At 43.2% G+C, this 63,595-nt stretch overlaps 1 protein-coding gene across 2 annotated transcripts; it reads left to right on the top strand.

Annotated features, from left to right (window-relative positions):
• The first annotated feature begins 3,146 nt into the window (after positions 1-3,146).
• Positions 3,147-60,973, top strand: APC (APC regulator of Wnt signaling pathway). Of its 2 annotated transcripts, none has more exons than XM_075325012.1 (13): positions 3,147-3,344; positions 3,958-4,066; positions 6,959-7,072; positions 11,558-11,641; positions 34,220-34,327; positions 47,490-47,588; positions 48,336-48,714; positions 50,825-50,920; positions 51,003-51,142; positions 51,239-51,316; positions 52,187-52,303; positions 52,434-52,648; positions 52,737-60,973. In XM_075325012.1, exons 1-13 carry the CDS (start codon positions 3,181-3,183, stop codon positions 59,209-59,211), a joined length of 8,178 nt encoding a protein of 2,725 aa, XP_075181127.1. In that variant the 5' UTR covers positions 3,147-3,180; the 3' UTR covers positions 59,212-60,973. The 2 variants fall into 2 exon arrangements, with proteins under 2 accessions (XP_075181127.1, XP_075181126.1); XM_075325011.1 differs by having other exon boundaries at positions 34,220-34,339.
• The last annotated feature ends 2,622 nt before the right edge of the window (positions 60,974-63,595 follow it).

Genomic DNA, 63,595 nt, shown 5'->3' with positions numbered 1-63,595 from the left:
TGGTGTATTTTTATAAAGTCATTGCTTTATCTGCTACAGGTCTATCGGCTCTCTAAATGCTGAGCTCTGCATAATCCCGCACACACCACTGACAGATTTATGTGTACTCTGTGCATAGGCAGAAAACTGCCAATCAATGGTGGAGGTGGAACTATACAAAGTAATGAGTATGGAGGACTACCTGTCAGCAGATTTACCAGTCCTATAGTGAGCAAATTCTGCTAATAAAACGGTGATTTTTATCAAAACTGCAGCAAGAAGCCCAGTAACACACACATTGCTGGAATCAGGATATCTGCTTCTACATTATGCGGCTTTAGGATTAAGTGACAGGATTCCCTTTAGAGATCACCAGCTTGAGCCTGTTAAACTAGCCACATTATGGAATAGTGACTACAGAGCTGAATAAAGCACATTTTATCATAATTTCTCACCTTCTAAAGCTTCTAAAGTTTAGGTTATAATTTATGATAAGTCTAACTGGTCGTTACCAGATATTTGTCTGACCAGACAGTGCTCTCCTCAATGATCCTACACAGCTCTGCAGTGAGATTCCGAAGTTTGAGGGGCACAGCTGAGTGATTACTAAAGCTGGTGTCACACTAAGCGACAGCGACAACGACGTCGCTGTTACGTCACCATTTTCGGTGACGTAACAGCGACCTTGTAAGTCGCTGTTATGATCGCTGCTTAGCTGTCAAACACAGCAGAAGCAGCAATCATAACGTCGCTGTGCTACATGTGCAGAGAGCAGGGAGCCGCGCTTAGCGCTGGCTCCTTGCTCTCCTAGGTACAGTACACATCGGGTTAATTAACCCGATGTGTGCTGCAGCTACATGTCACAGTGCAGAGAGCAGGGAGCCGCGCGCACTGCTTAGCGCTGGCTCCTTGCTCTCCTTGCTACAGTATACATCGGGTTAATTACCCGATGCATACTGCAGCCACATGTCACAGTGCAGGAGCCGGCACTGGCAGCAAGAGCGGAGGCTGGTAACCAGCGTAAACATCGGGTAACCAGGGAAAGGTCTTCCCTTGGTTACCCGATGTTTACGCTGGTTACAGCTTACCGCAGCTGCCAGTGCCGGCTCCTGATCGCTTCATTTCGTCGCTCTCTTCGCTGTCACACACAGCGATGTGTGTGTCACAGCGGGAGAGTGACGACCAAAAAAATGAAGCTGGACATTCAGCAACGACCGGCGACCTCACAGCAGGGGCCAGGTCGTTGCTGGATGTCACACACAGCGACAGCGACGGGACGCCGCTGCAACGTCACAGAAAATGGTGACGTAGCAGCGACGTCGTTGTCATCGTCGTTATGTGTGACACCAGCTTAACACTTCAGCCTTCATCTCACAGCAGCCATTGTGGGGGGAGGGGCAGTACCACTCTCCTGACAGCAGTGTGAGAGGAGGGCTGCTAGAAGTATTTGTAATGAGACAAAGTTCAACTCTGCTGTACTTCACACCCCCCACTGACTGCTATGAAATAAAAGCTGTAGAAATAATAGTAAACCCACTCGACTCTGCTCTACACCTGGCACTATGTAATCACATACAGCTCTGCAGTGAGAAGAGCAGACTTTCTATCACTACATGTCTCACACAGGAGAAAGCCTGTTCTAAGCTATTGTGAGGGCATGGTCGCGGGCCAGTTGTACAAGTACAAGTATATTCTTGGCTGAAATGCTGCCCATGGAGTGGATAGCGCGGATCAGCTGTCAGGTTCTTTTTAATGTCAATGTGAAAGTCTTCACTGTAGAATTGGCATCTGCACTGCAAACAAGTCCCAACTTTTATTAAAGGGAATCTGACCATGAGATAGGTACAGAGACCCCGATTCTAGCTATGTATTACTAGGTTTACTGGGTGCTAGAATAACAGTTTTCAGAGCTTAGATGTTGTAACCCCACACCACTAATTAGCATCTTTGTGTATATTATATAGTGACAGGGAGCTGATAAGGGGTTGTAGTTGGAGTAGGAGGTTGGTTGTCCTCTAGTGATAAACTCCTCCTGATTAAACACTGATTGTATTGAAGAAGTATACCAGCCCTGTATGTGACACATCGCTGTCATCAGGCTGTCTTACACTTCATAATACTGCTCTCAAATTACATAGCAAAAACCTGGTGTCAGATTCCCTGTTTGATTTGATTTCCAAACCATTTCATGTCTCCAGTCATATTCTGTAGCTCTGCCCCCCGTCCACATTCTCTGGTACGCAGGTGGGTGGATTGATTTCTGCCATTGTGCAGGTCACATAATATCGATAAGTGCAGTAGCGGCAGTTTTTTTGCCTAAGCACTTAAAGGGCCTTGTATAGTTATAGCCTATCAGCAGGGTTCACACTGATCGGCAAATCAGGGAATTTTTATCCCTGGTACAAAATGTAGCAGCAGGTCCGACCCCTCAATTGTGCCCCTATTCATGGTCTGCGGTGCCAGAAGGAGAAGCCAAGTGCAGCCTGCAGCAGCCCCATAGGGAATGAAGGGAGCAGCGGTCGGACACTCACACCACCACCACTCCATCTTGTGCATGTGTAAAAGCTTCCTGTTCTACCGATTGGTGCAGCTCCCAGCAGTCAATGTTATCAATGGACAATCCCTTTAACACAATAATGGATGTTCTGGGAGGAAATCATTACAACATAAGAGGGCACAGAAACAAGTGCATAACAACAATATAAAGAAATGTCAGAGAAATTGTGCCATTTCATAACATGTTTGGCCTGATCTAGCAGAGAAATATATTATTTAGGCTAGCGCTAAAGGTGGCATCGCACAATATTGAGATTGTATCTGATGATTCCCTATAGTGTCTCATTGTCAACTGCGACAGAGTCACAAATGTTTCCAAATGTATTGGATTTTCTGTCACTGGTCACCATATTTTTGCCACTTAATCCGAGAGCAGCATAATGTGGAGACAGAGGCCCTGATTCCAGCGATGTGTCACTTTCTGGGCTGCTTGCTGTAGTTTTTAGTAAATCACTGTTTTATCAGCAGGAGATTATCATTAGAGGACTAGTAAACCTGCTGTCAGGTAGTCCAACATATTCATGAGCACTGTATAACCCTGGAAAAAAAAAGTAGTAAATGTGTATTGTTATATTATTATTAGTATAGTTTGTCTCCTTCTTTCCAGAATTGAATTTGGATGGCAGTAACTTCCCTGGTGTCAAGATGAAATCAAAAATGTCCCTCCGGTCCTATGGAAGCAGAGAAGGCTCCCTCTCTGGCCACTCGGGGGAGTGCAGCCCGGTCCCAATGGGCTCTTTTCCAAGGAGAGGCTTTGTGAATGGGAGCAGAGAAAGCACCGGGGTACATGGAGGACTGGAAAAGGAGAGGTAAATGGAAACAGGAAAATATCAGCTTACTGTGGACTATACAGGGAAAAGTCCTATTTCTTTACATTAGTAAGATGAGCGTAATGACAGAATTACTGAGAACACAAGGCTGCTGGTCATGTGAGGCTGCGCACTCGTCCCGGTCCTGAAATACTACCTTGTCATCTGTTTGGTTGGGATCTTCCTCTATACTAGGTGTGAGGATAACCCTTCTGTGCATAATTCGGACGTTAGATTACGCAGGATGATAAATAACTCTAGAGTCGTTTCCAATAGAAGTGGTCACCTAATACATACTCAGTGGCGCCATCTAGCATCTTCCTTTTGTATTGCAAGGGTGAAATATGCCAGAACGCCACATGTCTGTGATGACCAGCATGGGTTTATTTTTTATTTTTTTTCCTCTACATCCGGCTTGTTCATTATTTTGTTTTGCTCTTTACCTTCGATAAAGCACTGAGTATTTTTAGAGCAGGGCCGACCATTATGTGACGGGGGAGAGAAATGCCATCGACCGGGTTATTGTCAATCATAGGTTTCCCGGCACTGTATGACAGCAGCGTATATAACTTCATCCTCAGTCATTACATATTTATATTCCTTTGCTGTTTAGGTCGCTACTTATTGCTGAGCTTGAAAAGGAAGAAAAGGAGAAGGACTGGTACTATGCCCAGTTACAGAATCTCACCAAACGGATCGATGGCCTCCCTCTTACTGAAAACGTGAGTGTCAGCAAAAGGGCTTTAGCTCACATAGCTGAAAATGCAGCTGGGTTTTTTTCTGTAGTCAACACTATTGAATTCCTGCATTTTAAGCCCTATTTAACTAGTTACAAGTTGGGGCGATCTGATAACAAATCAACAGAGAATCTCAAATTCCTCTTCTTTTTTGTTGTTGCATCAGCAGAATACAATCTATCGTTTATGGCAGCCTGTAGTTTGCCTATGGTGCAGCAGACGTGGGCCGTTAAAGCACCACTCCAATGATTTTTATTTCACCACCGGAGTGCTTTCACTAAGGCATATTCCCTGCCCCTATGAATACCAGCTGCGGTCTTCTTTTGTTTATGGCACCACTCTGGTCATCTGCTGGTTGTAACTTGAATGATCATTCCCACCCCAGTGGTCGCTGCACAAGCCGGAAGTCAGCTCTTAATGTAATTCTATGAGAGCCGGGACAAGGCTCTCATAGACTTACACTGAGACCTCGTGACCATTAGCTGCGACTTCTGTTCAGTCAGAAGCTGCTGTCACAAGATGGAACATGACCAGAGCAGTGCCAGAAAGAGCAGAAGACGACAGCTAGTAAGTATTTTACTAGGGGCAGGGAACTTGGATTAGCGACACTACGCTGGGTGTGAAATTTGAAAAAAATAAAAAAACACGCTGGATAGGTGCTTTAAATATTCAAGCTTTCGTGCTGACAAAAAGTGTCAGAGATCCCGATGGCAAGCAACTTCTTTAATTTTGTAGATTATAATACATATACAAATACGATCAGCACTGGCACCTTATCTCTTCTTTATTCTTCATGTAATAGACTTCCAATGTGTGTTAAAGAGAATCTGTCAGCAGGTTTTTGCTATGTAAACTGAAGACCGCATGCTGCAAGGGTTAAAATATAGAATTCAGAGATGCCTGTCTTGTCAAGGTCCAATCTGTTTTTATTTGCAATGCTGGCTTAAACAGCAGGACTTATCATTAATCGGACTACATGGCCACACTCCCTTCTATGATTGATACCTTACTGTCAAAGATAAACACCAATAATACAACGCAAGCCAAAAGTCCAAAAATTTAATACAGTGGTACCTCGCTTAATGAGTAACCCACTTAACGAGAATTTCGCTTAACGAGCAAAGCTTTCTGTAAATTTGTAACTCTGTTTACGAGAAATATTTGCTGTACGAGCAAAAATCCTCACCGCACACGCTTCCGGTTCCGTACATCCACTGCGCTCTGACCCGCTCTTGCAGTGCACACAAACACACACACACAAACAAACACGCACACACATACAGTATTATGCTCACCTTACCTTCCGTTCCATCGCCGGCCTCATGGTTCTTGTAGTTCGCCGGTACATCGCGACGAGGCAGGAATCCTCGCGGCGAACTACAAGACCCAGGAGGCCGGTGATGGAACGGAAGGTAAGGTGAGCATAATGTGTGCCTTCCGTTCCATCGCCGGCCTCCTGGGTCTTGTAGTTTGCCGCTCCAGGATGTGTATTGGCAACCATAGCGACGAGGCAGTAACTTCGGCTGTCAGACGCTACTCAACGCAGCACGCTGACCAATCAGAGGCAAGCGGCTCCTGCCTTTGACGTCAGCACTCTGGCAGCGGAAGTTCCTCCCTCGTCGTGATGGTAACCCGATACACAGCCCTTACCAGCGAACAGCAAGTCCCAGGAGACTGATGGAACGGAAGGTAAGGCGAGCATAATATGTGCGTGTGCTTGCATGTTTGCGCGTGTTTGTGTGTGTTTGTGCATGTGTGGAATGGCACAATAGGGGAAATCTTACTTTGCTGAATGAGTAACTTGGTTAACAAGCACAGTCCCAGAACGGATTGTTCTCGTTAACCAAGGTTCCACTGTAATCTTATTAATCAAATATAACAAAAAACAATCTAAAAAGAATGGACCAACCCAAGAGACGGATAGTATTGGTATGGGGGACCCAGCACCAACCTTGTAATAATATAAGGGCTCATGAAACAGAGCTATAAACCATATATGAATCACAATTGAAGAAGTAGATGCGACTGCCTAAAACAAACCGATCTATAGAGCGTAACCTATATATTCACAAGTATATTTCACACTTCTGAATATAGAAATTCCGCTCTATAGATCGATTTGATTAATAAAGATTTCTGGACTTTTGGCATTTGGTGTTATTCTGTAGTGTATGCATATAGCCTTCCACATTGGTTATGGTTTGGTGGTTATATCACTGTCAATGTACAATCTCTATAGAGAGCCTGATGTGAGTGGGACAGCTCTCTCCGCTCTGCTACATGGCTAAATCTAAACATTCTGATTGTGTCAGAACTGCTTTACTCAGTCATCTAAGTGGTGTATCGTTGGGACTCAGAGTCTCTTTGCCTACATCGTGCTTGTTCTCAGATGAGGTAGCAAAATCCTGCTGACAGATTCCCTTTTATGTATAGATACTGGAAAAGTCAGTACTTCTGCAGATGATAACTCTAGTATAGCTGAAGACTTGCTGATCGCTAGGGGTCCAACCCCACTGATCTCAAGAACGGGGCTCAAATACCTATTTAAGTGGAATGTTGGTTGCGATGTTCCCACCTCTGTGGGATTGCCAGAAAAATCCGAGCTCTGTGCTCCATTATCTTGGGCCGTTCCAAGGAGACTGAATGTTGTACTGCACATTTCCAGCCACTTTCTTTCAGATGGGACATTTCCCAGTGTTCAGACTCCCACCGGTTAGTTATCACGTATCTAGCTGATCAGTTCTGAAGATGGGAATAACCCTGTAAGCTGTTCCTTCATGCAGAATCTGCAGTTACTATATACAACCACAAGCCCTCATCAATGTACTCCACATATATGACAACAATGACTACAGTAATGTATTCTCATTCTTTTAGTTCTCTATACAAACTGACATGACCAGGAGGCAGCTAGAATTTGAGGCTAGACAGATAAGAGCTGCCATGGAGGAGCAACTGGGGACCTGTCAGGACATGGAGAAGCGAGCACAGGTATGTCATTGTTTACCTTCTCATGGTAATGTTCAGTATAAGCATCCTCAGATGTCAAATCTTACAAATCCTTATATCACTTTTTAATTCTTATTTGCCATGGCTATGAGTAGAGGACACATCAAAAATCCCCTTTACAGTTTTCTAAATTCCATCCACACAGCAGAGGAAATCGGAGCACGATATGGACGTTCAGACCGACAATAACAATATGTTGGTTCCTGTGCAGAATCGTATTGGATTGATAGCGTGGATTTCTTTCTTGCATTATCCAAGACAAAGTCTAAATGTAACACGCGCTGACTTTGCTGTGGGTTCTCTGCAAAATCTAGGGCAAAATCAATATCTGCCGCATCTGGACATCCGGGAATCCTCTGCATTTTTACCAGCATGTTTTCTTAAATGATCTAATTATACAATGTACCGTATTTTTCGGACCATAAGACACACTTTTTTTCCCCCAAATGTTGGGGGAAAGTTGGGGGTGCGTCTTATGGTCTGACTGTGGCTGCGGGGAATGAGGTGCTGCGGGTCATCGGGGGCACGAGCAGGCTGTAGCAGCCTGCTGTGACCACGTGTGCCCGCTCATTACATATGCACGCCCATCCTCCCGCCCATTTCTCAGTGCAGAAGCCGGCGCTGACAAGTGGGCGGGAGGACGAGCGGGGACGCGCGCATAGTAAAGAGCCGGTTCACATGATCACCCCTGGCAATTACAGCCTGGAGTGATCATGTGCGGCTGTATTCACTGCCCCCCCGCGCGTCATCATCAGCGCGGGGTGCAGTGAATCAGTACACTCACCCGTCCCCGTGTGTGGAGCCGTTCCCCCGCAGCACGCGATGTCTTCCTGTCTGTGCCGGTCAGCTGATCTGTGCCGGTCAGCTGATCGGCACAGACAGGAAGACATCGCGTGCTGCAGGGGAACGGCTCCACACACACCCACACACACCCACACACACCCACACACACCCACACACACCCACACACACACACACACACCCACACACACCCACACACACACACACACACACACACACACACAGGTCAGTGGTGCAGAGACGAAGATGATCGGCTGCAGGGAGTGAGGAAAAGGTGAGTATAAACGTTTGTTTTTTTTTCTCTGGGCTATAGGATACAGGCCATATACCAGAATGGTATATGAGCACGATGGGGGCATATAGCAGGATGGGAGTATATGAGCAGGAGGGATGGGGGGTATATGAACAGGATGGGGGTATATGAACAGGATGGGAGTATATGAGCAGGATGGATGGGGGGTATATGAACAGGATGGGGGTATATGAGCAGGATGGATGGGGGGTTATATGAACAGGATGGGAGTATATGAGCAGAACGGATGGGGGGTATATGAACAGGATGGGGGGTATATGAGCAGGATGGGGGTATATGAACAGGATGGGGGGTATATGAACAGGATGGGGGGTATATGAACAGGATGGGGAGTATATGAACAGGATGGGGGGTATATGAACAGGATGGGGGGTATATGAACAGGATGGGGGGTATATGAACAGGATGGGGGGGTATATGAACAGGATGGGGGGGTATATGAACAGGATGGGGGGGTATATGAACAGGATGGGGGGGTATATGAACAGGATGGGGGGGTATATGAACAGGATGGGGGGGTATATGAACAGGATGGGGGGGTATATGAACAGGATGGGGGAATATGAACAGGATGGGAGTATATGAGCAGGATGGGGGAATATGAACAGGATGGGGGAATATGAACAGGATGGGGGTATATGAGCAGGATGGGGGTATATGAGCAGGATGGGGGTATATGAGCAGGATGGGGGAATATGAACAGGATGGGGGAATATGAACAGGATGGGGGAATATGAACAGGATGGGGGAATATGAACAGGATGGGGGAATATGAACAGGATGGGGGAATATGAACAGGATGGGGGTATATGAACAGGATGGGGGTATATGAACAGGATGGGGGGTATATGAACAGGATGGGGGAATATGAGCAGGATGCTGGTATATAAGCAGGATGGGGGTATATGAGCAGGATGGGGGTTTATAGCAGGATCATATACAAGGCAGGAGGATCATTACCAGGATGGGGTACCTTAGTAGAGAATTTGGGGACATTACCCCCATAACAGTGTCAGCAGCAGATCCTCGCCCCATAACAGTGTGTCATGACCACATTTTTTTGCTTAAAGTTTTATTTTCCTATTTTCCTCCTCTAAAACCAGGGTGCGTCTTATAGTCCGGTGCGTCTTATAGTCCGAAAAATACGGTATGTTAGGTTATGGTGTATCAAATAAAGCAAACATAGACAAGTAGTATTTTACCACTATAAACAATTTTTTTGTTTTTCATTAAACCGTTCCTTGGTTTAAAGGGAGCCTGTCCTATTGAAAATGGGATCTGATCTGCAGGCAGCAATATTATGGAAAACTTAATATTTTATTAATTGAAATCCCTGGTGTTTGTATGTACCCTGTTTCCCCGATAAGAAGACACTGTCTTATATTTTTTTTTTTGCCCTGAAAAAAGCACTAGGTCTTATTTTCAGGAGGTGTCTTATTCTCGAGGAGACATGGTTGGGGGTAAGCTTACCCCCCCCCCCCCCCCATAAAAAGCAGTCACACCCCCCCTTCCCAGGATCGTCATACTTACCAGCCCCGGGCATCTGTATGGCTCCTAGATCCTCCTGTGATCTCCCAGCAGGTGTGCTGCACGCCTCCCCTGCGTCTGGCTGACACTCCCATAGATCACATCACATCACATCACATCACACACACACACACACACACACATATATATATATATATACACACACACACACACACACACACACACACACACACACATATATATATATATACACACACACACACACACACACACACACACACACACACACACACCTTTCACATCATTGTGTGATCTCTCACACATCAGACAGCATACACACACCCACATCCGATCGCATACACTCACACACACACACACATCCGATCGCATACACTCACACACACTCATGATATCGCACATACCGTTACAATCGCGCGCACACACTCACAACATCTTGAAATACCACATGCTTCCGGCCATGTGATCCTCCGGCAGATCCTGGAAGCTCACTGCCGAGAAGCGAGTGATATCGCTGGATGTGTGTGTGTGTGTGTGTGTATGTGTATATATATATGTATATATGTATGTATATGTATGTATGCATGTGTATATATATGTGTATGTATATATATATATATATATATATATATATATATATATATATATATATATATATATATATATATATATATATATATATATATATATATATATATATATACATTTATATATATATAATATATATATATATACATTTATATATATATAATATATATATATATACATTTTTATATATATATATATATATATGAAATATATATATGTGTGTGTTCCGCCGCAGGACCTTGATGCGCTCACCTGCTCCGGCGTCTGGTGAGTATGATCGGGGGTCTTCTCTCTTCTTTCTTTAGGGGGGGCCCGCTGTCTATAATAGTGTCCTGCAGGTTCTTTAACTTTTTCACCGCTGCACGGACACTTCATTATTAACCATGGCTAGGTCTTATTTTCAGGGGATGTGTTATATTTAAGCATCCCTGAAAACTCCTGCTAGGTCTTATTTTCGGGGGAGGTCTTATTTTCAGGGAAATGCGGTATGAGTCTAGTGGGGCGCTTCCTCTATGATGTAGATGTAGAGATGGCTGTCAATCACTAGTAGAACCGCCCCCTGGACTAATGTATACATACACCACAGACTTCAATAAATACAATACAGATTATACTGAATCTGTTCTAATAAATATCTTTTAGCTCAGTTTCTCCTCTATACCATGCTGTCCACAGATCAACAGGTTCACCTTAGGACACCAAAGATATTAGACTAAAGGATATCGGATTAGAGAAATGCCAGATACCTCTGGCCGTGTCTTACAGAACACAGGAGTGTTCCTGTGTATGGGGACTCGGGAGAGAGTATGCAGCCAAAAGCTGTCAGCTGAGCAGTCATTCCTGACAGCGATCTGCTGTGTATGGGGGTTTTATAGAGTTTAGACCAAGGCTTATTCACACAACTCCACAGTTGACCTCTTTTTCTTGTCTGGATTACGGTTGCAAGTACTGGGTCCTATTTCCAGAACTTACAGTATCCTACCTGCCTCACATGCATATGAAATACACTTTATTTAATATTAGGTACAATGTTTGGGGCAATATCGTTTTCAGCTGGATGTCAGGCAGAGTATCTGACCCCTACATGCTGGTTCTGCAGGCTGTATAGTGGGGGTTCTTGCCACCGTCTTATGACTGAGATACACTTTTGCTGTTCTGCAACTTAAAAATAACACTTCACACACTCTGCAATTTATGTCCATTGCAAACAAGTATCAATAGTAAATAGTTACAATTTGGATTTATTTTTCTTTATACAGTTAAGAGTTGCTCGTATTCAGCAAATTGAAAAAGATCTCTTCCGGATGAGGCAGGTGCTCCAGACGCAGAATGTGGAATCTGAGGTTGGTGATTTATATCTAGTATCTTTCACACCATCTTTTTATATTTTTGCCATACAGTTCTTACTTTAAAAATTGTACTTCTGCAAGTGATGAAATAAATTTCTCCAAACTACTGGACAGACTAATGGTGGTGACAGGTTGCTTTTAAGGACATTGACGTTCTTGCACTTTTGTAGGTCTTCTATGTTTTGTGGCACATGGTTCTGTCTTTACTCCTGAAGTGTAAGTTATGTACAGTAAAAACTTTGTAAGAAATTGTTGTTTATAAATGATTATGAACCTGTTTTCTTTGCTTTCAGACTTCAAATAATGCAAAGAAATTAAGTTAATAATCATTTATAAACAAGAATACTAATAATGTTTTAACTCAGTAAGAGTTCAGAAATCAATATTTTGTGGAATAACCAGGATTTTTAATCACAGCTTTCATGCGTCTTGGCATGCTTTCCACCAGTCTTTCACATTGCTTTTGGGTGACCTTATGCCACTCCTGGTGCAAAAATGTAAGCAGTTCTTCTTTGTTTGATGGCTTATGACTATCCATCTTGATTACATTCCAGAGGTTTTCAATGGGGTTCAGGTCTTTAGATTTGGCTGGCCATGACAGAGTTTTGATGTGGTGGTCCTTCATCCACACATTAATTGACCTAGCTGTGTGGCATGGCGCATTGTCCTGCTGTAAAAAAACAGTCCTCAGAGTTGGGAACATTGCCTGAGCAGAAGGAAGACTCTGTTTTTCCAGAATAACCTTGTATGTGGCTTGATTCATACGTTCTTCGCAAAGTACAACTAGGTCAATCGATCTGTGGACGAAGGACCACCACATCAAAACCCTGTCATGGTCAGCCCAATCTCCAGACCTGAACCCCATTGAAAACCTCTGGAATGTAATTAAGATGGATAGTCATAAGCCATCAAACAAAGAATAACTTTGCTTACATTTTTGCACCAGGAGTGGCATAAGGTCATCCAAAAGCAGTGTGAAAGACTGGTGGAAAGCATGCCAAGACGCATGAAAGCTGTGATTAAAAAAATCATGGTTATTCCACAAAATATTGATTTCTGAACTCTTCCAGAGTTAAAACATTATTAGAATTGTTTATAAATGATTATGAACTTATTTTCTTTGCATTATTTGAGGTCTGAAAGTAATGCATTGTTTTGTTTTGACCATTTCTCATTTTCAGAAAATAAATACAAATTTTATTGCTTGGAAATTCGGAGACATGTTGTCAGTAGTTTATAGAATAAAAGAACAACTTACACTTTACTCAAAAAATATACCAATAAAGAGAAAAAACGGACAATTTTGCAGTGGTTTCAAGTTTTGCCAGAGTGTGTGTGTGTGTAATATATATATACGTGTGTGTGTGTATGTGTATATATATATATATATATATATATATATATAATATATAATCTATATTTACATAAAATACACATTCATACAGTGGATCCTTGGATTATGAGCATAATTCGTTCTGGGAGTGTGCTCTTAAACCAAGTTACTCTTGTATCAATGTGGATTTTCCCATAGGAAATAATTGAAACGCAGACAATTCGTTCCATCACCCAAAAATAATTACTGTATTCATACTAAACCTATTACAGTAATACAAAATAATGTCCTGCATTCATATAAGATTATTACAGTACACTAATACAAAATACTGTACAGTAAAAATCATGTAGAACAAATTAAACTGCATGTTAGGCAGTTTGTTTCAGTACCAGTATGTTCAGTATATACCCACAATTCTGCAGTGAGAGGAGGAGGTACACTATACAGAGAGATGATAAATGGCAATTTTTATTCTATACACAAAAAACACTCCCCAAACCCATTCTCCCCAAAATAAGGGCAGAACTAAGCCAAATGTGGGGTAGGAATACTGCACATAGTTTACAGTACAAGCAATGTGCTATACAGGTTAACAGAAAGTACAGTACATTACAGTACTGTATCCACAAATGCAAGTTGATAGACAAACAGTATAGTATACAGTGTATAGTATATACTATACTGTGCAATGCAATGCAGTACTGTATACAGTAATTACACTGGTCAACGCAATTTTTCTGGCAAAAGGTTTTAGAACATATTTTAAGTCCATTTTGCCTGCTGATTACGAATATGAACTCCGTTTTTGGCCATCACATCAGGATTTCGAGATATTTTCAATTTTTGATGAAAATTACTCATCGAATGTTTTATCATAAAAACACATGATTTTAAGTACTACATTTTGTATATTTTTAATCAAGGAATAACAAAGATTACAAAGTCTATGTACAACAAATCAAATATACTTACAGAATTAAACTACAAATTATAAAAACATATATATGGCACACAGATAAATGGCAAATGGCAGTTATTTGAACTTTCTTTTCTTGGCTGATCTGTGATGTACAGCTTCTGGGTTGTGTCTCCTCAAACTCCAGCAACAGTCAGCCATCAAAAGTGAGTCCCACTGGCCTTAATACCGTTCTTCCATTGTTTTAATGTCCTGATGAAAACGCTCCCCTTGTTCCTCGCTCACATCCCCAAGGTTCTCTGGAAAAAAGTCCAAATGGCTGTGTAAATAGTGAATCTTGATACTCATTCTACATCCAATGATTTTGCAGACTCAGTAGTAGCTCTCCCACAATCTCTTCATAGTTGTCTTCTTTCTTATTCCCTAGAAAATTCTGCAGCACATTACAAAATGCATTCCAAGCTCTTTCTTCTGTCTCATTCATTGATGTGATAAAATTTGGGTCTCTATGTGTTCTTATTTGAGGTCCATCAAATATTCCAGCCTTTTTCTTCTCTTCACTAAGGAAAAGTTGAACATATATCGTTAAAGCATTCTCAACTGTGATTGAGAGCTTTGACGAACTGCTTCATCAATCCAAGTTTTATGTGCAAGGGAGGAAAGACAATGTTGTTCCTATCCACTAGAGGATCATGGATGACATTCTTATCGCCAGATGCCAAACTCTGTCGCTGAGGCCATTCAATTTTCACCCAATGCTCTGCTGTAGCTCTACTGTCCCAGTAGCACAGAAAACAAGGGTGTTTTGTGTACCCTCCTTGTAGACCCAAAAGAAAGTTAACCATTTTCAAATCAACACAAATTAACCACCCATGAACATTATATTGTAACCTCTCTAGAACAATCTTGATGTTTTTATATTCTTCTTTAAGTTTTACAGATTGACCTATTGATACAGAGCCATACTTATTTCCATTGTGTAACAGAACACATTTTAAACTTCTTTTGGAACCATCAATAAAAGCCTCCAATCCCTTGAATCATATGCTGGAAGTCCCATAAAGAGAAGTAGCCCTTCAACATCAGTATAATAGACAAGCTGGCCATCTGAATGGAAGTACTTACGCAGTTCTGCTTCACAGTAAAGTTTCCACAGAAGTAACAAAAAATATTTGGATCATTTGAGCACTGTCTTCTGCGAGATGTAGAGGCCATTGTTAGATCAGCAAAACATCCTGCAGAGAAATACAAGATAAAAATTGTTAGCTACCTGAGTTGTTCATTGAATTTCTGTCCCCCCCCACACACCTTAGGTATTGATTCACAAACAAAAAACAGAAAAACAGCAGGATAAAAACAATAAATATCAAAATTCATTGAAAATTTCAATAAATAAAACAGTACCTGCACACGACTGTTGTGTACGTTAAAACTGTTTACTTTCTTATCATAACAAATGGGAATTATGCATGTTCAAAGAAAACAAAGATATTCTCACATTTATTGGGAGACTAAATGAAAACTAAATTTACCTTAGTAAACTGTATAAACCGGCACTTTTGATCCACTATTTATATTTTTCATGGAATTCATGAAAATGGGATATATACCTATAGCGCAAAAACGTGATGGGATAGAGAAATTATAAGATCAGATTTGAATTCAGCACCCTCAAGTTAGTCTAAAACTGTTCTTAAAGTCCATGCCAGAAAAAAAAAAAAATTGTAGACCAGTGTTATGAACAGAATGTTATCTCCAAGTTTACACAGAGTCGGGGCAGGAAGGAACAGCCAGTGTGTGCAGTGAGCATTTGCTCAAAATGCAGATCATTGCTCACAAATCAAGTTACAAATTTGTAAAAAGATTTGCTTGTCTTGCAAAACGCTCTCAAACGGAGTTACTCGTAATCCAAGGTGTGTGTGTGTGTGTGTGTGTGTGTGTATTTTCACTTCACTCATTCAAACACACGTCCAGGAACACATTTACATAGCCAGTTTTTCCATTACTGAGAAATCTGTTTGAATTGATACAGAAATGAGGCTGAAATGCCATTTGTAGATATGAATCCTCTGTCACTCCAGCTCTATTCCCCACCACCTCCTGCTTGTTTGACAGCTTTTTTTGTCTAAAGTCACACAACATAGAGGTTTGTCAGTGAAAGAGGTGAAGGTGATGCTGGGCAGGGAACAGAGCTGGAGTGACAGAGGCTTCAGATCTTCAAATAGCTCTTCAACCTCATTTTCAGATCAATTCAAACACTGATTTCTTCGGACTGGAGGACCGGACTGACCATGTAAAAATATTGCAGGACTAAATGTGCATACAAGCAGATTAACTATGAAATCCTGCTGACAGATTCATTTTACATTAAAAACAAAAAATTTGTACATTTGCTATTGCTGTAATCGTACTAACTAGGAGAATCCTCCCCCCCTGAGTAATTTTTACCACATAATGAACACTGTAAAAATAAAACCCCCAAAAAAGAAAAAAACGTTTTTTTCCTCACAATTTCACCACACATTCAAAACAAATAGGGTCCGTCTTATAATCTGGTGGTGTCTTAGCAGAGGGGGAGCAGCAGGGGCGATGCTGGAGGTGCTGCGGTGGAGGCTGTGTGGAGCAAGGTGGTGTAGCGGGTGTAACAGATGCTATGTCGTCAGTGAGGGCTTCAGAACAATGGTGCCCAGAGTCAGCACGTGCGCAGATTGAGCTCTCGGCTCAGTGACAAGCCAAGATCTTATCTGTGCACGCGCCACCTCCGGGCGCCATTTTCCTTAAGTCCGCTGTTGGGAGATTAATGGGCCGGAGGCGGCACGTGCGTAGATGAAATCTTAAGCCAAGCACTCCATCTGCGCACTTGCCAACTCCAGGCCCTATTATTTGAAGCCCGCACCGCCAACAGAGCATCTCAATTGCCGCACTTCCCTGCTCTACATAACCCCCACCACAGCCAGCACAGCACCCATTCTCCACCTCCCGGTAAGCTATAGTCACATTATAAGACGTACCCCTCATTTTCCTCCCAAATGTTGGGGAGGCAAAGTGTGCCTTATAATCAGAAAAATACGATAAGTCTATAAGGACCAGAATTTGGCTCGCAAAAATGGTGGTAGAAGGCATAGGGGAATTGGAACAAGCGCTTCATACGTACCGAGTCTCCGACGCGGCTGCAACTGCTCCCGTGGCCGCTCATTCTTCTTCTGGTTCCGCTTATTATTGCTCATCCATATTCACTGCTCACCCCGCCCATCAGTCGTACTGGCGTGTGTGATTGTTGTCATTGGTTGCAGCCAGCCGCGACCCAGCCAGTATGATAGCGAGTCTGACTGCTTGTGATCACAGACCCTCTCTGTGGGTCACTGCACATTGGAGTAAAAATAAATAAATAAAAATTGGCTCATGTTCCCCCCCATATTATAATACCCAGCACAGAACAAGCAAACGGCTACAAGCTGTGGCCCCCAGCCGTGCGCTTATTTTGGCTCTATCAAAATAAGAGGAACCGCATGCATTTTTGTTTTAATTGCTTAAATAAATAATTTTAAAAAACAGCATGCGGTCCCCCTAATTTTGATGCCCAGTCATGATAAAGCCTAACAACTGGGGGCTGGTATTCTCAGGCTTGGGAGACCCATGCTTAATGGGGTCCCCCAGCCTAAAAATAGCAACCTGCAGCCATCCAGAATTCCCACTTCCGTTAGATGCAACAATCCCGGAACGTTACCCGGCTCTTCTCGATTACCCTGGTGCGGTGGTAATTGGGGTAATAAGGAGTTCATGTCAGCTCACAGCTGCCAATATGCCCTAGATTAGTAATGGGAGGCATCTATGAGAGTCCCCCCATGACTAATCTGTAAGTGAAAAGAAATAAACACAAACGCCCAAAAAATCCTTTATTAACCCCAAAACATCAAGGTACGACGTAATCCACCCGAAGTAACACGACGAATCCATCTCTGCTACATCTGTAGTCACAGGGAGTGGCCATAGAACATGACCGCACGTTGTGAACTTCAAGCAGAGAATGAACAACGCAGTGAGCAGTGACGTCACTCAGGTTAGTTGCGGTCACCTCTGGAGGTTTTCACCGCTCTCCACCTGTGATCACAGGTAACCTGACCTTAATAAACTCAGTGACCTCACCACAGGTGAGACCTGCATCTCCTAGCAGAAAACTGCGTGGGTTTTTTTTTTTTTTTTGCCAAAAGATGTAGATTTAGTGCTGACATTTTTACACCATATTCTTGCACCCATTGTACACCTCCTGGTAAAAAACGCATGACTACCATATTATACTGCATGCGGTTTTGATGCGGTTTTTTTTGTTTTTTTTTTTTTTGTTTTTGTTTTTTGCCAGGATGTGTAGATTGGGTGCATGAATGTATTGTAAAACTTTCATCACCAACTTTGCATTTTTGGGCCAAGAGATGCAAAAAAAAAACCAACAGTGATGCTAGTGTTTTACAGTGAAATGCCTGCACAGATTGGATCTTCTAGTCAATCAGGTGATGCAGATCAGCAGTTCTGTCAATGTCATTGTTAGATGTCACTTTCAGTAACTAATCAAATTATGGGATTGGCACCGTAGCCTACAGCGGCATGTTTTATCATCTGGATTAAGGTGCAGTTTTTAGACAAAGGATAAAGGAGGTGATTGAGCTCAATGTTCTGATAATTCTAAACATTTATTTCCCTTTGTTCAGAACTTTGAAAGGAGCACTCCGGTGATTTTTTTTCTTTTTTCCTCCCTCTGTTAACAAATCGTAATGTGTATGAGAGAGTGCTTTGCAATACTCAGCGCTCGCTGTCTTCTACTGTTTTCAGCTCTGCTCTGGTATCACGTGAACACATTTGGGACCTGCAAATCACTCAGTGTTTGCTTTATGGAGTGGAGGTCACTTCTTGAATTTTATCAATCTAAGTTAGTGAGACTCTGAATGAGACTCCGTAGCCTTTTTTCTGAGTCCCATGGATTTGCATCGAGAACGTGACCTCCGCTCCACAGCAGACACAAATTTTGTCATGTGAAAACAGAGCAGCGTTGGAAATGGCAGAAGGCAGTGAGAACTGCAAAAATCTCTGCATATACATTACTATCTGACAATAGACGGGAAAATAAAAAAAAAATCACGAGTGCTCCCTTATAGGAGTTCTGTACAAATGGAGATGGCTACATCTACCGTGTTTCCCCCAAAAATAACACCTAACCCAAAAATAAGTCCTAGTGGGGGGGGGGGGTATCTATAATATAAGCCTTACTCCAAAAATAAGTCCTAGTGGGGGGGGGGGGGGTTCTCTATATCATAAGCCTTACTCCAAAAATAAGTCCTAGTGGGGGGGGGGGTCCCTATAATGTGGGCCCTATTCCAAAAATAAGTCCTAGTAGGGGGTGTCTCTATAATATAAGCCTTACTCCAAAAATAGGTCCTAGTGGGGGGGGGTGTCTCTATAATATAAGCCTTACTCCAAAATTAAGTCCTAGTGGGGGGGGTCTCTATAAGATAAGCTATACTCCAAAAATAGGTCCTAGTGGGGGGGGGGGGGGGGGGTCTCTATAATATAAGCCTTACTCCAAAAATAAGTCCTAGTGGGGGGGGGGGTCTCTATAATATAAGCTATACTCCAAAAATAAGTCCTAGTGGGGGGGTGTCTCTATAATGTAAGCCCTAATCCAAAAATAAGCTCTAGTTTTTACCATACCATAATAGTATCCTGAAATAGGTCTTGGGCAGCCTTTCAGAATATGTAACTTTTATTGGTGTGTGTTGCCCTATTGTGTTGCTGTAAGCCCCAACTTTATCATCACATGCCAATTAGTTAATGGAAAATTAATATTCACCCCTTCCCCCACCCTCTGTGCCGGTGTCAGTGATTGGAACGTTTGTTAATGGCACATGAATATTCACTTCTGTGTCGGTGCCAGTGATTGGAACATTTATTAATGACAAATGAATATTCACCCTTCTCCTGCTTGTAATCCCACCCACCCCTCTTTGCGCTCACCAGTGATTGGAACATTTGTTAATGGTGCATGAATATTCACCCTCTTTTCTTCAACTCATATTCCAGCCCACTCTCTGTGCCAGGTGTCAGTGATTGTCAGACTGCCGTATTACTGCCTGATTATCGCATCGCAATGCTTGGACTGGCCAGCGGCTCTTCTGACTTGAGCCTGTCACATGTATTTCTATGCAGCTGTCACGCTCAGGTGAGGAGAGCAGACGGCTAGTCTGAGAATTGGATACAATCCTCGGACAGTTATATAGCAGTCTGGCTGAGTCACTGACGCTCTGCACAGAGGGGTGGGTAGGCAGGGGAAGGGGTGAATATTTATTCCAATCACTGACGCCGGCACAGAGGGGTGGGTAGGCAGGGGAAGGGGTGAATATTTATTCCAATCACTGACGCCGGCACAGAGGGGTGGGTAGGCAGGGGAAGGGGTGAATATTTATTCCAATCACTGACGCCGGCACAGAGGGGTGGGTAGGCAGGGGAAGGGGTGAATATTTATTCCAATCACTGACGCCGGCACAGAGGGGTGGGTAGGCAGGGGAAGGGGTGAATATTTATTCCAATCACTGACGCCCGTACAGAGGGGTGTGTAGGCAGGGGAAGGGGTGAATATTTATTCCAATCACTAACGCCGGCACAGATGGGTGGACAGGGGAAGGGGTGAATATTAATTCCAATCACTGACGCTGGCACAGAGGGGTGGGTGGGCATGGGAAGGGGTGAATATTTATTTGCAATTAACAACCATTCCAATCACTGACACCGGCACAGAGGGGTGAGCGGGATTATGGGCAGAGGTAGAGAGTGATTTATTCATTTACCATTAGCAGACGTTCCAATCACTGACGCCAGCACAGGGGTGGGTGGGATTATGGGTGGGCGAAGGGGGTGAATATTCATTTGCAATCAACACACATTGTAATCACTGAGGCTAAAAAATAAAAGACATCCCCTAAAAAAAAGCCCTCGTGCATCTTTTGGAGCCTAAAATAATGTCTTGATTTTAGGGAAACAAAGTAGATTACTTCAAAGGATCTAGAGGAGCAGCTGACAAGAGCAGGCCTCCGGCCACTGTGCCATCGCCCTTCCCCTCTGGGTACGCTGTAGCTGTTTCTGATGTAGAATTTCACCACTGTGGACAAGAATTTTTCTTTTTAAAAACCTGACAGTTCAGATGCAGTGGGATTAGAAAGGCGTTTGTACGGCAGTGTAGCCAGCCGCAGGCTCCGCTCTTGTATGGACAGTCAGTCAGCGGAGCACCATCATAGACCTTCACAGCTGGGCTCTACTGGACAGCCTTTTCTGTGATTGTTGGGATCTTAAGACCTGGACCCTACTAATCTACAGCACACCGAAAGGCCATTCACATGCAAAACAAAGATTGTGTGCAGTTCTTGCCCACTAGCTGCTCCCAGTTTTATTATTGATGCATAATCAGCCATTATTAATAGGTGCGGGCCCATATATATATCTTGATGTGCAGACGCTTTGTAATCTCCATTTCCATTAGTCCAGGATCCCTCTAAGTGGTTTTATGTCTGGTTCTAAGAATACTAAAAATGCCTCAGTTTTCTGCCTTCTGAATGATCACGTGCACAGGTATATCTCCTGTTATTTTCTCGGCGCTGTCTGCAGGTTTTAGTTATGTGGTTCGCATTCAGCAGATGTTAGTGCTTATTGTGTGTCTCGGATAAGCACCATGTAATGATACCATCTTCTTCCTGGCACCGTACTCTTTAGCAGCTTCCGTTGTCTCCGCCTAATGCCTCTGACATTTGGAATGATGATAATTCTGTTTCTAAATTTGGATGTATAATGAGAGCTTTATTAAATCACATACCAAATCAAGCAGCCTCGGGGAACGCTCGCTACTGCATACAAATTGCGGCATAAAGATGCAGAAACATCTTGTGCTTTGAGTAGATGGATTGCTTTTAAATAGTTTTTAGGGGCGGTTCAGCACACCAAAATGGTGTCATGTTGTTTCCTAACTGGTTACATCTCAAAACTTCCAGACCTGGAAGTGTAACCGCTGAGTAACCTGAGCCACAGCGTACGGTCGTGTTCACACAGCACACACTAGTTGTTGTTTTTTATTGGCCAGTGAACACATGGTAATTCATTAAAGCTAATTTTGAGGGTTTTTTTATTCATCCATGTCTGTTGAAATAATGAACACATTGGGGGGGGTTTAAAGTTTGCAGTCTGTTTTATTTTTATGAGGATTTTTTTTATCTAGAGCTTGGAAACGGGGTATATACCGTATTTTTCGCTTTATAAGACGCACCTGATTATAAGACGCACCCCCAAATTTGGTGAAGGAAAAGAGAATTATTTTTTTTTAATGTTAAATGGGGTCCATCTTATAATGCCAGTGTCCCTCTAACAAATCATATAGGGTATATGTCCCTCATAGCCCCCCATCCTAAAATTAGCCCCCTTAATCTGGATATGGCCCCCTTATATTGACTATAGCCCCCTTGTGATGGCACACGTTCCCCTGTGCTGCCTATGGTCCCCTATGGATTGCACACGTTCCCGTGTTAGATAACGCCCCCATGCTGCTGCCCATGGCCCCTATAGATCGCACAAGTCCCCCTGTGTTAGATATCGCCCCCATAGTGCTGCCCATGGCCCCTATAGATCGCACAAGTCCCCCTGTGTTAGATATCGCCCCCATAGTGCTGCCCATGGCTCCTATATAGATCGCACAAGTCCCCCTGTGTTATATATCGCCCCCATAGTGCTGCCCATGGTCCCTATAGATCGCACAAGTCCCCCTGTGTTAGATATCGCCCCCATAGTGCTGCCCATGGCCTCTATATAGATCGCACAAGTCCCCCTGTGTTGGATATCTCCCCCATAGTGCTGCCCATGGTCCCTATAGATCGCACAAGTCCTGCTGTGTTAGATATCGCCCCCATAGTGCTGCCCATGGCCCCTATATAGATCGCACAAGTCCCCCTGTGTTAGATATCTTCCCCATAGTGCTGCCCATGGCCCCTATATAGATCGCACAAGTCCCCCTGTGTCAGATAGCGCCCCCATAGTGCTGCCCATGGCCCCTATATAGATCGCACAAGTCCCCCTGTGTTAGATATCGCCCCCATAGTGCTGCCCATGGCCCCTATATAGATCGCACAAGTCCCCCTGTGTTAGATATCTCCCCCATAGTGCTGCCCATGGTCCCTATAGATCGCACAAGTCCCCCTGTGTTAGATATCGCCCCCATAGTGCTGCCCATGGCCCCTATATAGATCGCACAAGTCCCCCTGTGTTAGATATCTTCCCCATAGTGCTGCCCATGGCCCCTATATAGATCGCACAAGTCCCCCTGTGTCAGATATCGCCCCCATAGTGCTGCCCATGGCCCCTATATAGATCGCACAAGTCCCCCTGTGTTAGATATCTCCCCCATAGTGCTGCCCATGGCCCCTATAGATAGCACAAGTCCCCCTGTGTCAGATATGGCCCCTAGGCTGCTGCCCAAAGTAAAATAAAACCCTCTTTCCTTATCTCCTGCAGCGCTGAGCTCCCTCCTGTCTCCCTCCGTGCTTCTGTTCTTCCACTTCCTGGTTCTCAGTGCGGTCATGTGATCGGCACAGCAGGCTGAGCTCTCTGCCTGCCTGATCACAGTGGAAGCAGGGACACGGGGAGAAACGCTGCAGGGGTAAGTAAAGATTTTTTATTTTAGAATGAGCAGCAGCCTGGGGGCCAAATCTAACACAGGGGTGGGCATGTGCGATCACACTGGGACGCAGGCTCATATAATATGCACCGCTCACCAGCCCCTCACTGCGTGCGATTTCAGCACCATTGGAGATGGACAGCGGCTGTGCATATTATATGAGCGGGTGCAGGAGATCAAAGGCTGCCGCCGCAGCGTTCCCCTCTGCTCCAGAGCTGCTGCCCCCACCTCCCCTGGACGCTGCAGTGTACATATATATATATATACACCCCCCCCCGTATATTCGGCTTATAAGACGCACCCCCTACTTTCCCCCAAAATTTGGGGGAACAAAAGTGCGTCTTATAAAGCGAAAAATACGGTAATATATAATCACGCCTCCTAACAAAGACCAGTTCTTGTCTCTCTATATATATTATTTGTTTTGGCTCACCATGTCTCAAGGTATTATACATTCATATATATATAATAAATATATATATATATATTATACATTATACATAAGTTTATACTATATTGTTGTTTACATAATGTCATTACTGAATCTAAGTTACATCTAGTTATATATCATCAACTGATATTTATTTGCACTTTGAGCTATACTTTATGTATTATGACATTATGTTTTAAAGGGAATCTGTCAGCAGGTGTTTGCTATGTAAGCTAAAGCCAGTATTCTGCAAGGGTTAACACAGAAAACTGCCTGTCTTGTCACAGTATGATCTCTTGGGGTTTTTTTTTTTGCTATGTTTGTGTAATCAGCAGGACCCTTATCATTGCAGGACTACAAAGTCAGGAGCATGGCAGTCTGACACGCCCCCCTGCTGTGATTGACATTTCACTGTCAATGCTCAATCACTATAGAAAGTCTGGTGTGAGCGGGACACCGCTCTCAGCTCTGCTACATGATTAAAAATTCTGATTGTGGCAGAACAGCTGCAGCCAGTAATCTAAGTGATACATCATTGAATTCAGGATCTTCTTGCAAACATCTTCCTGGTCTCAGATGAAGTAGCAAAAACCTGCTGACAGATTCCCTTTAATCATAAGATCATAAGTGTGTGTGTGTGTGTGTGTGTGTGTGTGTTTTTGTATACATATATATATTTATTATGAGAGCAATATACAGAATTTCTTTAGGGGATCCACCGTCTCTTTTCTGGATTATTACTGATCCCATTGTGGATTATTCCATTTATCCTGAAATCTTGTCTTGTAACAGTCCTCTCTATAATTTTATGTCTTAAGTAATATTTTTTGCTAGTATCTAATAAACTTTTTATAATTTTCCTTCAGCAGTTGTTCCTATGTCTTTTCTTAGATCTATGATTATGGTTCCATTGTTTAGACTTTCTTTTTCAGCTCTTTGCTATAGATCCTTAAAGACCTACAATGTTGGTGGATCTCTTTTTAGGTCATTGGGGTTTATAATGCCTTGTTTATGCCAGTGAAATTGCAGTATATTTTGTCTGGGTTTGTGTCCACAATCTACATCCAATCCAGTGGACATGACCTGTACTTGTCTACCCATGTATTGGTACAGATGACTAGATCTTAGAATGTTTTCGCTAGGCAGTCTTTACTTCCTTTAGCAATGTGCACAATTTGCCAAGTATAATGGCAAAAAAATACATTGCAAATCTTCATTATTGCTAAAAACTCAGAGTGGTATATGTGTGTATTTGATAGAATATGCTTCTATGGTCTTGAATCTAAAAATGATGTTGCACTGCAGAACTCAGGGTCTTGTGTAATCAAACTTACAGGAGGGAAAACATTTAAAGCGAACCTGTCACCAGTTTTTTGGCCTATAAGCTGCGGCCACCACCAGTGGGCTCTTATATACAGCATTCTAACACGCTGTATATAAGAGCCCAGGCCGCTATGAGAACATAAAAAACACTTTATAATACTCACCTAGAAGGTTGCTCCGCTGCACACCAGTCGGATGGGTGGCACCGTTCTCTGGGACCGGGGGCCTCCCCTTTCGGCCATCTTATTCTTACTTATTCTAAAGCCGCAGTGCATGCCGTGTCTACGTCATACACATACATGCGCAGGACCTTAATGCCGTCGCGTCTGTATGACGTAGACACGTCATGCACCGCGGCTTCAGAATAAGGAAGACCAAGATGGCCGAAAGGGGAGGCGCCGGTCCTGGAGAACGTTGCCACCCATCCGATTGGTGTGCAGCGGAGCGACCTTCTAGGTGAGTACTATAAAGTGTTTTTTATGTTCTCACAGCGGCCTGGGCTCTTATATACACCATGCTAGAATGCTGTATATAAGAGCCCAGTTGTGGTGGCTGCAGCTTATAGGCCAAAAAACTGGTGACCTGTTCCCTTTAACGCAAGGAGAAATCAGGGCCGCTGCAGGCTCGGGCAGTTACCGTATGTGATTAGGCAGTGTCTGTCTTAATTCAATACTTATAACACAGATTCATTTAGACAGAAAACTAAATAGGACAGCATCATTAAAGAAGACCTGTCACCTCTTGGAAAGCTATGAACTAAAAAGAAACCAAACTTAAACATTTCTCCGACATACAGTGCCTACAAGTAGTATTCAACCCCCTGCAGATTTAGCAGGTTTACACATTCGGAATTAACTTGGCATTGTGACATTTGGACTGTAGATCAGCCTGGAAGTGTGAAATGCACTGCAGCAAAAAAGAATGTTATTTCTTTTTTTTTTTCTTTTAAATTGTGAAAAGTTTATTCAGAGTGTCATTTATTATTCAACCCCTCAAACCACCAGAATTCTGTTTGGTTCCCCTAAAGTATTAAGAAGTATTTCAGGCACAAAGAACAATGAGCTTCACATGTTTGGATTAATTATCTCTTTTTCCAGCCTTTTCTGACTAATTAAGACCCTCCCCAAACTTGTGAACAGCACTCATACTTGATCAACATGGGAAAGACAAAGGAGCATTCCAAGGCCATCAGAGACAAGGTCGTGGAGGGTCACAAGGCTGGCAAGGGGTACAAAACCCTTTCCAAGGAGTTGGGCCTACCTGTCTCCACTGTTGGGAGCATCATCCGGAAGTGGAAGGCTTATGGAACTACTGTTAGCCTTCCACGGCCTGGACAGCCTTTGAAAGTTTCCACCCGTGCCGAGGCCAGGCTTGTCTGAAGAGTCAAGGCTAACCCAAGGACAACAAGGAAGGAGCTCCGGGAAGATCTCATGGCAGTGGGACATTGGTTTCAGTCAATACCATAAGTAACGTACTCCACCGCAATGGTCTCCATTCCAGACGAGCCCGTAAGGTACCTTTACTTTCAAAGCGTCATGTCAAGGCTCATCTACAGTTTGCTCATGATCACTTGGAGGACTCTGAGACAGACTGGTTCAAGGTTCTCTGGTCTGATGAGACCAAGATCTAGATCTTTGGTGCCAACCACACACGTGACGTTTGGAGACTGGATGGCACTGCATACGACCCCAAGAATACCATCCCTATAGTCAAGCATGGTGGTGGCAGCATCATGCAGTGGGGCTGTTTCTCAGCCAAGGGGCCTGGCCATCTGGTCCGCATCCATGGGAAGATGGATAGCACGGCCTACCTGGAGATTTTGGCCAAGAACCTCCACTCCTCCATCAAGGATCTTAAGATGGGTCGTCATTTCATCTTCCAACAAGACAACGACCCAAAGCACACAGCCAAGAAAACCAAGGCCTGGTTCAAGAGGGAAAAAATCAAGGTGTTGCAGTGGCCTAGTCAGTCTCCTGACCTTAACCCAATTGAATACTTGTGGAAGGAGCTCAAGATTAAAGTCCACATGAGACACCCAAAGAACCTAGATAACTTGGAGAAGATCTGCATGGAGGAGTGGGCCAAGATAACTCCAGAGACCTGTGCCGGCCTGATCAGGTCTTATAAAAGACGATTATTAGCTGTAATTGCAAACAAGGGTTATTCCACAAAATATTAAACCTAGGGGTTGAATAATAATTGACCCACACTTTTATGTTGAAAATTTATTAAAATTTAACTGAGCAACATAAGTTGTTGGTTTGTAAAATTTATGCATCTGTTAATAAATCCTGCTCTTGTTTGAAGTTTGCAGGCTCTAACTTATTTGCATCTTATCAAACCTGCTAAATCTGCAGGGGGTTGAATACTACTTGTAGGCACTGTATAATTAGGAAAACAAAAAATCCTGTTTTGATTTTTTTATATCTTTGGCCATTCAAGAGGGGGGGAGTGAAGGTGGCTGAAATTGGGCTCTCCGCTGTATCACTGCGTTGACACTGTTTGAGAGGAGACACTGGTCAAAATGAAATGCAAAAATATTCTGTCAGCTTCATTTTAGATGTACCGTAGTTTAGTAAAAATAATTGCATGATAGATTCCTGGGTGTTATGGAATAGGAGGAGGCTATAAACAGAAACTGAGGTAAATCCTGTCACATCAATCCCGTTTTGTGACTATTTGTGTACAGTATATAATAAGAGACTCTGATTAACCCTGTATAGACAGTAGACTCCTTATTTTGCAGATTAAGTCTTTACAAGCAGCTATTCCTGATGCTGTGTAGCAGAGGTCCACAACCTTTGTGACTTTGACAGCCACATTCAGCTCTGTAAGAAGGTACTGAGCCCCATTCAGCTCCCGCCACCCTCACAGTAGTGACACCCAGAGCCCCCATTACTGATATCACAGCCAAAGCTTTTACATAGAGATCATAATGAGACAGTATGCCAAGACCCAGAGGTTCCTACCTTACCCCCATTCAGATCTGCTCGGGCTACTCACAAAAGTCACCATCTGAAGACCTGCTGTCCATAGTTATTTGAAAGACATGGTGTTAAGGCACTAAGCTGGCAGACAGCTGCTTGCCGCACATCATGGGCTTACTAGCCAAATGTGACTCCCAGCTACAAGCTGGAGAGTCACATTCTCCACATTTAGTACCTCATAGAGAAGAGAATTTCTGTAAATTTTTCACTCTCTCTAGTAGTGGAATAGTTAAACCTGCATACCTACCAAAGAAATTCATCGGATTTGCCAATAATATGTATTTTAGAAAAGTGTTATAATTTTATCAACCGTCACAAAAAGCCGGGCAATTTTGCAAAATATCTTTTTTTTTTTGATGGGATAAATTGGAGGGCATAGCCCATCCTCAGACCTCAAAATGTGTGATCTCTCTCACACACGCCACTCTAGACCTCGCCACTCTAGTTACTGCTCCTGACATGGCATGCTCTGGATCTCATAGACATCTGCACTGACATAACCAGACTTTAGCACAATTTTGTTTGTTTGCTCTCCTTACACTTAAAGGGAACCTGTCAGGTCCAATATTCACCCAGAACCACGAACAGTTCTGGTTGGATATTGCTAATCCCTGCCTAACTGTCCCTGTATACACTAGCATAGATAAAGAGATCCTTAGAAAAAGTATTTCGAAAGATCTTTTATCGTATGCTAATGAGCGAGGGGACTAGTCCCTTGGGCATTAGTTCCCCTCGCTAGTTGCCCCCATTAGCATGTTAGTACGTCCCTGTGGGCGTGCTAACATATTAATGAATGTCCAGCGTCAGAGAATGATCTCACTCACCTCTCCGCTGCCATTGCGTCCGACGGGATTTCGGCTCAGTGTGCATGACCCCAGAGGTTGGGTCATGCGCAGTACTTCAGTTTGAAGCCAGGACGCGTACACCCGGCTTCATAATGCACATGACTGAAACTCTGGGGTCATGTGCACTGAGCTGAAATCCAGTGTTGGACACGATGGCAGTGGAGAGGTGAGTGAGATCATCCTCTGATGCTGTGTATTCATTAGCATGTTAGTACACTCACAGGGCGTACTTACATGCTAATGGAGGCAACTAGCCAGGGGAACTGACGCCCTTGGGACTAGTCCCTGTACTCATTAGCATAAGACAAAAGATCTTTAGAAATACTTTTTCTAAAGATCTCTTTATCTATGCTAGTGTATACAGGGACAGTTAGGCAAGGATCAGCAATATGCACCCAGAACTGCTTGTGGTTGTCACTGCATATTGCACCTGACAGGTTTCCTTTAAACCGCTGTCTGAGCTGTGCTCTACCTGTTAGGGGGTTATTAGAGGCAGTTACTGTGGGACTTATATTGCAAACACAGCTTTGCACAACTCCTTTCCTGCTAGTTGTCTTGAGGCCCGAACTCTCCCCGTGTACAATCTCCTTCTCCGCTCTCATTACACTGCTAAAGCTTGAGCTGCTCTGACCAATCACGGCACTCTGCCCGCTTCACCAATGGCAGAAGAGGGGTCAGGGGTAACACCCTGGATTTTGTGCCAATCTCCAATAGCAAACTAATCAAATTAATTGCATTATACTCCCATCTCTGCTGTCCCGTTTTTCTCAGAAATGATCAGTCCTCTATCATATTTAATATAGAAGAAATGATCGTATGTTTTTAATTAAAATAAAATAATTTCATCTCCTATAAATGATCCCTGAATGACGTGGGGAGGGGGAGACTGGTTTGTTTGCCGCTTTTATTGCATTTTTTTTAATTATTGAAAAATCTAATATATAAAGCTGAGTGTGTGTGTGTCCGCAAAGGAATCCGCACCGTTGCATTTACAATCACAAAATTTTGCACAGACGCCTCATTTTGACTCAGGGAACATCATAGACTATGTTTTGAGGGGAAATTTAATCCCGTGCTTTACAGTTATTTGCCAAAAAACCTGCTTACTTACTGTGTGGATGTGTGAGGTAATATATTGGCTGTTTTCACAGTTAGCCTGGATATTTATCAGGTGGCCTATAGCAACCAATCACAGCTCTGCTTCTATTTTGCTACCGGTCATACAGGGAGAGCAGGAGAGTGGGACTAACTATCCCGGGCAACACCGGTTACTACAGCTAGTGTTAAAAAAATAAAGAAATTAAGCCCTTATGACTGTTGCATGAACACTGTACATCTGGCAGTAGTGATGAGCGAGCACTACCATGCTTGGGTGTTTGGTACTCATAACGAGCGATCAGACGCTCGGATGCACTCAACACAAGTACTCGAGTATAATGGAAGGCAATGGGGAACTCAGTCATTTTTCCTTGAGTTCTACATTGACTTCCATTACACGGATGCTCGAGTCGTGCCCATCCGAGTGACAACTATTTGTTACTCGTACTGAGCATGGTAGTGCTCACTCATCACTATCTGGTAGTAGTACTTCAGTAAGGCCTGTTTCACACGTCAGTAAAAAACAGATGTTTTTCACTGACATGTAAAAAACGCATATGTCCCTCCGTGTGCCGTGATTGCACATGGAGATAAACTCACCTGTCCCCGCTCCCCGCTCCTGCTGTCCGTGGTGCTGAACTCTCCCGGATGCTGCATCCGGCCGCCGCTGTGTCACCTCTGCAGCTACTTCCGGGTCAGCTGTGCCATGCATAAATGAATATACATGACAGTAATTAGCTGGGCAGGAAGCAGCAGCCAGCAGTGGCCGGAGAGAGCGTCTCTGGAGAAGGTATAAAAATCATCTTATTTTCAATGTACGTGTTTTTCTGGTAAGTGTTTCACGCATCACACCATAGTGTGGTCCGTGGGAGATCAGTGATGCCAGAAAAAAATGGACCTCTGTCCGTGCGGAAATCATAGACACGCATGTACGCTGCACGGAGACACAGTCAGTGAAAACTCACTGATGTGTGCGCAGACCCATTGATTTTAATGGGTCTATGTATGTCAGTGATTCTGGTTCGTATAAAAACTAGCACATACGTACCAGAATCACTGACGTGTGAAAAAGGCCTAAAGTAGATTATTACTATTTGGGATGTTCTGTGGCATTTTTAGTTGGTCATCACATACTGGTAGCAGGCAATGCAGTAATATGTCAGTGCTATGTGAAGAGGGTTGTGTGGTGCTTTTTATTTGAGCACTGTGTGGCTCTACAACTTATATGGAATATTATCATGAAAATTCAAACACAGGGTGGAATGAATAGGGAAAGCTTATCCCCAATAATAGAGAGAATGGGAAACTCCAAATAATATAGAGATCTTGTGAAGATATCGAGACATAAAGCCAACGACAGTCTGATGAAGCGTATAAAAGACAATAATGTATTGAACGTCAAAACACAATACATAGCCACAGGTAATCAGTATAGTTACATAATAGATTAATGGGAAGAGATAAAAATATGCAGACAAAGAGAATGTATGTATAAGGGCAGCACAGCAGGAAAAAATGAAATGAAGAAGCAGAGTAAATGCAAAATGAAAGAAGCAACGAGCTGGTAAGGTCGTAGCCACAGACTAATGAGGAGCCACAAGACAGAATAAAGGCAGTGGCATAGAGTATTCTGTAGCCCATGGCCCCCGCAATAATTGTCCATTAGGTAGTATCAGTGCATGCTAGCCATGTCCAGAAGTGTGCACCAGCAGCCTTACGCGTTTTGCATGGGCTTCCTCGGGGCCCTTATGTTTTCTTTGTCCACATGTGCACATATTTTTGGATCTTCCCCTTTGATCCGTCAAGTTACTATATTGATTACCTGTGGCTATGGATTGTGTTTTGACAATCAATACATTTTTATATTATTTTATACTTTTTATCATATTTTCTTTGTTTATATGTAATATCGCAAAATATATGGAATGTCGTAAACAAAAAAATCTTGTTGAATGTCTCTCTGGGGCAACAAGAGCTGTAAATATGGACCCTAGGGAGAAAAAGGTTATTATGCAATAAAATGCAACGGCTGAGTGTAATGTCAGGGGGAGCTGCAGGTTTTTAGGAATTAAATTGACCAAAAAAGTAAGCTGCAGAGAATTGGGGCAGCTCAAAGCAATGTCCATCATGTGTGTGAGGAGGATATCTGAGCGGACAATAGTAGGTCAGAGGAGGGGCAGACAGGTCAGGTAATGGTTATATGATTGATGGGAGAAGTAATGTGAGCAAACACATCATGTGTCCAGTGCTTCACGTTCTCTGCACAGTGGATATGGGAAAATGTATGCCACTTTTGTGTTTTACTTATTTACAAAAATTAAAGTGCTTTTTCACATTTCTAGACAATTTTTTTTATTTCTATTTTTTTTTTAATTTATGCATTTATTAATGTATGCATTCTGGGCTAAGAATAATTTTGGGTTTCATTAAAAGGATTTTGTCACCAGGTTTTTGCCACCTAATCTGAGAGCAGCATAATGTAGAGGCGGAGATCCTGATTCCAGTGATGTCACTTACTGGGCTGCTTATTGTAGTTTTCATAAAATCACTGTTTAGTCAGCAGTAAATTATCATTAGAGGACTACTTGGCATGCTGCAGGTAGTCCAGCATATTCATGAGCTCTGTATAACTGCTAGATCTGCAGCAGAGAAAACACTTTTTTATGAAAATGACAGCAAACAGCTCAGTAAGTGACACATCACTGGAATCAGGGTCTCTGTCTCTACATTATGCTGCTCTCAGATGGGGAAGCAAAAACCTGGTGACAGATTCCCTTTAACCATTGTTCCCTGTTTGCCTTCTATAGCCCCTTTGTTGCTGGATGCAGAATGAGTTAACGTAGACCTGTCAGTCACTTGTGGAGTTTGTAACATCTGTCTGTCTCTGAGCTCCTTCAGCTGATTTCTGACCACAGGTTCACGTACAGGAAACCAGTTATAGCCAAACTGTGCCAAATATTTAACAGAACCCAATTACAAAAATAATTTTTAACCCTAAATACATGTATTTAATAGGAACCTGTCGTGTAAAAAATGCTATTAACCTGCAGATATGCTGGGCAACCCTCCTTAATCATTACTGTGTTCCAAAGCATTTTGGATCCATCCGATGTCTGTCTGGTCATTATCCTGGGCTTTTTCTGTGCCTTTTATTCTCATGTAGACATTTTGTTAGGATGGGCAAATTGCTCTCATGCTGACAATATCCAGCCCTCAGCCTCTATAATGAGGCGCCCTTCTGACCCCTGTGTTCTGGGGGTCGGATCATGTATAATGGCAGTCCTCATCACCATCTGTTATTCTAAGGGAAAGTCGCCACCTGACAATCCTATTTTTTAACTCTTAATGGTCATAAATGAGCCCACCGGAGCTCGCTGGTATTAGATAGTGCAGGTATTGGGCGTTTCTTTATGTAGTATATCGGTCTCCGTCCTGTCTGAACCGTTCTCCGATTGTATTTACCAATAGTCGTTAGATGATATCAGCACAGCCCTGTCTGGTAATGCCATTTGCCTGTCTTCGGGAGGATGTCCTAACAATTGGCCAGCCTCGCTGCCTACAATAGTTGTGGCCTTGAAAGATGCATGAGGTCATGTGACGCTGCAGCAAAGACGGTGCCTGAGAGCGGCTCCACATCCCCTGCTTGTGCTGCGCTCAGCTGGTGGAGGATGGTTTCCCATGTCTCCCAGCACATCCTTTGTCTACCAGGGCTGTAATCCCCAGCCGACACACGTCCTTTATTTATCCCAGCATCACGTCTAAGCTCACCGTCTGCACTGCTAATCCCCGGTCTCCCATCTCTAGGATGTTACAGAGCTTAGTCCGGGAGATTTATGCCCAGCAATGACCTGGTACCTTGACAGTGTGGAGAGTGCGAGTTGTGAGGATTGCTTTGTTGTTGCAGCCACAATGTAACTCCTGTTCGCTCTTACAGAGGCCACCGCAGAGCAAGCATGAAGCTGGAGGCAGGGATGCGGAGAAGCCTCTCGAAGGACAAGGGACGTCGGATGTCGCCACGAGCAGCACTGCCGGAAATGGCCAGGTGAAAGAAAATGTACATGATTGATTTTTACTACATTATTTGCATGTTTTCTAATAGTCTTAGACTTGTGCTATATAGCGGCTTGTGTACAGCATTTAATGTGAGACCAGGCTGCGTAGAGTTAAGCGGGGGCTTTGTAAGTGATGGCTGAGATGAGATCTAGAATTAGCATGACAACCTGCCACAAGCATCTTTTTGTGCTTGAGTTGAAAATGCTGCGCTGTCAGTTCTCTAGTGCTCGGAGCGGGGGTCCTGTGTATTACAACCAAAATGCTGAGGGTTTTCTTTGTTCGGGCAGACTGCAGGCATTATTTTTTTGTTCCTCAGCCACAACTCTTAAAATACAATGTGGATAATGCTTGTCCGCATTAAAGATGTAATGGTGGCGGAGATGCCACAGATGCCACGTGTGGTGGATTCTCTCTGCTCTGTTACTTTTCATTCATATTCTTCACATCACAAATGGTTTGGGGTCAGTATGAATGATTACTGGAGCAATACAGCGCACATGAAGAATAACACAAGCCCACACATCTACGAGAGATTTTTTTTGCTAAAAAATAGATAAAAAGGGTCACTGATATTTTCCATGGTCTTGGATGACTTTATTCTACAGATTTTGTTAATGGAGAGGTCTGTCCACGTGTGATGGCAGGAGAAACCAATCATTGACATTTCTACTATCATTACACTAAGAATCGTGTCATTAGAATTGATATTTTGTAGCTGTGGTAAAAACACATTTCATTCATAAAAATGTCACAGTGTGCAAACACAATAGATTTCCTGTGCAGAGTTTTCTGTTTATTGTCCCCTAGTTTCATCACTATTTGAGATTTTTTGAAATCTCGCACACAAACTGCGGAGAATATCCACAACAAAAAATGACCGGAGCTGTGTATGTCACCCCTGAGATCCCCCATTGTAGGGCGCTGTGTATGTCACCCCTTAGATCCCCATTTTAGGGAGCTGTGTATGTCACCCCTTAGATCCCCATTGTAGAGAGCTGTGTATGTCACCCCTTAGATCCCCATTGTAGGGCGCTGTGTATGCCACCCCTTAGATCCCCATTGTAGGGAGCTGTGTATGTCACCCCTTAGATCCCCATTATAGGGCGCTGTGTATGTCAACCCTTAGATCCCCATTGTAGGGCGCTGTGTATGTCACCCCTGAGATCCCCCATTGTATGGCACTGTGTTTGTCACCCCTGAGATCCCCCATTGTAGGGCGCTGTGTATGTCACCCCTGAGATCCCCCATTGTAGGGCGCTGTGTATGTCACCCCTGAGTTACCCCATTGTAGGGCGCTGTGTATGTCACCCCTGAGATCCCCCATTGTAGGGCGCTGTGTATGTCACCCCTGAGTTACCCCATTGTAGGGCGCTGTGTATGTCACCCCTGAGTTCCCCCATTGTAGGGCGCTGTGTATGTCACCCCTGAGATCCCCCATTGTAGGGCGCTGTGTTCACAACTATGTCGACAGTTGATTTTGGGTTTGTTTCTTCTGTTGTGGAAATGACCCCCGAACCTCTCAAGAAACGCTTCACATAATACTCTTTCAACTTCTTTTAATGGGAAACTTGCCCATAGGGTACATGCCAGTTTTTTCCCATGTGAAGAATAAAGAAGCATCATGTAAGACTGAGCGTTTTATTGAAGCTGCATTTTTGTGCGTTTTTGGCCGCTAAAAACACACAAAAAAGCAAAAAAAAAAAAAACCAGCGGTAAAAACGCATGCGTTTTTACCGTGTTTTGGTGTGTTTTTGATCACTGCGTTTTTCCACTGCATTGCATGGGGGGAAAACGTAGCAAAGAATTGACATATCCATATTTTTTTAAGCTCAAAAACGCAGCTGAAAAAAAAAAGTTGTGCGCGGACAACAAAAATGAAAAGTCATAGACTTTGCTGGGGAAGCAAAGTCATGCAGTTTAGAGCCCAAAAATGCACCCGAAAAACGCCGCGAAAAAACTCAGTGCGTACATAGCCTTAATGTTTAGATCTTTTTCTGTGCAGAAACCAAAAAAACCTCCCCCAAGAAACAATTTTGCAGATTTTTTTTTCCTGTCAAAAAACTGCCTTGGATCAGTTAACTATTGGATGCCATTTCACTCTCCATTTTCGGAAATTTGCTTGTGGAGACATGGAGCAAAATGTAATTACTTTATTTTTATTACGATTATTATTGTCACTGCACAATTGTATAGGCTATAATAGCAAATAACATTGGTAGACGGCACTTCTTGGAAGACGATCTGCCAACCGTTTTACCAACTTTATATATACTCTCACCAATCATTTGTTATTTTCTGGTGCCAAAAACTGCAGTCGGCACTGGCAGGGGCCATATTATTTGTATTATGCTGTATATAATGGGATCACCCAGATGAATTGGTGACCGGGTACTGGGTTGTTCCAATACGGGCAGAGTAATATTCCTGGATTAATACTTTTAATTGTGAACTTTAACACCAGTGATAGCCTTGCACCAGTGACTACAAGCACAGGCCCCAATTCACCGAGACTAACATTTTCTACCCCAGTCTTTATGAAGAATATGCTGGAGTAATGCCTGCTTTACACGCTTCAATAAATCTTTCAATCCATTGTCGGGATCAAGTTGTAAGTGACGCACATCCTGCATCGTTCGTGACGTATTTGCGTGTGACACCTACGTGCGATCAAGATTGAACGAAAATACGGTGATCGCATACACGTCGTTTATTCCTCATACATTGGACGTTTTGTTGTATGAACCTAGTCAATTGAAACGTGTGACATCCCTCATATGATTTTGATGTCTGAGGCTATGTGCGCAGGTGTGCGCTCTGCACCGCAGCTTAAAAAAGGTCTGCTTCAGAGCGCAGCTGAAAAGCTGCGTTCTGAAGCGCCTCACAATGTCTGTCATTCACTAATCTCTGTCAGTCAATCACTATCTCTGTCCCTCTCTCTCTGTCCATGTCAGTCTATCCCTCTTACCCCCTCTCTCATACTCACCGATCTCCGATCCCCGGCCCGGCTCTGCACGGCATTCACACTGCTCCGGCGGCTTTTACTGTTTTGAAAAAGCCGGCCGCCCATTAAACAATCTCGTATTCCCTGCTTTCCCCGCCCACCGGCGCCTATGATTGGTTACAGTGAGACACGCCCCCACGCTGAGTGACAGGTGTCACACTGCACCCAATCACAGCAGCCGTTGGGCGTGTCTATACTGTGCAGTGAAATAAATAATTAAATAATTTAAAAAAACGGCGTGCGGTCCCCCCCAATTTTAAAACCAGCCAGATAAAGCCATACGGCTGAAGGCTGGTATTCTCAGGATGGGGAGCTCCACGTTATGGGCAGCCCCCCAGCCTAACAATATCAGCCAACAGCCGCCCAGAATTGCCACATACATTATATGCGACAGTTCTGGGACTGTACCCGGCTCTTCCCGATTTGCCCTGGTGCGTTGGCAAATCGGGGTAATAAGGAGTTATTGGCAGCCCATAGCTGCCAATAAGTCCTAGATTAATCATGTCAGGCGTCTATGAGACACCTTCCATGATTAATCTGTAAATTACAGTAAATAAACACACACGCCCGAAAAAATCCTTTATTATAAATAAAAAACACAAACATATACCCTGGTTAACCACTTTAATCAGCCCAAAAAAGCCCTCCATGTCCGGCGTAATCCAGGATGGTCCAGCGTCGCTTCCAGCGCAGCTGCATGGAGGTGACCGGAGCTGCAGCAGACACAGCCGCTCCGGTCACCTCCACACAGCAAATGAAGACAGCCGGCGATCAGCTGAGCTGTCACTGAGGTTACCCGCTGTCACTGGATCCAGCGGTGGATGCAGCGGTGGCCGCGGGTAACCTCAGTGACAGCTCAGCTGATCGCGCTACTCACCGCTGCTCCTCTCACCATCAGCTGAGCGGTCACTGAGGTTACCCGCGGCCACCGCTGCATCCACCGCTGGATCCAGTGACAGCGGGTAACCTCAGTGACAGCTCAGCTGATCGCGCGGCTGTCTTCATTTGCTGTGTGGAGGTGACCGGAGCGGCGGTGTATTCTGCAGCTCCGGTCACCTCCATGCAGCAGCGCTGGAAGCGACGCTGCATCATCCTGGAGTACGCCGGACAAGGAGGGCTTTTTGGGGCTGATTAAAGTGGTGAACCAGGGTATATGTTTGTGTTTTTTATTTATAATAAAGGATTTTTTCGGGCATGTGTGTTTATTTACTGTAATTTACAGATTAATCATGGAGGGTGTCTCATAGACGCCTGACATGATTAATCTAGGACTTATTGGCAGCTATGGGCTGCCAATAACTCCTTATTACCCCGATTTGCCAACGCACCAGGGCAAATCGGGAAGAGCCGGGTACAGTCCCAGAACTGTCGCACCTAATGCATGCGGCAATTCTGGGGGGCTGCTGGCTGATATTGTTAGGCTGGGGGGCTCCCCATAACGTGTAGCTTCCCATCCTGAGAATACCAGCCTTCAGCCGTATGGCTTTATCTGGCTGGTTTTAAAATTGGGGGGGACCGCACGCCGTTTTTTTAAATTATTTAATTATTTATTTCACTACACAGTATAGACACGCCCACCGGCTGCTGTGATTGGGTGCAGTGTGACACCTGTCACTCAGCGTGGGGGCGTGTCTCACTGTAACCAATCATAGGCGCCGGTGGGCGGGGAAAGCAGGGAATACGAGATTGTTTAATGGGCGGCCGGCTTTTTCAAAACAGTAAAAGCCGCCGGAGCAGTGTGAATGCCGTGCAGCGCCGGGGATCGGTGAGTATATGAGAGAGGGCTGCGCAATTCACTTACTCAGGAGTTTAGCGGTCACCGGTGAGTCCTTCACTGGTGACCGCTAATCAGGACGCTGCACAGACAGAGCCGCAGCATGACAATGAAGTCGGGGGAAGTTCACCCGAGTTCATTCTGACAGTGCGGCTCTGTCTGTGTTTGCTGTCATCTGCCATTCAGCTCTGCTACATGGCTGTCTGTGTCTGCTGTCCGCGGCCATGTAGCAGAGCTGAATGGCAGATGACATAGTAAAAACGCATCCCTACACATTACACACGCTTGACAAGTCAATAAATAAAAAAAAAAGGGTGCCCAATGCATACGTCACGGAACACATGATCTAAAGGATCGCACACAAAATTGATCAATTTAACATAGACTACTAACGCTCGTGTGACAGCAAATGAACGACCTACGTGCAATCTCATTCAATCGCATATGCGACCTGGGCGTGTCACATCGCATACGAGATCGCACACCTAATTGTAAGGTGTAAAGCTGGCTTAAGGCGATCATAATTAATTTTGAGGTGTGCCACCCTTTCTGAATGTGGCTCCTCAGCTGTCATACACTATTACAAGAAATGTTCTTCACTCCCTAACTGGACGACATTTCTGGTGTAACTTAGACCACTTCTGTGCCATAAATTTTAATGAATGTGTCAGCTATGCGGGGCCCTCTTCCAGCTACAACTCTGTCCATACCTAAAAATGAAAACTAAAAAAAGGAAGTGCAGGGCAAAAAGTACAAAGATGTATGATAAAATAGTCCATTTTATTCAATACATAGAAATAGAGACAGAGGTACAAAAGCAGCAGTACAAAAAGTGAACTATAAAGAAATATAAAAGGTCAATTCATATGCAAAATAGCAAATATGGGTATGAAAGAGTATATGGAATCATAAATTAATGAAGTGCACATTAGTACAAAATAAATCATATAAATAATGCCCAGTGACAAAAAAAAAGGTGCATAACAATATTTTGAAACCATATTATATAGATAGTAAAAAAAAAAAAAATACTAGTGTAAAAATACACACAAGCGTTATTTGTACCTATTAAATGAATTGCATAAATAGTAAAAGTGCACAGTGCCATAATGAATGAACACACCAGTCAGGCAAAGCGCACCTGACGCACGTTTCGCATCTAGCTTCATCAGGGGTGGTTCTGTCCATGACTAGTGTAAAATGCCAAAAGTAAACCCTCAAGTGTAACACATTTTTTTTTTCTTTTTTAAATTACAAATATATATTTTAACTTGTTTCATTTTTGGAAGAAAGAAAAGTCTTAAAACTGACATGTCAGAACCAAGTCTTGTACAGGCCTTTCTCCTGTTCCCATTGTGGCCATTGTTGCAGATATATTCTTTGCATGATCTGACACCAGTTCTCTTCTAATTAACAAGATTCATGCGCTGTTCACATCACACTTTTTTTTTTCTGCGACTGTCCGATCCAAGATACTTTGGGGTCTCTCCACTTTTGAAATCAAAACATGTGGGGGATATACTTGCCCAACAATTTTTTTGAAGCACCAATCCAGTAATTTTTTTTTTTTGCCTGTATAGTGCTGCATAAGCGATTTCATAAATAATTTTGAAGAGTGGAAAGTTCAGCAATCTACAGCATGATAGGTGTGATACTACAGGGTGCTTTACACGCTGCGACATTGCTAGCGATCTCATTAGCGATGTGACACACTAGATCGCAGATGCGATTTACCGAGATCGCACATAGGTCGTTTTATAAGCGCCGGTCACATGTGCGATCTCGGCAGATCGCATCTGCGATCTGGCGTGTCACATCGCTGACGAGATTGCTAACGATGTCGCAGCGTGTAAAGCACCCTTACAAGTTCAAGCAAGTCCTGAATTGTCCAGTAATTGAGCTAGGCTGGTAGTAGCTATGTGCTCCAATTTGCTAAACCTTTACAGTGCATTTTTGATCGAATTTCACAATACAGGCTGTATGTGGCTGGTGTAAATCCATGCTAGAATGGCTATATAACATTGCTATAAAGATGAGCATTTTAGGAGTCCAAGTGTATATAATATTACCCCCATACCCAGTAGGGCTACAGCTGCAGTTTGCACTATGCAGTGTGGGACCTCCGCAGCAGGAGGGTCACTTAGGAGCTGTCAGTCAGGCCAGTTTGGCAGAGATTGACACCTGTGGACAAAGGTGCTGTAATAATAACCTATGTAGCACATTGCAGGCAAAAAAAAATTCTGGAATGCTGCTTTAAAATGTTGTAGTGTCACCACAATTGGAGTGCCATAGGCTGCTGGCTCTTGGTATCTTGGTGTAAAGGCTCTTGTATGTGTTTTAATTGATGTGCCATTTTTAGGCTATCATGTTATCACCTTTTTTATTCTTTCTGATAGTTTCAATGTATTTCCCTTAATTCTTCTGTTTTTGCAGAGAGGTGGTTGCTCGTTACACTGGACTTGCTTTGTATCCCACCTAATGGATAGATAGAATGATAGATAGTTATTATTATTATTATTTATTTATAGAGCACCATTAGTTCCATGGTGCTGTACATGAGAAGGGGGTTACATACAAAATACATATACAAGTTACAGTAGACAGACTAGTACAGAGGGAGGAGGGCCCTGCCCTTGCGGGCTTACATTCTATAGGATTATGGGGAGGAGACAGTAGGTGGGGTGTAGATGGGACGGCAGCTCCGCACGGTGGTGGGGCGGCAGCTCCGCACGGTGGTGGGGCGGCAGCTCCGCACGGTGGTGGGGCGGCAGCTCCGCACGGTGGTGGGGCGGCAGCTCCGCACGGTGGTGAAGCAGTGAGGTTATAGATAGTTGTCAGATCTTCTGTTCTCTGACTCGCACTGCAGAGATTTCGTCACCTCCTCTGCCTCCTGCTGCCTATAGCTTGTGGTTCTTACAAGCAGAAGGCAGAGGACACCGGCTAAAGCCATATTCTGCATAAACCGTACTATTCAGGGGAGGTTTAGCACTTCATCTAATTATAAAGACTCACTATATTGCTGCAATCTGATATACAGCAGAAGGACATACAAAGATGGTGGAGCTAGGGAGAGGAGGTGTCTGAGACCTGCCAGGTGGGATTTAGTAGGCGATAATATGAAAACCTCTCGTTCAAGGAAGTCAGACTGACAACCTCTCTACACTGCGTGAAAGTACTAGACACGTTGTCAGAATGACTATAACATGACCCAGATAGTCCTTTTTAAAAGTTCATAATGCATTGGATAATATAAATGGCACAGCTAGAATATTACAGGGGGGTTAGCATTAGAAGTGCAAAATTTGCTGGAATATTAACTGAACAAAAATGTTTCCAATACAGCGCATTGATACACACTTTGTATTATTGATCCTGATGATATTTTGTTATGCATTGATCTCGTCATTTTACCTGCTCCACTTCCAAATCATGTAACTGGGAACTGTTATTGTTTGGACTATGTATAATCTATGACCGTCCCGCTGAAAGAACAGGCGTCCTCTGAACTCCGTGCTATTGTTTCTCTTTTGTCTGCGCTTTTGAATTGGAAGTTATTAATGAAGATCATATGAAAAGGTCTAGGCACTAGAAAAGGGTTGATGCACATGGGCATTATATCACGCAATAAATAGTTATTCTTGTAAATAAATATGTATTTAATATAGAACTAATATTTAATACATACAATTGTTTGAGTCACTTATTGATTGTCGCATATTTAGAAGATACAATGTCCGAATATGCAGACACTACATGACAAAAAGTCCTCCGATGCATCGTCACCTGATTTCCTATTTTAGAGATGTTAGGCATTTTCTGTATTTTTTCCATTATCATTTACACTGTATTTGCATCATGTTTTCGTGCCATATGGCTAGTGGCTGGAGCATAGGGCCTTTCATGGGCCATCTGGGGAATCTTCTGGTCCGTGAGTGCTGCATGGGTGGAGAAGGTTAATCACTGCGTGACTTAATGGATCGAGCTGTAATCCCTTCATACCCCTGAGACTGTGCCCGTATGCTTCTGTGTTTCTGGACCAGTGAAGATTTTCTGTCTCGTGAGAAGAAACAAAAGGAGCGCCCTCTCTATCACTGCCCTTTGTGCTGGCTGCATTAATAATTGTACCTTAGACATTGGGGCTAAAATAATAGAGTCTTGGCTGTTATATTGGTCATGGATTCTTTTTAACTATAAATATTAGATTTCTTTTCTCAAAACTTTGTTTCACATAATTGTTCATCACCCATCTGGTAAGTGATCATCATTCTTCATACTGTCTTATGAGAAGGAAGTTGTTCCTCAGAAGTAGAATTCTACACAGATTAGTTCCCGTTGCAGCGCTGTGCTGACAGCGATTAATGGCCTCTAGATGAGGGAGTGTGCTGTATATATACAATTTTCCCTTTTCCATGGGTACGGAGGCTCCAATAAGTAAACTCCACTTCTTTAAATTAGTGATATATAAATATGAAGAAATCAGCGGTTTCCCAATGCTGCATGTTCAAAACTTGCCCAACAGTAGTTGTGCTTCTGTCACTGCGTCTTTCACATTTCTAGCTTTATCTTAATTACGTAGGACGGAAAAGAATTATTTCTTTCGGTTTCCTTTTTGTAGTGCAATTAATTAACGTAACATAAAACCTTTCCTTAGGATTTTTTATCACCCCATCCTTCAGATGAGTTTAGTATTTATGTAAGCTTTAGGATGAGAGCCATCTTTGAGAAATTGTCTAATACTAGGACAGAACGTTACTAAATGGTGGAGTAAGGCTAGTTTCACACTTGTGTTGAATGGTATCCGTTGCATTGCGTTGTGTGACTGATGCAACGGATGTGTTGCATATAGTGGCACAACGGATGCAACAGATGCTGCTAAACAACGGAATCCGTTTGGATTTTTTTTTTTTTTTTTTTTTTTTTTTTACAGTTTACCGGCGGCAGACTATTGTGAACGATCAGCTGATCGCTCACAGCAGCCGTTCGCCGGGTGATCAGCTGATCGCTCCAAGTAGCCGGCCGCCGGGTGATCAGCTGATCGCTCCCAGTAGCCAGCCGCCGGATGATCAGCTGATCGCTCGGCCGCCAAGAATGTGTGCGGGGGCGGAGTGCGGGGTGGTGGAGCCGAGCGGGGCCATGGCGCTGAGGACAGGTGAGTGTGTGTGTGTGTGTGTGTGTGTGTACATGCGGAGTGGAGTGCGGGAGGGGGCGGAGCCAAGCGGGGAAGTGTCGGGCTCCCTGCACACGTACCCAAGGTAAATATCGGGTATAACTAGGCAAAGCACTTTCCTTGGTTACCCGATATTTACCTTGGTTACGGGTGCAGGGAGCCAGAGAAAGCATGCGCAGTGAAATCCTGAGGATTCCGCTGCTCAAAAAAACATTACATGCTGCGTTCCTCCTGCTGGGTGGAAGCAACGGAGCGTCGCCCAGCGGAAGCAACGCAGGTCCTTTTGGCACAATCCGTCATCCATACAAATCTGTGGGAAACAGCGGAATCCGTTAACGGATTCCGCTGTTTTCCAAAACGGCGGATTGTGACAGAAGGAAAAAAACGCAAGTGTGAAAGTACCCTAAAGCAACAAAAGCCTATACTCCTCTCCTGCACCAATACCATTCCAGCAGCGCCTGCACCAGGTCTCCCAGCACTCACGTGGTGGTAGGTCAGGTGAGCGCTGCAGCCAGTCATCGATAGCTGAAAGGCTGCTGCTTATTAATATTCTGTCAGAGTGCACAAAATGGTGAAGGCTGCAGCCGATCAGCAGAGACTAAGTGACTTCACTGCTCACATAACAAAATGTCACACGAGCGCCGTATCGGGAGGGTGAGTGTGAGTTGGGTTTTTTTTTTTTTTTATATAACTCTGGCCTTTTAGAAGGGGGTTGTTCCCAATAATACCACATAATAGAGCAACCATCTATATGAATATTTTGTTTGAGAATTTAAAGGGGTTTTCCTATAGCTATCACTAGAATTTAGGATTGAAAGCGCTCCACCGATCTGAGAATTAAGGGAACACAGGGCTCTGTGTAGAGCTGGGACCTCTTAATTGTTTTTATTCTCCTTGTAGCTACCCACTGTCACAAATGTGTCACGGTTGACAGACAACCCTGTGGTATCTGGCTGCAGGAGGTCGCTGCATTTGGCACAAACTGCTTGTTGATATTCCATTCCTTCTTTCTTGGTGTGAATGGAGTTCTATGTATCTTCCCTGCTAAAATTAGCTCTTTCCCTTTTGGACCCTGCAGATATCTTGGCAATTCAGCTGCAAATCCTTATCCCCACTTCCTGTGTTTATATATACCTGCAATTCCCCTGGTTTGTTGCCGGTGATAGTTTACTGCTATGCTGTCCAGATTGCAAGCAGTCAGCTTGAAATCTCCTTTCGTAACACGTTGTTGTACATTGTGATGATTCTCCCAAAGTCCTCTTGCAATTAAGGTGTCCGTTTGCATTCCCCTGTTTGTTTTCCCTGTGTGTTCTTTAGGTCTTAAGGCCCAGTCACACTAAACTTACCAGCGATCCCAACAACGATACAACCTGATAGGGATCGCTGGTAAGTTGCTAGGAGGTCGCTGGTGAGATGTCACACTAAGCGATGCTCCAGCGATCCCACCAGCAACCTGACCTGGCAGGGATCGCTGGAGCGTCGCTACACGGGTTGCTGGTGAGCTGTCACACAGGCAGATCTCACCAGTGACCAGCCCCCAGCGCCGCGTGGAAGCGATGCTGTGCTTGGTAACTAAGGTAAATATCGGGTAACCAACCCGATATTTACCTTGGTTACCAGCGCACACCGCTTAGCGCTGGCTCCCTGCACACCTAGCCACAGTACACATCGGGTTAATTACCCGATGTGTACTCTGCTACGTGTGCAGGCAGCAGGAGCCGGCTTCTGCGGACGCTGGTAACCACGGTAAACATCGGGTAACCAAGAAGCCCTTACCTTGGTTACCCGATATTTACCTTCGTTACCAGCGTCTGCCGCTCTCACACTGCCAGTGCCGGCTCCCTGTTCCCTGCACTCCTAGCCACAGTACACATGGGGTTAATTACCCGATGTGTACTGTGGCTACGTGTGCAGAGAGCAGGGAGCTGGCAGTGTGAGAGCGGCGGACGCTGGTAACGAAGGTAAATATCGGGTAACCAAGGACAGGGCTTCTTGGTTACCCGATGTTTACCGTGGTTACCAGCGTCCGCAGAAGCCGGCTCCTGCTGCCTGCACATTTAGTTGTTGCACTGTCGCTGTCACACACAGCAACAACTAAAAAATGGTCCAGGACATTCAGCAATGACCAGCGACCTCACAGCAGGGGCCAGGTTGTTGCTGGATGTCACACACAGCAACATCGCTAGTAACATCGCTGTTACGTCACAAACGTTGTTCCTTAGCAGCGATGTTGCTAGCGATGTTGCTTAGTGTGACGTGGCCTTTAGTGTGGTTTACTAGTGCTTATCCTGTAGGGCCTATTTCTGGGTCATTCAGGGCATAGGTATCCCGATCGGTGCATAGTTGCAGAACCTACTTAGGGGAGCAAGGGGCCAGCAGTAGGTATTACCAGGGGTCACCATGTTCCCCCTTTCCTAGAGACAGGGTTTCCCTCAAAACCCCAACCCCACCCCACCCCCAATTCGCTGTTCATCTGGTATTCCCCCACACCAGTCGTGACACCTACTTGTGCTGGGAACTGCAGCATAACTCTATAGGTGAGATAGCCTGGGAAATGGGAATAATGGAAAATTAGATGGTGTTGTACTCATGCATCATCAATGCATTTCCCTCATTCTCAGTATTGTATGCAGCACCCCCTGCTTATCATTAAATGATGGAATATCCAAATGATAAGATTTGAGTGACTGCTATAATTGCAAATCTAGATGGAAAATCCACAGCACTATGTGAAAATACCCTTAGGCTGCCATACACATTATCCCAAATACTCCCCCAGTCTGTGTATCGGGGCTCTCCCTCTACAGAGAGAAAGTTCCCACCGCATGTTCAATGTTGGGCTGCCGATCCTTTTGAGATAACCCGCCAATAGAAGATGTGACAGCGGCTTTCCGAGAACACAGGCACGCTTGGCACAGAGAGTGCTCCTCTGTATGGGGGTGTCAGGGGAGATACTTGTCAGTCGAACCAAACTTCAGCTGATGGCTATCTATTGTGTATAGGGGGGTTTATAGCCTAAACAGCTATGCAGAAGAATAACAGCTATAATCTTATTTTTTAACAATACATTGCTTGTGTGCTGCTGATAATCTAGTTTGCTAGACATACATAAGTTCATCTTGGGGTTTCTAAGAAAAGGTGGTATCTACCTGGAACTAAAGCACATGAAAATCCATTTGATTTACATTTTATTGCTTTCTTTATTATAGGGCACCGCAACTCGTGGGGATCATGAGACTGCCAGTGTTATGAGCTCAAACAATACCTACTCCGTTCCACGAAGGCTGACTAGTCATCTTGGTACCAAGGTAAATGGACCATGTAACACTGAATGTTGTAATGTTGGTCTCTAAGACTGAAGACAAGCTCAGCAGAAAATCTATGGGCCCATCCACTGTTTCTTAGGAAAGTAGCGCTCACAAGCGTTCCTAGGAGTGTTAATTTCCTCATCAAGGTCTTCTCTTATTAGGCCAGCAATCACACCCAATGAACGAGGAAACCGCTTGCTCATCAGATGAGAGGAGTTTTAAGCCAGCTTAACAGCTCATTGTTCTCGGCAGCACATCATCTTCTGTAAACAGGTGATGTTCTGCCAAGAATGTGATTTTTCTACACACACAAAACAATTGACCATTATTCAGTGAATATGGAAGTGCCGTCGGCTTGTATATACAGGCTATTAAATGATGTTGGCGAGCTCCTATTTAGCCAATCGGCGCGCATTTAACTACTGAGAAGGAAACCAACCAAGGCCTCAAGATGTCTTAGCTGTAGAGCCGTGCTAGGCTTTTTCTAGACTCCATTCTTGTAGTGATTGCTGACACAGTAAGTGACTCCTGTGTGCCCCCATAGGCACAGAACTATAATGGGCACTGATGACCCATGTGAAAGCTTTATCTATACACTATGTTGTCACAGTAACTTGTTTGATTGAAGACTAATATGAGACCATGACTATACCACATTCTGCTTTATTTCTTTTATTTTTACTTATTTTAGTTAATGTTCGTCTTTTGTAAATATAAATTAACATTACAAAAAAAATCTGTTTGTAGGTGGAAATGGTATATTCCCTTCTGTCAATGCTTGGTACTCATGACAAGGATGACATGTCTCGTACTCTGCTAGCCATGTCAAGCTCCCAGGATAGTTGCATTGCCATGCGTCAGTCCGGATGTCTGCCTCTGCTCATCCAACTACTGCATGGGAACGATAAGGATTCGGTGCTGCTGGGAAACTCCCGTGGAAGTAAGGAGGCACGTGCCAGGGCCAGCGCAGCTCTTCACAATATCATACACTCCCAACCTGATGACAAGAGGGGAAGGAGGGAAATCCGAGTCCTGCATCTCCTTGAACAAATCCGAGCCTATTGTGAAACATGTTGGGAATGGCAAGAGGCGCACGAACAAGGAATGGACCAGGACAAAAATCCAAGTATGGCAGAATTTAAATAGCATGTAATGTTATGCCTGCACTCGTGGTGATGTGACCCATTAATGCTGGAACATGTGTCTTGTTCAAAGGCAATTGAGAGCTTCACCACTACAGAGTAGTCAGTGTTCTCATTGAAAGAGTTATTCTAATCTTGGCACATTATCACCCATCCACCAGATAACTTGCTTAAGGGTACCGTCACACTAAACGACGTACCAGCGATCCTGACAACGATACGACCTGATAGGGATCGCTGGTAAGTCGCTGGGAGGTCGCTGGTGAGATGTCACACAGTCAGACCTTACCAACGACACAGTAACGATAGAGGTCGCAGTAGCGACCTGTATAACGATCTCCGCGGTCATTGGGACACTGTCACACAGTGTCAAACACAGCAATGTGTGCTGCCCTTTGAGAGCCTTAAGTCTAGAGCTGTGTCTTCTGCAAACTGCATTGCGCTCCAAGACAGCCTGATACCCAGCCCCAGTCTCTTATCTACTGTGAAGTATCTGATACATTTAAAGGGGGTTCCTGGGATTTTTATACTGATGGCCAGTCCTTGGGATAAGTTATCAGTATTTAAACGGTGAGGGTGCAACACTCGGAACCCCTGCCGATCAGCTGTTCACGTTGCCAGTCGGATCTGCTCAGCTGCGGATCTGCACCTACATCAACGGTATAGTGGCCACGGCTGAGTACTGCATATCCGCCCCCTATTTGAAACCTTGTGGGGTGGGTCTGGAGTACTCGAACTGGGCCCCTATGCTTTGTAGTTCCACTCCTCAACTGCGCACATCCGGCCAGTATTGGGACGGATGTTGGGTGTTGCATCGATCAGATATTGAGGACTTCTCCTTAGTATAGGCCATAAATTGAAAAAGTCCCTGACAACCCATTTAAGAAGGAAATGTCTAGGAGTGATAGGGGCAATTATGACTGCTATTATAAAGAGCAAAGAGAGGGATGAGGGACAGTTACAGGGCTGCTGTTTAGGATGTTAGATGGAAAGTATAATCAGAAAATTACCTATTGATTACATCAGGTTTTTGAATATATTTTTTAAAAAAAAATATAAGTCCTGTAAACTCTTTCTGAAACCACACAAAGTACCGTATATGTAATAAGAGTCTAAAAAATGCCCAGTGTAAAAATTGCAAGGTTAACGATTTATTTTATTTTTTCTAAAGATTGTGATATGAAAAAAACCTTTTTTTTCTCTTCTTTCTTAAAAAAAAATGCATGTACCACAAAAAATCTGATTTAAACAATGCCATTTTCTGATGATGGCTTTAAGAGTCCCTCCAACCCAAGGACAAACTATGCAGGAGAAATAGTGACCAAATCAAAGACTAAACTATATATATTTGAACCTTGGGAGGTGGTTTCATGATTGCTTTTTTGGAGCTATTATGTACACTGAGTGTACATTCTTAAATGGTATGGATTGAATATATGTTTTTATTGTGGAGATCTTGGACATACGTTTGGTTTCTTTGCTGGATGCATATATATTGTTTCGATTTGCGTGATGTTTTTAAGGGTAAAAATGAAGTTCCGTTTTATAAGGCACTTCTGTAGTTGAATTTCTGATCGCTGGGGGTTCCACTGCTGGGACTTCCACCGATCCAGAAAATGAACTGCTCCGTTTGTATGGATTGATAGCTGGACATTTACACCATTGCACCATTGTCTATGGAAGTTATAGATATAGCCAAGCAACTGTTTAATGGCTGTGGTGAGGGCACACATCAGAATTTGTTTATAGTCATCAGACTGGTCAGCTATTTAGTCCATTGGCACGGAAACTGACAGACAGGTTGGGCCATGGGGGCCAGCTATATAGATTCTGTCTTAGCTTTTTTGTTGTTTCTTTCCATATTTTCTCATACATTTGGTCTGTCGACCAACTACTGATTGGAAATTAAATTGATTCCTCAGTTTCTGAACTTAAAGATTAATTTTAATATTAATTGCAAGTGAAAATAGTTTTACAAGGTCTCTTTCACTTGAGATCCTTGATAAATTGACTATTTTACATACGTCAGTTATATTTAAGGCAATTGTTGTATGGCAACCAATTGTTCACACATATTTCCCTCCTCGTTTTCAGTGCCCGCCCCTGTGGAGCACCAGATCTGTCCGGCCGTCTGTGTGCTGATGAAGCTCTCGTTTGATGAAGAACATAGACATGCAATGAATGAGCTCGGTAAGATAGGACTGTTCTACAGATATAACTTACAAATCTGAGTGCAACGTGATACCTGAGTTGTTCATGTTTTCTGTTACAGGGGGATTACAGGCTATTGCTGAGCTTTTGCAAGTTGACTGTGAAATGTATGGACTGATTAATGACCACTATAGTGTTACTTTGCGGCGATATGCTGGAATGGCTTTGACCAACTTGACATTTGGAGATGTAGCCAACAAGGTGGTTATCATTTACTGTCTTTTGCAGCATTATGCAACCACATTAACGGTTAACCTTTTTCTCATAGTTTTTTCCACATATTTGTTTGCTTTTCAGGCTACTTTGTGTTCAATGAAAAGTTGTATGCGAGCCCTTGTAGCCCAGTTGAAATCTGAAAGTGAAGATTTGCAGCAGGTGAGCATACAGTATATAAATTGCCATGTAAAAAGACCCATTATTATCCCAGTGCACACAGAACGTCTTCAGGACGTGGAGTATAAACCAGCTGAGTACGTAATGAATATGCACTTTGCAGTGAACTTTCATTAAAAATGTAGTGACTTTATAAAGGTTATTGGAGGCAGAGAAGAAACTGATCAGTCCCCTGCCCATACTGCCCAGGCTCCGCAGTCCACTGAAAGCCATAGGCTTCAATGTATGCAGTTTGTTGAGTCCATGTCTGAAACTATTTGGCTAGGCCTCAAATGTTAAAGCTGTTTTTAGGGATGTTTATAAAAAACAAAAAAAGTTTTCAAATAAAAAAAACATTTTACCCCTTGAATCATTGCCCCACCAAAAGTGATGATTTTCCATACATTAGTAAATCCCTGGCCTCAGCAGTCCTATGCCAAAAATGCAAACATCACAGCTGAGGCCAGTGATTAGCTGCAGTGGTCAGGTGACTGATGTACTGATTTTCATCATTTCTGGTACTAGCGGGGGGCTGCAATCCTAGAGCTGGAAAGAATATAAGGGCTAAGTAATGGTTATTTGTGACCATGTCTTTTGGCACAGTTTAAAAGTAAAATCCCAGAAAACTCCTTTTATTATAGGATGGAGATACAATTCAGAATAACTAAGGCTTATTGGTAGATTTACATAGGTATTTTGGTCATGAATTCTATGTAATTCATATAATAGTCAAATCTAGGGCAAAGATCTGTTTGACCAAAAGTATTGGAAGGTAATAGGTCATTTGATTAAATCATTCAGAAAATAATATGTCAATGTAAAAGACTTACTTTATAAAAGGGACAGTATGTAATCTGTTAATATTTGTCACAGGTAATAGCTAGTGTGCTCAGGAATCTTTCTTGGAGAGCCGACGTCAACAGTAAAAAGACTTTGCGTGAAGTTGGCAGTGTTAAAGCATTGACAGAGTGTGCCCTGGATGTTAAGAAGGTAAATAAAATATGGGGATGTGCATTTTATGTCTTGTTCCTAATTTCATATGTAGTTCAGGTTATAATGAAAGTATTGCAAAATCTAAATCCTACTAATCATCTCATGGTAATTGACACTTCCTTTTAAGGAATCCACGCTGAAGAGTGTCCTGAGTGCCCTGTGGAACTTGTCAGCCCACTGTACAGAGAATAAAGCAGACATATGCTCGGTGGATGGAGCCCTGGCTTTCCTAGTTGGCACGTTAACTTACCGAAGTCAGACTAATACATTGGCCATTATTGAGAGTGGAGGAGGAATACTGCGAAATGTATCCAGCCTGATTGCCACGAATGAAGACCACAGGTGTGTTCATAGCACCATCCATAAGTACTCATATACAATCGTAATCAGATCTTTTTTTGGTCTAACAGTGTTTTCTGTTTCATCATAGGCAAATCCTTCGGGAGAACAGCTGCTTACAAACCTTATTACAGCACTTGAAATCGCACAGCCTTACCATTGTCAGCAACGCTTGTGGGACCTTGTGGAATTTATCTGCCCGCAATGCTAAGGACCAGGAAGCTCTCTGGGATATGGGTGCCGTCAGCATGCTCAAGAACCTCATCCATTCAAAACACAAAATGATAGCAATGGGCAGTGCAGCAGCCTTAAGGAATCTAATGGCAAATAGACCTGCTAAATATAAAGATGCCAATATCATGTCTCCAGGTTCTACTGTCCCATCTCTTCATGTGCGGAAACAGAAGGCGCTAGAAGCGGAGCTCGATGCACAACATTTATCTGAAACTTTTGACAACATTGATAATTTAAGTCCTAAAACCTCTCACCGCAATAAGCAGAGACATAAACAGAATATGTACAGTGAATACGCTCTAGACTCTAGTAGACATGATGAGTCCATCTGCAGGTCTGACAACTTTAACCCTGGGAATTTGACTGTCCTTTCTCCATATATGAATGCAACTGTTTTGCCAGCACCTTCTTCCAGAACAGCAGGTGATGGTAACAGAACAGAAAAGGACAGGGAGAGGACAGGAATAAATACCTATCATTCAGGGAGTGAAGTAAATTCATCCAAACGTATTGGATTACAGCTAACAACTACTACTCCGATTTCTAAAGTTTTGGATGAGGTCTCAAATATTCATCTAGTTGAAGACAGAATTTCGCCATCCACTTCGGAAGTGCACAGTGCATTGGACGAAAGAACTGGTTCCAGAAAGTCGTCTACAAACCATTCTCTAACAAACCCATATAGTTTCACCAAAGGAGATCATTCTAACAGAACATGTCCTGTATCCTATATTAAAATGTCATCAAATGATAGCTTAAACAGCGTTGGCAGTACAGATGGCTATGGAAAACGTGGTCAAGTAAAACCTTCAATTGAGGCTTACTCTGAGGATGACGAGAGTAAATTTTGCAGTTATGGACAATATCCTGCAGGGCTAGCTCACAAAATACACAGTGCTAATCATATGGATGATAATGACACTGAACTAGACACCCCAATAAACTATAGCTTGAAATACTCAGATGAGCAGTTGAATTCTGGCAGACAAAGCCCAACTCAAAATGATCGCTGGGCAAGACCTAAACACTTAATAGATAATGAACTAAAACAAAATGAGCAAAGGCAGCCTAGGAACCAAAAGACATCTTATAATGCATTTACTGAAAACAAAGAAGAGAAACACACAAAATTCTCTTCACACTTTGCTAAGCCAGAAAATGTGTCCCCGTATAGATCAAGAACACCGAACACACAAGGAGATCAAATGCGAGCAAATTCTACTGTTTCAATGAATCAGAAGCCTACCAAACCACACTGCCAGGTTGATGATTATGATGACGACAAAACAACAAATTTCGGTGAACGTTATTCTGAAGAAGAGCAGCAGGAAGAGGAAGATGACAGGCAAGTCAACTTTAATATCACTACATATAACCAAGAGGAACACCACGTTGAGCAGCCCATTGATTACAGTCGAAAGTACCCACCAGATGTTCCACCATTACCTCAAAAGTCATCATTTTCCTTTTCAAAGAGCTCTTCCAAACAGAGAACTAAGAAAGACCATTCTTCATCCAGCAGTAATACTCCAACACCCAATACAAATCAGCAGAATCAACTTCATCCTAGTTCTGCTCAGACCAGAAGTGGACAAACAAGACAGAAGCAAGCTTCAAGTAAACCTCCATCAATTAACCAAGAAACCATACAAACTTATTGCGTTGAAGACACACCCATATGCTTTTCTCGCTGCAGCTCGTTGTCATCTTTATCTTCAGCTGAAGATGAAATTGAAGGGCGAGGGAGAAGTGTTCAGGCAGAAAGTAGAAATAACACTCTCCAAATAACTGAACTAAAAGAAGTCCGAGATGCTACAAGAAAAGAAGGTTCTACCGAAACTCGTTCAGCACCGCATCATTTACGATCAAAAACGAACAGGCTCCAGGCTTCCAACTTGTCTCCAGCAGATGCCTCAAGACACAAATCAGTAGAATTTTCTTCAGGTGCTAAATCTCCTTCAAAAAGTGGTGCTCAGACACCTAAAAGTCCACCAGAGCATTATGTCCAAGAAACTCCTTTGATGTTTAGTAGATGTACCTCCGTGAGCTCACTGGATAGTTTTGAAAGTCATTCAATAGCTAGCTCTGTCCAAAGTGAACCATGCAGTGGTATGGTGAGTGGAATTATAAGTCCTAGTGACCTTCCTGACAGCCCAGGACAAACAATGCCACCAAGCAGATGTAAGACTCCACCACCCCCTCAAGCAGCACAAAATAAGAGAGAGACAAGTAAACCAAAAGTAACAAGTAGTACAGAAGAAAGGGAGCCAGTGGCAAAACCAACTGCTGTGCACGCAGCAATTCAGAGAGTTCAGGTCCTTCAGGAAGCTGATACCTTGCTACATTTTGCTACTGAGAGTACACCCGATGGATTTTCATGTGCTTCAAGCCTCAGTGCTCTTAGCCTTGATGAACCATATATTCCTAAAGATGTAGAGCTTAAAATTATGCCTCCAGTATTTGAAAATGATCAAGTCAATGAACCAGAGTCTGAGAAATCAAAAGAATCCACGGAGCGTCATGACAAAAAAGAAAAGAAACCAGGAGAACCAGAAAAAGACATGCTCGATGATACTGATGATGATATCGACATATTAGAGGAATGTATAATATCTGCTATGCCTACAAAATCCTCAAGGAAAAGCAAGAAATCTTCCCAACCAACTGCACCCAAAGCTGCACCTCCTACTGCTAGGAAGCCAAGCCAGCTTCCAGTTTATAAACTTCTTCCTCCTCAAAACAGACTACAGGCTCAAAAGCATGTAAGTTTCACCCATACAGATGATATGCCTAAAGTGTATTGTGTAGAAGGCACACCAATAAATTTTTCTACAGCAACTTCTCTCAGCGACCTCACTATAGAATCGCCACCAAATGAGCTGGTGAATAATGATCAGGTTAATACTGCGCCTGTTTCTACTAACTATGAAAAAAGGGACACAATACCTACTGAGGGGAGAAGTACAGATGAGAAGAAAGTAAGAAAAGGCAAAAATAATGCTACACCATGTCTAGATGAAGATAAGACAGAGGAAGGTGACATTCTCGCAGAATGTATACATTCTGCAATGCCCAAAGGTAAAAGCCACAAGCCTTATAGAGTCAAAAAGATTATGGATCAAATTAATCATACATCTGCTGCTGCTCCTGGAAATAGAAATCCACAAGAAAATGAAAGGAAGCTAACCTCTCCTGTTAAACCTATGACGCAACCAAATGGACGTTCAAAGAAAAACCCTGATCAAAAAAGGAGTTTAATACCTGAAAAACCTTACAATGACACAAGAAAACAGAACAGTAAAAATCCAAGAGACGCAAATGAGAAACTAACTAACAATGAAGAACGTGCAAAAGGAAGCTTTGCATTTGATTCCCCCCACCACTATACTCCAATTGAGGGCACACCTTACTGTTTTTCACGGAATGATTCCTTGAGTTCTTTAGACTTCGATGAAGATGATGTTGATCTATCCAAAGAAAAAGAAGAGTTGCGGAAAGACAAAGAGGTGAAAGAAACTGACACAAGAGAAGATGACAAAAATTATTCATCATCAAACCAGTCATTAGGGCAAGGGCAGCATGAGCAAAGTAACATAGCTGGAAGAGGTCGATCAAAATCATTACTGCAAAAGCAGACTTCATTTCCACCTGCATCTAAAGGCCAAGATAGAGGGGGAGCTTCTGATGAGAAAATGCAGAACTTTGCTATTGAAAATACACCTGTATGCTTTTCCCGAAATTCATCTCTTAGCTCACTGAGTGATATTGATCAAGAGAATAATAACAAAGAAATTGAGCCACCTAAGGCAAGTGATCCACAAGATTCCCAGATGGAAATGCGTAGACCTCAGACCTCAGGCTATGCTCCTAAATCATTTCATGTTGAGGATACCCCAGTTTGCTTTTCTCGTAATAGCTCTCTAAGTTCTTTAAGCATTGACTCTGAAGATGATTTGTTACAAGAATGTATTAGTTCTGCAATGCCAAAGAAGAAGAAGCCCTCAAAGACCAAAATTGAAAATGAGAAGGTCCGTTCAAATAGTATTGGTGGTATTCTTGCCGAAGAGCCAGATCTTACCCTTGATTTAAGAGATTTACAAAGTCCTGACTCTGAAAATGCATTTTCTCCAGATTCCGAAAACTTTGACTGGAAAGCAATCCAGGAAGGTGCTAATTCAATTGTCAGTCGAATACATCAAGCAGCTGCTGCCTCATTATCTCGGCAAGGATCTTCAGACTCAGATTCAATCCTTTCTTTGAAATCTGGCATTTCGTTGGGCTCTCCTTTCCATCTAACACCTGACAAAGAAGAGAAACCCATCACTGCAAACAAAGGGCCAAGAATTTTAAAGCCTGGAGAAAAAGGTTCATTGGAGGGTAAGAAAAATGATGAGGAGACAAAAGGCATTAAAGGAGGAAAGAAGGTATATAAAAGTATGATTACAGGAAAATCACGGTCCAGCTCTGATTTTTCAAGTCAGTGTAAACAGCCAGCACAAACAAATATGCCATCCATATCTCGAGGTAGGACAATGATTCATATTCCAGGTGTACGTGCTAGTTCTCCAAGTACAAGCCCTGTTTCAAAGAAAGCTCCCGTCCTGAAGAATGCACCATCTAAAAGTTCTACTGACAACTCTACGAGCTCTCCTAGGGTTCAAAAACCATTAAAGTCTGAGTCATTCTATAACAACAGACAGACTACTCCTTCAGGTGGACCAAGTAAAGGGTCGTCTAGATCTGGTTCAAGAGAGTCCACTCCTTCAAAACCTTTTCCTCAACCATTAAGTAGACCTATGCAGTCACCTGGTCGAAGTTCAATTTCACCAGGAAGAAATGGGATAAGTCCTCCAAACAAATTTTCTCAGTTGCCAAGAACATCCTCCCCTAGCACAGCATCCACTAGATCCTCTGGCTCAGGCAGAATGTCATATACATCTCCAGGTAGGCAGTTAAGTCAGCAAAATATGAGCAAACAGTCAAATCTACCGAAAACAACCAGTGGTATCCCAAGAAGTGAGTCTGCATCAAAAGGCCTCAATCAAAATGCAAATAACTCTGGATCAACTAAAAAAGTAGAGCTGTCTAGAATGTCCTCAACAAAATCTAGTGGAAGCGAGTCTGATAGATCGGAGAGACCAACTTTAGTACGTCAGTCTACTTTTATTAAGGAAGCACCTAGTCCAACTTTAAGGAGAAAATTGGAGGAGTCTGCATCGTTCGAGTCCTTATCATCTTCATCAAGAGCAGATTCTCCAACAAGATCTCAGTCTCAGACACCAGTATTAAGTCCTTCACTTCCTGATATGTCATTACCAACTCATTCTGTACAATCAGGCGGCTGGAGAAAAACACCTCCAAACCTAAACACCTCAGCAGAACATAGTGATGTCCGAAAGCGCCATGACATAAGCCGATCCCATTCTGAATCACCATCTAGGCTTCCAATTACACGATCAGGAACTTGGAAGCGTGAGCACAGTAAGCATTCATCTTCACTTCCTCGAGTTAGCACTTGGAGAAGAACTGGAAGCTCATCTTCCATTTTGTCTGCATCTTCTGAATCTAGTGAGAAAGCAAAAAGTGAAGATGAAAAACAGCCGTGTTCCTTTCCAGGTCCTAAATTTCAAACAGACTGTCCATCAGCAAAAGGAACTTGGAGAAAAATAAAGGAAAATGAAGTACTTGACACGGCAAATAATGGAATGTCAAATGCTTTTGCTGAATCAACAGAAACTAGGACTGTCTATCAAATGGCACCAGCAGTTTCTAAAACAGAGGATGTCTGGGTAAGAATAGAGGACTGCCCAATCAATAACCCTAGGTCAGGTAGATCACCTACTGGAAATTCTCCCCCAGTTATTGACAATATCTCAGAGCCAGGGGAAAAGGTTGAGGGAGTAAGAGACTCGCAAGGAAGGCATAATTCAGGGAATGGAAATGGGGTAGTTTTGGAAAATAGGCAGAAATCCTTTATCAAATTGGATAGTTTGGATCCAAAAGGGAGTGACCCAAAGCCTGTAATCAGCGGTCAGTCATCAGGGCAAGAGACAAATGAAAATTGTTTTTCAGAGCGTACTCCTTTTAGCTCGAGCAGCTCAAGCAAACACAGCTCTCCGAGTGGGACTGTTGCAGCACGCGTGACTCCATTTAACTATAACCCAAGTCCTAGAAAAAGTAATGCAGATGGTAGCACAGCCCGACCTTCCCAGATCCCCACTCCCGTGACTACAAACTCCAAAAAGAGGGACTCAAAAAGTGAAGCTACAGACTCTAGTGGTTCACAAAGTCCTAAAAGACATTCTGGCTCATATTTGGTGACTTCTGTTTGAAAGGACTATGCGCTATTGTTTGCAATGAAATACTGATGTATTATTTTTTAGATGTCTGTGTATATTGTTCAAAGACACAAATATATCTGTAAATACTGATTTTTGATGAGTGTTGTTCAGGAAGCCATAATACATGACACAATATTGTCACTTTTACTGTAAAATAACCGACACCGCTTCAAAACAATAAAACCCAGGTTATTTATAGAGCTTTTTCAATAAACCATTTCGGGTCTTTTAGAGCATTTGAAGCTTTTTGGGGCACCGAAGCATACTGTTATCAACATGAATAATGAACGAAATGATACAGATACCCTTTCTATAACTGTAACCGGATCCTTTTTATCGAAAGAATCTGACTGACCTACTCGCATCAGGCAACACTTGTATTGAAGCGAATAATAGACTGCTGGTTTAGTAATTGTGAATACTTATAACTAAGCAACTTATATGGCTGTAAAAAGCAATGTGACTTCTACTGAAAGGTGTTTTTTTGTTTTTCTATTTTTTTTTTATTTTTTTTTCCCTCCCAATTCTCCCCTGGCTGGCCTTTCTGCATGACCGATCTGACAATCCAAGTACTGTGATCTCATGATGTGCATAGGTACAGTAGGTATTGTGTAACAATCCACAAGGAAAAAAAGGAAATCTGTGTTGCAGTTCTAGACAACCGCCAACTTCTCCCCCACCCTTCTTAGACTCTGTTTTTTCAGAGATTAGGTAGATTCCTCCCACTGCTATGCTGTATAGTGTATGTCCTGGTATTTGAGGTGAGATGGCTGCTCCTTTATGATGAGACCGTGACGTCTCAGAGTAATCTAACTGAACATTTCTGAATAAATTATTACTGTATGTAAATTCATAAGTGTTTTTATTGTGAACTGTAAAGATACGTGGCATGCACATTTTTTAATGGGAGCAGGGCGCGAGATTTTTTTTTTTATTAATAGATACATAGCTTAATTATGTTACTTGATATAAATAGGACCTTAAAGGGCCCCCCATTATTTTTTCCAAAAATATCTTTTGATGATGTGATTAGCAAGAGATTTGGAAAACATGGCCTTGGCTAAACGTCATTGCCTGTTCTGTTATGTCAGCATTGTTTGCTTTGCACAGAAGACCTAAGCAACTGGAGACAGATTGGTTGCTAAGGACAATAGAATTTAAAAGGCTGTTTCCCTAGCAACACTATTAAATGCATTGGAATTGTGCTGACACCAGAGAACAGTCAAGCCTTGTTACTTTATATTTTATCCTGTGATATACCAGACATTTTCTTTATAAATAATAAACAAATGGCGCACAATTAAGTGGAATATCTATCAGAATTTCCTTATTAAAATGTTATTGGAAACATTAGCCCTGATTCATCAAGACTGGCTATCTTCCCACCGGTGGGGTGGAGTGCAGGTCTCCTGATTGAATCAGGAACGTCTGGCGAATAGCGTGCGCCTGGCCACAAATCTTACTCCAGTCCCTACTGGTGTAAACTGGGCTTTACACGCTGCGACAAAGATAGCGATCTCGTTAGCGATGTGACACGCCAGATCGCACATGCGATCTGCCAAGATCTCACATGTGACCGGCGCTATGAAAACGACCTATGTGCGATCTCAGCAGATCGCATCTGCGATCTAGCGTGTCACATCGCTAACGAGATCGCTAGCGATGTCGCAGCGTGTAAAGCACCCTTAAGATTTGTGGAATAGCAAACTCCACCACTCATCATGAATTTGACAGGCAGACGTTGCTACTCCGCCGACTTCGTTAGAATTGGGCAAAAATGGCATAAGAACGCCAAAAGTTGGTAAATTTTAGCGGAGCCTCAAGTTGCACTAAAATTCTGCAACTTTTCAAAGCTTTATACAGCAAAATTCTGGGCTAAAAACGTTCATAAATCAGCCCCAGTGACTTTAAAATTCTGCAGATAGAATCTAGATTTGGAAAAATGTAAATTATCACTTGCTGCCAAAATCTTTCTCGACAAATGAAGTCACTCAGATATAGTAACGTTAACGTTCTTGTTATATTTTGCACTTTTTGTTTTCTTACTATAACTGGTGTAAATCCTGTTTTCATCACATAAACTGATTTTACATGTAGTTGTACTTCCAGAAAGGAACTGACTTGTACTAAACTCAACTTATTTATTAATTTTGAAAAGCTATCTGCACTCTTATCGTCCTTTTTGTTGTTCAGTTTCAGTAGCCGGAGTTCTGCAATGCAAAACTCCAGCTAGTGAAAACCCGATGACCTGCACACACTGCAGACTGTGTGTATTGTTAGTAATAAAAGTGAATTAGTATGTAAAGCCAAGATGGGAATAATGTATTTCTGAATGGTTGTGGAAACATTTTTAATTTAAATACTAACTTTTTTTTCTTGTCAAAGCAGTTTATCTATGCGTGACTAAGAAAATTTTATGACTTTTGCAATAAAAATTAAAACAGTAATGTGTCTAGTTTAAGTGATTTGAAAAAAATTAATCAAACTGCGATGGACTATGACATATCAGATACATTTGAGAACTGTCTAGTTGTATACACTGTATTATAACTGAACAGCAATAATAAATATGACCCATTATTTCTCACTTTCATACATCTAATCAATTAAACTAAAATTAAACAGTACCGGTGATTTTATTTAAAAGGGTTGTCCACTACTTTTATATTGATGGCCTTTCTATAGGATAGGTCATCAATGTCTGGCTGGTGTCCGACACCTGGCACCCCTGACGATCAGCTGTTGTTGGTCCTGGCGGCGGCAGCAGGCAGCCGGAAACGCTCAGCTTTGGTGCTGCTCTGTCTGATGATAGTGGCCGTGTTTGGGTACTGCACATCCACCTGCTATTGATTAGAAGGGGAGTACCCGGCCATGGCCACTATAAGAAGATGGGCAGCACCAGAGCTGAGCATTTTTGGCTTTCTGCTGCTGCTGGCACTAGGAGCAGCTGATTGGCGGGGGTGCAGGGGTGTCGGACCCCAGCTGATCAGATATTGATGACCTAAGGGTAGGCCATCAATGTAAAAGTAGAGGACAACCCTTTTAATGTCATGCCCTTTCCAAACATGAATCTGTAAAGCTGTAGGGGGGAAAAGCGCAATAGGGTCTTACCCGGTATGAGGGTAGAGAGACAGAACAGAAAGAGATACACTCACCTGGTAGGGTTGTGCCAGTCACAACCCCCTATGATCGCATGTGAGTGGTTTTCTGTGGTTTAGCAGCGGCCCCGAAAAGCAGGTTATCATATAAATCAAATAGAAAACCGGTTTTAAATGCCGCGCTAAAAACCACAGATGCTGTAGATAAAGAGATTTCCTTTATTTCACAGTTCTACGCGTTTCAGAGACATCTCCGTCTCCTTCCTCAGGAAAAGAAATCAAAATTGATATGATTACTTTTCCTGAGGAAGGAGACGGAGATGTCTCTGAAACGCGTAGAACTGTGAAATAAAGGAAATCTCTTTATCTACAGCATCTGTGGTTTTTAGTGCGGCATTTAAAACCGGTTTTCTATTTGATTTATATGACAAACCTGAATCTGATCATTGGCAGTTTGGCTACAGAGACCCCTGTCGATCACTCAAAAAAAAAAAAAAACCTTGTGCAGCACACTGGTCAGCGAAACTCTGAAGCCACTCTGAGGACCCACTTAGGGATCTACAGGTTCAATAGAAAGTCTGTGAGCCTGTACAGAGTGGAAAATGGACTCACACTTTCTATTTAGTCCATCCACTACTTAGCACTTCTGCCCTATAAGCAACGCACTGTAGAATCATATTCTGAGTGATCATCCAGGGTCTCAGGACCCAGACCCCTTCGATCTACTGCTCATGTTGGAAAAGTATGAGATAGTCTATAAAAAAACAGTTTTCTTTATCGTTCCTTTGGGAGACCCAGACCATGGGTGTTTAGCTTCTGCCTCCGGAGGACACACAAAGTACTACACTTAAAAGTGTAGCTCCTCCCTCTGAGCTTATACACCCCCTGGTAGCCAGTCCTAGCCAGTTTATTGCTTTGTGTCAGGAGGCATACATCCACACATGCATTCTCATCTGATTTGTTTGACTTTTTTAAAGAGTTTGAAGAAAAGCGGGTCCATGTCTGGACTCCCGGCATGTCCCTTCTCACCCCACTGTGTCGGCGGTGTTGTTAAGGTTGATTTACAAGGCTGCAGCCTTACATGCCGTGCTCCTTCACCATCCCTTCTGGGCTCTGGCTTGAAGTGGGAGCCAGCACGGTCTCCATGCCTGGCAGGAGTCCGGTCTCCATCCACAGCCCCTTGAGGATTCTGTTGGACCGGAGCACTCATCCCCAGGGACATGGCCCTGCGTCTCAGCAGCTAAGTACCTGAGACGTTTATGTTGGGGGTCCCGGTT

This window comes from Anomaloglossus baeobatrachus, chromosome 1 (assembly GCF_048569485.1).
Source record: "Anomaloglossus baeobatrachus isolate aAnoBae1 chromosome 1, aAnoBae1.hap1, whole genome shotgun sequence".
In the NCBI taxonomy this organism is placed as follows: Eukaryota; Metazoa; Chordata; class Amphibia; order Anura; family Aromobatidae; genus Anomaloglossus; species Anomaloglossus baeobatrachus.
Note: the sequence above shows the minus strand (reverse complement) of the source record. Positions and strands in the feature narration are given on the sequence as shown.

Bases quoted from the DNA above. Each gene is read 5' to 3' on its own strand.
- APC (XM_075325011.1), top strand. From the start codon at position 3,181: ATGAAATCAAAAATGTCCCTCCGGTCCTATGGAAGCAGAGAAGGCTCC. The intron at 4,067-6,958 runs GTGAGTGTCAGC...TCATTCTTTTAG, and splicing joins GCCTCCCTCTTACTGAAAAC to TTCTCTATACAAACTGACAT. The intron at 52,304-52,433 runs GTAAATAAAATA...CTTCCTTTTAAG, and splicing joins GTGCCCTGGATGTTAAGAAG to GAATCCACGCTGAAGAGTGT.